This window comes from Triticum aestivum, chromosome 2B, assembly GCF_018294505.1.
Source record: "Triticum aestivum cultivar Chinese Spring chromosome 2B, IWGSC CS RefSeq v2.1, whole genome shotgun sequence".
Lineage (NCBI taxonomy): Eukaryota > Viridiplantae > Streptophyta > Magnoliopsida > Poales > Poaceae > Triticum > Triticum aestivum.
Window position 1 is genome coordinate 504,734,060 of NC_057798.1, and position 72,089 is coordinate 504,806,148.

The following is a 72,089-nucleotide window of genomic DNA, read 5'->3' on the forward strand; positions in this document are numbered from 1 at the left end:
TTGATCTCATTGGATATTCTGACTCTGACTATGCTGGTGATCGTGTGGACCGCAAGTCAACATCTGGTACTTGTCATTTCCTCGGACGATCCTTGGTCTGTTGGTCCTCGAAGAAACAGAACTGTGTATCACTGTCTACTACAGAGGCTGAGTACATTGCTGCTGGTTCTTGCTGTGCTCAACTGCTATGGATGAAGCAAACCCTCAAGGACTACGGCATCAACGTGAAGAATGTGCCTCTCCTCTGTGACAATGAGAGTGCCATCAAGGTTGCTCACAACCCAGTTCAGCACTCGAAGACAAAGCACATTTAGATTCGTCATCATTTTCTTCGTGATCATGTGTTGAAGGGCGACATCTCCATCGAGCACGTGAAGACTGAAGAACAGCTAGCCGATATCTTCACAAAGCCCTTGGATGAGAAGAGATTTAGCAAGTTGCGGTGTGAGCTAAATATCTTAGAATCTTCGAATGTTCTTTGAAAAGGACACACATCCTGACACTTATGCAAAATTGATGACTTAGATGTGCAACACATGAAGAAACGTTTTTCTTCAATCAATGAAGAATAACACTCTAAGTGTGAAGAAATTAATGAAGAATTTGATTCTCAGAACCCTACGACAATTGTACGCGGTGTCTAAAATCATCATTCTTATACGGTGGGTCACACCACCACCAAAGTTGAAAATTTTCATTTTTGAAATTCCTAAGTTTTTGAAATTCTTCAGTTTTTCAAATTCTTCAACTTTGCAAAATCTTCACTGTTCCCATCGTTTTTCTTCATTGGCTATATATATATGAGTTTATGTCCTATACAACATTCACTTATGGCTATTTCTTCAAGTTGCATTTTCTGCTAAGTGAATGTGATCGGACCCTTTCCCCTCTATGCTACACTCAACCCAATCTATTCACAAATTCTTCATGTGCGTTCTATTTGAAACTCGTTCAAAATCTTCACTATATCCTTGTCAGCTGAAGAATTTGCGAACGCAATTTAAAGCTTATCTTATCCAAATTTTTGGTTTTACCGCTCAAACCGTTCTGTATCCCACGATAGACTAATCTATTCACCCACGATCTAACACGATCTCCACTTCTCAGTACGTGGGTGACACATGTCAAGCGAATGAGAAGGGTCAGGGGCACGTTCGTCCTAAATCTTCGGGCGAACAGTTTTTCACTGCGTCTATAAATACCCCCTCTCCCCTTCCTCACTTCCTTTACTCCGCTCGACCGCTCTCTCTCTCGGTCGAGCTTCTCAAACCCTAGCGCCGCCGCTACTCCATCATCGCCGGTGAGGAAGAGCTTCACTGCCTTGACCTCATCGCCATCGTACTCGTGCCGACCACAGAAATCTTCACTCCGCCGCCGCCGTAGCTGTCTTCCTCCACCAAGTTAGGGCGTGGAAGATCTACACCGACGAACTTCACTGTTCTACTTCTCAGTTCATCATGTTCTTCATCCAGGGTAATTAAAAGTTACTTTTACTGCCCCCATTTGATTCGAAATTTCACAACAAAATCTTCAAAGGTGTTTTATTCTTCAAATCCTCACACACAAAACACCTCACTAGTCATCTGTTCTTGATTCGTTTCTCTAAGCATCATTTTTCTTCAAGATTCCTCAATTGTGTGGATCCTCGATCTATACAACTCTGGAACCTAAGACAAAGAACGCTTAGTGAAATTCTTCAAGGCTCATCTGGTCAAATTCCTCAAACTTGTTCTTTTTGAAAAACCTTCTGAGAACGCATATGACCTCTCCAAATTCCTCGCAACTATACTCTGTTCACAGGTACTCATGTCCGCTGCTGAATCACTAGGTTCTCATCAACTTAACTCATTTGCAGCATTCCTCGAAGAAAAGTTGCATACTTCTTCAGAAAATTTGATTGTTCAAATTCCTCATCTGAAGAATATGGCTGATGGTAAGAAGCCACAGAAAGGAGGAAAGAAGCCTGAGGTCATGACTGCTTTTGAAATCCCTGAGGACCTCTATACTGACTATTGCACACCTGATGAGGCCGAGTTCAGAAAAGAAAGCAAAACTCAGTGCAAGGTGCGCATACAGAGGATTGAACGGAGATGGGCAAGAGAATGGAGGGAGTACAGATATGTGACTCCGAAGTACATGAAGAAATTCGCACTTAATCCTCCATGCCCAAGAGCTCCATTGGCACCTGGCCAAGCAGCTGACCCCACCAGCATTAAGCATGGTGAGGATTTTCCTGAAGAATGGGCCAAACGCCAAGCTAAGTTGGCAAGACAAGCCAAAGAAGCAGTGAAGAACTTCAATGAAGACTCTGCTGCTGCTGCTGCCACTGAGGCCTCTGTCAAGCCTAGAAAATCTATGGCAAAGAAGCCCGCTCACAAGCCAAGTGCTTCACCAACTATGCCCTCACGGCCAAGTTCCTCAGCAATGCCCTCAAGGCCAAAATCTTCAAAGCCCTCACGGCCAGAATCTTCAAAGCCCTCACGGCCAGTCCCTCATGCTGCTCCTGCTCCTCCAAAATCCTCAACTCCTCCTCCAAAGTCCTCAGCTTCTCCGGCAAAGTCCTCAACAACTATACATCTGGCCACATGCCAAAGTACTACAAGCATCTCTATTGCCTCTGGTGCCTCAGCAAGTTCCTCAGCTGCACCAAAATCTTCATCAGGCCCCACTCTGCTGAAGACAAAGGCCACGGCTGGTCGAGGTCCTCGGCCTAGTCCGAAGAAGAAACAGGTTGCCTTCCAAGTGCCATCTGACGATGAAGCTGATGATGATGAACTTGCAGAAATCATCAGAGATAGACAAGAAAGGGCCGCTAGAGCCAAAGGCACACATGTGCCACTACTTTTGGATCCAAGGGCGATTCTCGAGTACATTGATCTCTGGCACAAGGATCCAGGCACCCCTATGCCTGATTTTCATTTAACTCTTGGTCAAAGTCACATGATGACCCATTTCATCTCTGAAGAGAAATGGAAATTTGAGAAGGCTAGGCAGATCAAGAAGGCTCAGTTCAGGAAGGAGAAGTTCCTAAGGAAAAACGTTATCAAAATGACAACTGATGAACTCCTTTAGATCCAGTCTGAAATCAAAGCCCTCAGCGATGATTTCAATGCTTACTATGCTGATTGGCAAGGAGCCAAAGTCAGGTTTGTGAAACTGACTAAGAAATTCACAAATGTTGCAGCCCCGTCGCAACAAGAAATTCCTCAAGATGAAGCTTCTGCTCAGCAAACTGAAGAACATGCCAGCACTGCTGAAGAAAATGCTAGTTCCAGGGCTGATGACTCCATTCCAGCCGCTGAAGAAATTGTCAGGGCATCCACTAGTGGTGCACCTGAAGAGACTGAAGAAGTCCGGGCAACTGCATCAGTTGCGCCTGAGGAAATTCAACAAGATTCCTCAGCTCCTCCAGCGCCTACACCAACTCCTATTCTTCCATCTACATCAGATGTGAGGAAGACCAAGGCTCCAGAGCGAGCTGCAGTGAAGAAACGGAAAGCATCCAATGCTTTAGAATCTTCAGCTCCAAAGAAGATGAAGCCTCTGACAAGCTCTAATGAAAATCCAATTGATGTTGTTCCAATTTCCACCATGCCATCAAAGGACCTTGTTCCTTTTGGTGAAGAATATGAGATCCCAAGCGGATCTAATGAAAAACCTCAATCTACTGCTTCGTCAGAGCAGGTTGATGAAGAAATTGAAGTGGATACGATCCCTTCAATGAATGTTGCTTCCTCGCCAATGCCTCAGTTCACAGCTGAAGAGGCTGGCGTTGAAGAAAATGAAGATGAAGACGTGGACATTGGCTGCACAACGCCCGTGATGAATGATGACTTTTGGGAAAGTCAGCACCCCAATTCTCCACTCTTTACGCCACTACAACAAATACCTCAGTCCCCTGCACCAACAGTTCAAATGGGCTCTGAAGAAACTCATCCCACCTCGTCTGTGCATGAAGACATTCCAGCCGCTTGTGCTGAAGAAACTGCTGCTGTTGAACCTTTGAACACGCAGACTGCAACTGAAGAGGAACCAGAAATTCCTCAGCCTGAAGAACCTGAGATTGCGATTCCTGAGGTTGTGATGCAACTCACTAACACTCCTCTGCCCAAGCCAAAGGATCCATTCTCAAAGAAGCAAAAGTTCAAGGCTGAAGATTTCTTCGGCGAGCATGTGTTCTTCACTGACTACAACCCCTATGACTCTGCTCGCATAAGGAAGAGGCGTTTCTGTACTGCTAGTCAAGCCAATTTCTATTCCTCAGTACGGTTCGACAAAGACAAAGTCTTCGATCATGAACATATTCCTCATGTGGGCATGGAGTCTCTGTCGTGCTTCGAACCAGTCCTCAGTGTTCTTCACGATGCTGGATTACTAAATTTCTGCACTGACATATGTGACTGGAATGAAGAACTCATTCTTCAATTCTATGCAACGCTGCACATCACAGGAAACTCTGAAGATGTGAATTCATGGGTGCTGGACTGGATGTCTGAAAATACTCACTACAAGGCACCAGCAACTAAATTGCTTCGTGCCCTCCCACTGAGTCCTCCCCTTGACGGTGCTCGTTGCGTCTACAGTGAACCTGAGCTTTCCAATCATTTCATGCAAGTGCTGATGAAGCCTTTGAAGCCAGGGCAGGCTCCTCGAACCAAATTCCTCGTCAAGGAATTACTATATGTGCCTCGGACTGTCTATCGCATTCTGATGAAGACAATGAGTCCTATCAAAGGCCACGACTCAAATGATGAAGAGGTCGTTGGCATCATGAAGAACATGCTTTTCAATATCATTCATGGCGTTCCCGTCAACTTCCATGATTTCTTCATGAGGACTCTGGCGAATATTGCTATGTCACCATTTGAGCTGAAGCCTTATGCACCATGGATTATGAGATTCATCAGGACAAGGGCTTCACTAAATTACAAAGCTGACACTTTGAACCATGGCAGCTACTTGCCTCCGATTGAAGTCCTCAAACGGACATATTCCTCAGCTGATGACAAAGGCAAGGCAACTGTTGTGATAGATGAAGACATTCGTCCATTGGATGGTCAATTTCGCAAGGCGACATCCTACTCCACCAATGATGACTCTGCCACGCATGATTCTGCCGCCAAGCAAAATCCTCAAGCCACAGCACCCAGGGTGATGACTGATCGTGAGTTACTCCTCAGTCTTCATTAGAAGGTTGATCACAATCACAAATGAGTCAAGCGTCAGTTTGGTTGAATTCTTCACAACATGACATCAACACACAATGCAGTGAAGAAAAACCAATACTACCTCCATGAAACCTTCAACCATACCTGGGCTGTTCTATGACATGTCTACAGCGCTGCAGATCTGAAGAATATGGGTCTCAAGGAAGAATTTGACTGGTCTGCACCTCCACCGAAGAAATTCAAGAAGGTCAAGGTTCCTTCCTTGGTGGCCAGCTCCTATTCTTCATCGTGCGACACTGATGAAACTGAAGATTTGGACGACACTGCGGCAGGCCCTACTACGACAACCGACCCCGACGCTGGCGCTCCTCCATCAACTTGATATTCTTCAGGGGCGTTAATCCTCAGTTTCGATCCTTTTGGTCATTCGATGACAAAGGGGGAGAAATTTGAGTTAGTCTTCAAGCGGGTCTATTATATGGGCGTTATTTTGCTAAGTTACAACTCTCGTTCTTTGGAAACTTTATTGGATCGAGTTCTAATCTTAAAACCCGATGGCGCCCTGATACTTTTGATGCACTGTGCTTTGATACTCTTTATACGTTATTCTGCATGGTTGTTCCTCATTAATATTATTGCACGCATGCTGAATTTCATCAGGCGCCATATTTCATCATGCATTTCAAATTCTTCATATTATATGTCAAATGCGTGTATGAATTACAAGATATAGGGGGAGATCTCCATGATTCAACTCTTCAAGTGTGCATTGCTTCAAAAGAAAATTCCTCACTATGCACATCTTCAGGGGGAGTTCTTCTATATCTTGCAATCAAATTCCTCAATATCAGTACTTACACTTCATATGTTTATCCCCGTTGAAAACTTAACCTATATTGTCATCAATCACCAAAAAGGGGGAGATTGTAAGTGCATCTAGTGCCCCTTAGTGATTTTGGTGTATTGAAGACTTATAGGTTAAGGAACTAATGCGTTTGTGAGTATACACAGGTCTATAAGTCTATGAGGAGTTTGATATTTATAGAGAAAGTTGACCCCTAAAAATGAATATCTTCGACTGAAGATTTTGGTATTCCTGAAGACTTTCATGAAGACTTTGAAAGTGAAGAAATTGGTGTATCCGTGAAGACTTGATATTCATGCAAGGAATATGAAGCTTGAAGACTTTCATTTTCATAGTTTTGTTTTTCTCTTTCTTGAGTCATAGGAAACATCGTACTGTTAAAGAGGGTCGAGGAAATACTAAGGAAAATTTTCCATGTGATGCTCAACTCAAAATCCTACAGCTACCAAACCCTTCGAGTGAAGCCTTTGGAAATCTCATACAGTTCAATCAATTTCTTCAGTGACAGAGACGAAGTTCTTCTGGTCGCTGAGGAATTTGTTCTGACTGAGGAGTTAGGAACTCGCCAGTGCGGATTGCCTACACAGTGAGGAACATGATAGCCCTGAGGAATTTGAGAGTCAAATTTCGGACCGTTGCTGTGCTGCGCGCCAGCTGTCCCAAAATATCTTATCCACCTAACGGTCATATCAGACAAGGGCATTTATGTCTTATCATGTAGGGCTGCTCCCTAGGCTATAAATAGCCGCCCCCTACAACCACTAGCTGGTTGGCTGCTTCGAGAGAAACTGACACTTGTCATTTGAGAGCAACCCATCCTCCGAGGACTTTGAGCGAAAATCATTGAGTGAGGAAAAACCCAAACCCAAACACCTACAAACCCCAAAATGATTGAGCATCACTGAAGAGATTGATCCTGTGTGGATCCGACGCTTGTTACCTTTGAAGACTGTGCTTCTTCCAGATGGTTAGGCGTCATGGTCTAGAGCATCCAAGAGGAATTGTGGATCGCCGGGTGACCGAGTCTGTGAAGGTTTGGAAGTCGCCTGAAGACTTACCACAAGTGATTGGACGAGGTCCGTGTGACCTTAGTTCAAGGAGAATATGGTGAGGACTTGGTGTCCTGAGCTGCATGCTCAGCGATTGGGTGTCCGGGACTGTGTGTCCTCGAGTTTAAATACTCAGCCACTCCAACCAGATGTACAACTGAGACAACAGTTGGAACTGGTCTACCAAATCATTGTCTTCACCAACCTTACTGGTTCTATTTCCTCAACTCTTTCATTTTCTCATTATTGTGTTGAGTGATTGTTCATATCTGTGTTTCAAGACTTTGATTGAAGACTTTCTCAATTTCCTCAGCTCAATTTCTTCAGTCTGTTTGTCTTCATCTTGTGGTATCCTGTGTTTACGCTTCCTGTACTCTGTGCTTGTCTTCATTTCATCATGATGACTATGTCTGTATCCTGTTATGCTTACTTCTGAGTACTTATTCCGTTGCTAGTAGTTCTTCGCTAAGGAATTTCCTCACCGGCAAATTCCTCAGTGAAGAATTCATAAAAATCTCCTATTCACCCCCCCCCTCTAGTCGATATAATGCACTTTCAAAGGCACGTTTAGTTGCAAAAGGTTTTAAGCAATGCTATGGTATTGATTATGAGGATACTTTTAGTCCCATCATAAAAGCTGCTACCATAAGACTTATGCTAGCCATTGCAGTTTCCAGTGGATGGAGCCTAAGAAGTGAAGATCACCAAGGTCCATTGAAGTAAAAAGGTTCAAGATGGCATAGTGTTGAATCAAGAAAAATATGCCACTGAACTTCTAACTCGTATGGGAATGAAGGATTGCAAACCTTCACCTACACCGTTGTCTTCTTCAGAACAACTTTCAGCATACGAGGGAGAACCACTTAATGAAGAGGAGAGTACAAAATATAGAAGTGTTGTTGGAGCCCTATAGTACTTGACTTTGACACGACCAGACATCTCATTTGCTGTAAACAAGGTTTGTCAATATCTGCATGCCCCTACCTCCACTCATTGGACATCTGTCAAAAGGATTGTACGATATATTAAACATACTGTGAACTTGGGACTTCAGTTCAGGCGTTCTAGTTCTACACTTGTCAGTGTCTTCTCTAATGCTGACTGGGCAGGATGTAGTGATGACAGAAAATCAACTGGAGGATTTGCAATATTTTTTGGTTCAAACCTTATTTCTTGGAGTGCCAGTAAACAAGCCACAATGTCAAGGTTGAGTAACGAAGTCGAGTACAAGTCATTGGCAAATGCAACTGCTGAAATTATTTGGGTAGAATCGTTACTCAAGGAGTTGGGAATTAAGTCACATCGTGTTTCATGTTTATGGTGTGATAATTTGGGAGCCACCTGTCTTTCTGCTAATCTAGTGTTTCATGGTAGAACAAAAACACATTGAAATTGATTTTCATTTTGTTCGAGAAAGAGTGGCAGAGAAGAAGTTGGATATAAGGTTTATTCCATCCAAGGATCAAATAGCAGATGGGTTCACTAAAGCCTTGCCGGTCAAACTTTTTGAAGAGTTCAAGAGAAATCTCAACATAGGATAGTTTAAATTAAGGGAGGGTGTTAGAGTGTGAGCGATTCACGTCATGTAATCCCAACTATCTTCTCTCGTATCTGATTCTATCTCCTCCTCTCCGTAATGACCGGATCGGTCCTCTCTTCTCTTGTACTCCACGGCAAGGATTTCTGCCTCAATATATATACACACACGCGGGTCTCCTTCGGAAGAGTAAGAATGCTTCATCGATTCTAACATGCGGTGTATACTCGGCCATTGCTCGCGCTGGCCCACAAATCCGGTTTTCCGCAAACCGTAAATGTATTTTATGGGTCGGCTTTATACGGGGTCTGCTAGAGATAAGCCTATCGATGGATGAGAAGACCAGCGGCGGTTTCGTTCGACTTGATACTTATTTGTTCGCATAGTGATGTGTTGACGAAAACTTCCTTTGCTACGTGTTGTAGCTAACCAGGTCATGAGGGTCACGTACATTCAGTAGGTCGAGTGTCCTCCTGTCAAAGTTGTTTAGATTCTATTTAGGGAAGTGATCACGTCATGTGGGTTGCCGATTCGGCACGCGTTGGACGCAACGACGTCTGCATCCCTTTATATACGAGAGCAAATAAATCTGAGCAAACCAGCAGTGATTTTGTTCGACTTAATACATAATTGTCCGCAGAGTGAACCTGTTGACGAAACATTCCTTGCTACGTAGGAACATATCAGGACGCAGATGTCTCAGATGAGATCCTTATACTAAGATAGGGCGAAAGCCTTAGGGCATGTTTGGTTACATTGCCGATTCAGCCTGGCCCGGCGAGTCTGGCTCTATTGAGCCGGTTTGAGGGGATGCAGGCCAAAAAACCAGATGCACATAGTTTGGTTGTCTGCATGCCCCTAGTTGCATGAGACAACCATTTTTGACCCGGCGTTTGGTTGCCCGCATTGCATTAGGTGCACATATGACATGGTGTTTGGTTGAAACGTGCATAAGATATTGTCACCACTTCTAACTAGTGGTGACCTTACCACACACAATCTGAACATAGTGCCAGCTAGTTAAACAAATGACAGTTCATCCTAACTACAATCAAATGACAGTTCACATTATTAAGAGCCATTGGCTAAATAGGGGATAATTCATCGGTGTTGCTGCTTCATCTTCCTCTCATCTTCCGCTTCTGCTTCTGCTGCTGCCGCTTCTTCTTCCTCTTCTTTTGTGCTTCTGCTGCTGCTTCTTCTTCTTCCTCTTCTTCAAATCCTGCACTGACCTCTGTTAAGCCACATTGTCTCTGCCCACTCCAACCTTTTGTTCTTCCAAGCGTCATTGTCAAATGCCTCCACACCATGACTAGAGCTGAAAACATTGTCAGGCTCGACCTCTTCCTCCTCAGGCACGTGTTCATCAAAGCCCCACTGGAGGATCCAGTTATGTAGAATGCAACAAGCAAGAACTAGCTTAACTTGAGTGGAGTATGGGTGGAATGGCTTCTGATCCAGGATCTTAAACCTATTCTTCAGAGCTCCAAATGCCCTCTCAACAGTTACTCTAAGGCTGAAGTGTCTGAGATTAATAGCTCCTGTGCAGTCCTAGGAAAGTTCCTACCAGAGAACTCGTTGAGATGGTACCTTGTTTTCCTGAAGGGTGGAAGAATACCCGGCCGACATGCATAGCCAGCATCTCCAAGGTAGAACTTGCCGCCGGGGATGTTGATCCCATCAGGTCGACTCATGCTGTCAGTGAGAATGTTTGCATCATGCGCTGACCCCTCCCAGCCAGCCAGCACATATGTGAACTTCAGATCAAAGTCAACAGCAGCAAGCACATTTTGGCTTGTGTAGTGCTTCATCCCCCTGTATGCTGCAGACTATGACCTAGGAACTCCGGCAGTGACATGAGTACCATATATTGCCCCAATGCAATCCTGAAAATGGCATCACTAGCCTGTGTTAGTGCTGAACTTGAACAATACAAGCATATCAAGCCATGAAAAGTGTATATTGTCAATGCTCACCTTGAAGTATGGATACCATCTTGGGCTTCCGCAAATCTTGGGTGGAGTCTGGCCAGATGGTCTCCTGATCATCTCTCCTCTAAGCTCCCCAACAGCAAAAAGCACCTGCTTGAAGTACCTAGAGATGGTCTCCATTGATCTCCTGAACGTGTTGTGAATTACCCTGAACCTCTGGTTATGGCCAACAACATGGAGGAACATGGCCACTTGCTCTTTGATAACCCACAAGTGTAGGGGATCGCAACAGCTTTCGAGGGTGAAGTACAACCCAAATTTATTGATTCGACACAAGGGGAGCCAAAGAATATTCTTGAGTATTAGCAGCTGAGTTGTCAATTCAACCACACCTAGATAACTTAGTATCTGCAACAAAGTATTTAGTAGCAAAGTAGTATGATAATAAAGGTAACGGTAGCAACAGTAAAGATAAATGTTTTTGGGTTTTTGTAGTAGTTGTAACAGTAGCAACGGAAAAGTAAATAAGCGAAGAACAATATATGAAAAGCTCGTAGGCAATGGATCAGTGATGGATAATTATGCCGGATGCGATTCCTCATGCAATAGGTATAACATAGGGTGATATAGAACTAACTCCAATTCATCAATGTAATGTAGGCATGTATTCCGTAAATAGTCATACGTGCTTATGGAAAAGAACTTGCATGACATCTTTTGTCCTACCCTCCCGTTGCAGCGGGATCCTTACGAAAACTAAGGGATATTAAGGCCTCCTTTTAATAAAGAACCGGACCAAAGCATTAACACATGGTGAATACATGAACTCCTCAAACTATGGTCATCACCTAGAAGTATCCCGATTATTGTCACTTCGGGGTTGTCGGATCATAACACATAATAGGTGACTATAGACTTGCAAGATAGGATCAAGAACACACATATATTGATGAAAACATAATAGGTTCAGATATGAAATCATGGCACTCGGGCCCTAGTGACAAGCATTAAGCATAGCAAAGTCATAGCAACATCAATCTCAGAACATAGTGGATACTAGGGATCAAACCCTAACAAAACTAACTTGATTACATGGTAAATCTCATCCAACCCATCACCGTCCAGCAAGCCTACGATGGAATTACTCACGCACGATGGTGAGCATCATGAAATTGGTGATGGAGGATGATTGATGATGACGACGACGACGAATCCCCCTGTCTGGAGCCCCGGACGGACTCCAGATCAGCCCTCCTGAGAGAGATTAGGGCTTGGCAGCGGCTCCGTGTCATAAAACGCGATGAAACTTTCTCTCTGATTTTTTTCTCCCGGGACAGAATATATGGAGTTGGAGTTGAGGTCGGAGGAGGTCCAGGGGGCCCACGAGATAGGAGGCCGCACCCTAGGGGGGGCTGTCTCGTGGACAGACTGTGGGCCCCCTGGCATTAATTCTTTCGCCAAAAATTCTTATTAATTCCAAAAAGTGCCTCCATGGATTTCCAGGACATTCCGAGAACTTTTCTTTTCTACACATAAAAGAACATCATGGTAGTTTTGCTGAAAACAGTGTCAGTCTGGGTTAGTTTCATTCAAATCATGCAAATTAGAGTCCAAAACAAGGGCAAAAGTGTTTGGAAAAGTAGATACGTTGGAGACGTATCAACTCCCCCAAGCTTAAACCTTTGCTTGTCCTCAAGCAATTCAGTTGATAAACTGAAAGTGATAAAGAAAAACTTTTACAAACTCTGTTTGCTCTTGTTGTTGTAACATGAAAAGCCAGCATTCAAGTTTCAGCAAATATTATGAACTAACCATACTCACAATAACACATAGGTCTCACAATTACTCACATCAATAGCATAATCAGCTAGCGAGCCATAATAATAAAACTCGGATGACAACACTTTCTCAAAATAATCATAACATGATATAACAAAATGGTATCTCGCTAGCCCTTTCTGAGACCGCAAAACATAAATGCAGAGCACCTTTAAAGATCAAGGACTAACTAAACATTGTAATTCATGGTAAAAGAGATCCAGTCAATTCATACCCAATATAAACCAGTAATAATGAATGCAAATGACAGTGTGCTCTCCAGCGGGTGCTTTTAATAAGAAGGGTGATGACTCAACATAAAAAGTAAATAGATAGGCCCTTCACAGAGGGAAGCAGAGATTTGTAGAGGTGCTAGAGCTCGATTTTAAAATAGAGATTGAATAACATTTTGAGCGGCATACTTTTGCTGTCAACGCAACATCTATGAGATGGATGTATCTTCCATACTAAATGCATTATAGGTAGTTCCCAAACAGAATGGTTAAGGTTTATACTCCCCCAACCACCAACAAGCATCAATCCATGGCTTGCTCGAAACAACGAGTGCCTCCAACATACAACAGCCCTGGGGGAGTTTTGTTTAATTATTTGATTTGCTTTGATCTTTTTGGATCATGGGACTGGGCATCCCGGTTACCAGCCCTTTCTCGTGAATGAGGAGCGGAGTCCACTCCTCTTGAGAATAACCCACCTAGCATGGAAGACATAGGCAACCCTAGTTGTAACATGAGCTGCTCGAGCATACAAAACAGAATTTCATTTGAGGGTTTGGAGTTTGGCACATACAAATTTACTTGGAACGGCAGGTAGATACCGCATATAGGTAGGCATAGTGGACTCATATGGAACAACTTTGGGGTTTAAGGAGTTTGGATGCACAAGCAGTATTCCCGCTTAGTACAGGTGAAGGCTAGCAAAAGACTGGGAAGCGACCAACTGAGAGAGCGACAACAGTTGTAAGCAAATCATTAAAATTAATTCACACCGAGTACAAGCATGAGTAGGATATAATCCACCATGAACATAAATATCGTGAAGGCTATGTTGATTTGATTCAACTACATGCGTGAACATGTGACAAGTCGAGTCACTCAATTCATTCAAAGGAGGATATCATCCCATCATATCACATCATAATCATTCTAATAGCATGTTGGCACGCAAGGTAAACCATTATAACTCATAGCTAATCAAACATGGCACAAGTAACTATAATCTCTAAATGTCATTGCAAATATGTTTTCTTCATAATAGCTGACTCGGGAACGATGAACTCATCATATTTACAAAAAAAGAGAGGTCGAGTTCATACCAGCTTTTCTCATCCCAATAAGTCCATCATGTATCATCATTATTGCCTTTCACTCGCACGACCGAACGATGTGTATAATAATAAGAGTGTACGTGCATTGGACTAAGCTGGAATCTGCAAGCATTCAACTCAAGAGAGAAGACAAGTAATATGGGCTCTAAATTAAATAAAAAAATCATGCATATAAGATCCACTAAGCATTTTGAATATGGTCTTATCGACCCCCAAAGGAAAGAAAAGAAAAGAAAACTATTTACACAGGAAAGCTCCCAACAAGTAAAAGAAGAACGAGAAATCTTTTTGCGTTTTCATTTAAACTCCTACTACAGGCAAGGAAATTAAACTAACTAATTTTTTGGTTTTTCTTAAGGTTTATCAAACACAAAAAAAGAAAACTAGAAAAAGAAATTTAAACTAGCATGGATAATAAAATGAAAGAGTATGAGCACCGATGACTAGTGTGTGAACATGAATGTAAAGTCGATGAGAAATACGTACTCCCCCAAGCTTAGGCTTTTGGCCTAAGTTGGTTTAATACCAAGGACCGCCTGGCTAATATCCATAAGTGAAATTGGGGTAGTACTGAGATGCAGAGGCTACCGCCTCCTGAGCAGCAGCGTGTTGGCGAGCTGGCATAAGTGGAGGGGAGCCACCAGGGGCCCACGAGATAGGGGGGAGCGCCCTACAGGGGGGGCACCCTCCTCTCTCGTGGCCTGGTGCTTGCCCCTCCTGCAGTGTTTCCAGTGCCTAAAATCCTCAAATATTCCAGAAAAAATCATACCAAATTTGCAGGGCATTTGGAGCACTTTTATTTTCGGACTATTTTTTAATGCACGGATAATTCAGAAAACAGACGGATAATACTAATTTTGCTTTATTTAATCTAAATAACAGAAACTAAAAAGAGGGTACAAAAGGTTGTGCCTTCTAGTTTTATCCATCTCGTGATCATCAAAATGAACCCGCTAACAAGGTTGATCAAATCTTGTTAACAAACTCATTCCGAATAACACGGAACCGAAGAAATTTCGAATAACACTAAGTTACCTCAACGGGGATATGAAAATCACCAACAATAAGAATATCATTTTTTTTCTTGACAGTAGGAAGAGGAAATTCAAAATCTCCAAAAATGATAGTTGGAACTTTTTCAATAGAATTGATGCTATGAACTTGAGATTGTTTCCTCGGAAAGTGTACCGTATGCTCATTGCCATTAACATGAAAAGTGACATTGCCTTTGTTGCAATCAATAACAGCCCCTGGAGTATTAAGAAAAGGTCTACCAAGGATAATAGACATACTATCGTCCTCGGGAATATCAAGAATAATAAAGTCCGTTAAGATAGTGACATTTGCAACCACAACAGGCACATCCTCACAAATACCGACATGTATAGCAGTTGATTTATAAGCCATTTGCAAAGATATTTCAGTAGGTGTCAACTTATTTAATTCAAGTCTACGATATAAAGAGAGAGGCATAACACTAACACCGGCTCCAAGATCACATAAAGCAGTTCTAACATAATTTCTTTTAATGGAGAATGGTATAGTTGGCACACCCGGATCTCCAAGTTTCTTTGGTATTCCACCCTTAAAAGTGTAATTAGCAAGCATGGTGGAAATTTCAGCTTCCGGTATCTTTCTTTTATTTGTAATGATATCCTTCATATACTTAGCATAAGGATTTACTTTAAGCATATCAGTTAAGCGCATACGTAAGAAACTAGGTCTAATCATTTCAGCAAAGCGCTCAAAATCCTCATCATCCTTTGACTTGGATGGTTTAGGAGGAAAGGGCATGGGTTTCTGAACCCATGGTTCTCTTTCTTTCCCGTGCTTCCTGGCAACAAAGTCTCTCTTATCATAACGTTGATTCTTTGATTGTGGGTTATCAAGATCAACAGCAGGTTCAATCTCTACATCATTGTTTTTGCTAGGTTGAGCATCAACATGAAAATTATCATTAACATTATCACTAGGTTCATGTTCATCACCTGATTGTGTTTCAGCATCAGAGATAGAGATATCATTGGGATTCTCACGTGTGTCTACAGCAGGTTCACTAGAAGCATGCAACGTTCTATCGTTTTTTCTTTTTCTTCTTCTTAGAAGAACTAGGTGCCTCTAAATTATTTCTTTGAGAATTTGCTCGATTCTCTTAGGGTGGCCTTCAGGATACAAAGGTTCCTGAGTCTACCAGTTCTAGTAGCCACTCTAACGGCAAAGTCATTTTTATTATTCAATTCATCAAGCAAATCATTTTGAGCTTTGAGTACTTGCTCAGCTTGAGTAGCAACCATAGAAGCATATTTACTAACGCGGTGAAGTTCATCTTTAACTATAGCCAGATTATCACCTACGCGTCCTATCTCGAAAGCATTATTCTTTAACTCTCTACCGACATAAGCATTAAAACTTTCTTGTCTAGCCATAAAGTCATCAAATTCATCTAAACATGGGCTATGAAATTTAGTAGAGGGTATTTCAACTTTATCATATCTATAGAGAGAATTTACCTTTACTACCTGTGTCGGGTTATCAAGACAATGTGGTTCTTCAGGCAGTAAATTAAGACCATGTATTTCTCCAATAGGTGGTAAATTCTTAACATCTTCAGCCTTAATACCTTTTCTTTCATTGACTTCTTTGCCTCTTGCATATCTTCAGGACTGAGAAATAAAACACCTCTCTTCTTTGGAGTGGGTTTAGGAACAAACTCAGGAGTTAGCTCAATTGGTTCAGGAATTACTTCAGGAACTGGCTCAGGAAGAGTCCAATTATTTTCATTAGTCAACATATTATTCAATAATATTTCAGCTTCGTCGACTGTTCTTTCCCTGAAAACACAACCAGCACAACTATCCAAGTAGTCCTTGGAAGCATCGGTTAGTCCATTATAAAAGATATCAAGTATTTCATTTTTCTTAAGAGGATGATCAGGCAAAGCATTAAGTAACCGGAGAAGCCTCCCCCAAGCTTGTGGGAGACTCTCTTCTTTGATTTGCACAAAATTATATATTTCCCGCAAGGCAGCTTGTTTCTTATGAGCAGGGAAATATTTAGCAGAGAAGTAATAAATCATATCCTGGGGACTACGCACATAGCGAGGAGCAAGAGAATTATACCAAGTCTTAGCATCACCCTTTAATGAGAATGGAAATATCTTAAGGATATATAAATAGCGAGACTTCTCATCATGAGTAAACAGGGTGGCTATATCATTCAACTTGGTAAGATGTGCCACAACAGTTTCAGATTCAAGGCCATAAAAAGGATCAGATTCAACTAAAGTAATAATATCAGGATCAATAGAGAATTCATAATCCTCATCAGTAACACAGATAGGTGAAGTAGCAAAAGCAGGATCGGTTTTCATTCTAGCATTAAGAGACTGCTGCTTCCATTTAGCTAATAATTTCTTAAGATCATTTCTATCATTGCAAGCAAGAATTTCCATAGCAGCTGCTTCATTCATAACATAACCCTTAGGAACAACAGGTAATACATAATCATTGGGGGAACGTTCATCATCACTATCATCAAAATAGGTTCTTCAATATTTTCATTCCCCCTAACTCTAGCAAGTTGTTCATCTAGAAATTCACCTAATGGCAAAGTAGTATCACACACAGAAGTAGTTTCACCATGCATAGCAGAAGTGGCATCATCAATAACATGCAACACATCAGAATTCATAGCAGCAGCAGGTTTAGGTGTCGCAAGCCTACTAATAACGGAAGGAGAATCTAGTGCAGAGCTAGATGGCAGCTCCTTACCTCCCCTCGTAGTTGAGGGCAAAATCTTGGTCTTAGCGTCTTTCAAGTTCTTCATAGTGATCAACAGATATAAATCCCAAGTGACTCAGAGAATAGAGCTATGCTCCCTGGCAACGGCGCCAGAAATTAGTCTTGATAACCCACAAGTGTAGGGGATCGCAACAGCTTTCGAGGGTGAAGTACAACCCAAATTTATTGATTCGGCACAAGGGGAGCCAAAGAATATTCTTGAGTATTAGCAGCTGAGTTGTCAATTCAACCACACCTGGATAACTTAGTATCTGCAGCAAAGTATTTAGTAGCAAAGTAGTATGATAATAAAGGTAAAGGTAGCAATAGTAAATATAAATGTTTTTGGGTTTTTGTAGTACTTGTAATAGTAGCAACGAAAAAGTAAATAAGTGAAGAACAATATATGAAAAGCTCGTAGGCAATGGATCAGTGATGGATAACTATGCCGATGCGATTCCTCATGCAATAGTTATAATATAGGGTGATATAGAACTAACCCCAATTCATCAATGTAATGTAGGCATGTATTCCGTAAATAGTCATACGTGCTTATGGAAAAGAACTTGCATGACATCTTTTGTCCTACCCTCCCGTTGCAGCGGGGTCCTTACGGAAATTAAGGGATATTAAGGCCTCCTTTTAATAGAGAACCGGACCAAAGCATTAACACATGGTGAATACATGAACTCCTCAAACTATGGTCATCACCGAGAAGTATCCTGATTATTGTCACTTCGGGGTTGTCGGATCATAACACATAATAGGTGACTATAGACTTGCAAGATAGGATCAAGAACACACATATATTGATGAAAACATAATAGGTTCAGATCTGAAATCATGGCACTCAGGCCCTAGTGACAAGCATTAAGCATAGCAAAGTCATAGCAACATGAATCTCCGAACATAGTGGATACTAGGGATCAAACCCTAACAAACTAACTTAATTACATGGTAAATCTCATCCAACCCATCACCGTCCAGCAAGCCTACGATGGAATTACTCACGCACGGCGGTGAGCATCATGAAATTGGTGATGGAGGATGGTTGATGATGACGACGGCGACAAATCCCCCTCTCCGGAGCCCCGAACGGACTCCAAATCAGCCCTCCCGAGAGAGATTAGGGCTTGGCGGCGGCTCCGTGTCGTAAAACGCGATGAAACTTTCTCTCTGATTTTTTTCTCCCCGAGACGGAATATATGGAGTTGGAGCTGAGGTCGGAGGAGGTCCAGGGGGCCCACGAGATAGGAGGCCGCGCCCTAGGGGGGCGCCCCCTGTCTCGTGGACAGGCTGTGGGCCCCCTGGCATTAATTCTTTCGCCAAAAATTCTTATTAATTCCAAAAGGTGCCTCCGTGGATTTCCAGGACATTCCGAGAACTTTTCTTTTCTACACATAAAACAACTCATGGTAGTTCTGCTGAAAACAACGCCAGTCCGGGTTAGTTTCATTCAAATCATGCAAATTAGAGTCCAAAACAAGGGCAAAAGTGTTTGGAAAAGTAGATACGTTGGAGACGTATCACTCTTTGACACTGGTGTTGATGCTATCTTGTAACATACCCCTACTCTTGAAGGTCTCGACAAGCTTGGCAAATTGTGCTCTTTTCATTCTAAGCATCCACAGAGCCTCGACGTCATTGCAGTTGTAGATCTAGTTCAGATTTTGGATCCTCTCATGTTCCCGGGGAAACAATGGACCATAGCGGATCAAAGGTCTCCCAGCACGACGAACAACTCTCTGGTGCATGAACATGACCCATGCCTGAATCACACTAATCAGTGTTGCTGCTTGGATTATCAGCCTCATCCGTGCTTCCATAACCTAGTCGACATCGACGGTTCGTTGAGTGGGAAATCGATTCTACACCTAGCTTAACGGACTAACCACTGAGCTAACAAAGGGGGGGAGGGGGTGCTGCTTACTGGCATCGGAGACGAGGACGGCGTAGGGGGAGCCATGGCACATACTAGGTCGACCAGACGGTGGCCAACAGCAAGGGAAGCACCAGATCCGCCGCAAACGTCGTCGCCTCTTCCACCGCCGCCTATAGCGCTGATCTGAAATCGCAGCCGCCGCCGGTGGTGAGGCAGTAGCAAAGAAAGGGGGCAGTGGCTATGGGTGAGCGAGTGAAAAGGGGGTGAGGCTAATTTGGCGCTGGGACGGTGCGCCAGATTTCCATCTCGCGCCATCCCCCTCGCCCTCGCCTCGCTCCCGCCTGTGCGACCTCGCGCCGCACTCAGCCTGGCTCGCGAGAAACTGCCGATCCAAGGGTTTCGAGCGAGCCAGGCTCTGGGCTGCTTTGAGAAGCGTGCGATGCATGCCCAACAGGAAAACCAGGCAACCAAACAGGCCTCTCCCTTCCCGCGCGGGCCTGGGTGGGCTCGATGTGGGCAACCAAACACGCCCTTAGATCCTTCATTGGATCGGACAACGATGGCATCTCGATGTCATTCTCCCCCTTGGGGGCGTCGGTTTTTGGAGCCACGGAATCTGTTGTTGGTTGCTTGATGTCTGGGTAGTAGAGGTTGTTGGGTAGTTGGAATGTTCGGTGGTGGCGATGGAAGTAATCTGTGGCGGCGGCTGGTGCCTTGGTCATCCTGGTGCTGTCGGTTGACCTCTCTTGGGAGCTCGTGGCGGTGGTGAGGTCTGGGTGTTCGGTGCCCTTCGACGGCGGGTGGGGTTTCGTTGCTTTGCATAGTGCTCTGGCTCCCTCTAATTGTGATTGTGGCCATGGTGTGGCCTAGAGGAGGTGCATGAGCTGTCTTGGCGGAGCATTGCCCTTCGGCACGGTCTGTGGCTCTCTCTGTCGCGGCGTGGCTAGGCAATGAGATGGCCTTCGATGGTAGCTGCGACTTCCTAGCTCTTCAAGGTGTCAGTGATCGCAGGGCAGCAGGTGACTTCTTCTCTACGTCTTCTCGGCACCGAGTCTCCTTTCAACTGATCCAACAAAGCTAGCTCCCGCTCTTCTCGGTTCGCCTAGTGTTGATGGTTGCTAAGTTTCTTGGTGTCAGTTGCTTGTTGTAGCTTGTTTCCTGGTTCTTTCTTGTTGTTCCTTATTTCCTCTTGTGTGTGCTGGGTGCTACACTTGTGTAACCATTGTGTTTGTATCTCAGTCCTAATTATGATAATGAGAATGGTTCAGGCCGGCGTAAGCCCGCCGTAGCTCCGGCCAAAAAACATGTCTTCGCATAGTGAATGTAAGTGATACAGACATTGAATATATTTTTTTGTGTTTGTATCTTCTTGATGCTTCACTTTAAACCAATTAAATTCACCTTTTGTCAAAAAAAATAATGAATATAAGTGCATGTACCATATTTCTAAAAGAACAGGATGAACAAGTGAGACCACTCAGATTGCTTTTGTGTTAACACGAGGAACTCACACAACTTGCCGTGCAGGGCTCATGTCTCATGAGAGGGCTAGATACCTGGATGCTGGCGCCGGGAAGCGAGCATACCCACCCCGCTCGGTTTCAGTTGTACTCCCTCCGTCCGGAAATACTTGTCATCAAAATAGATAAAAAGGGATGTATCTAGAAGTACATCCCCTTTTATCCATTTTGATGACAAATATTTTCGGACGGATACATCCCCTTTTATCTATTTTGATGACAAATATTTCCGGATGGAGGGAGTACAACTGAGCCTAGGCATGCTTGGTATTGATGTGCATAGTAAATGAAGGAATTCATACTGGACAATAATAGACATGCATATTAACGATCGCTCTTGGTCTGAAAAGACTGTAAATTTGCATGTCACAATCTCTGAATCTGAATGGATACCGTAAATCTAGAAATGGTTTTCTTGCGGTGCTGATACACGCGTACGGAAAATAAATGTGATCAACATGTTTACTTGGCTTCGCTCTGTGTATTTTTGTAGCACTGATTTGTTGTTTTCAAGTGATTGACGTACTACATGAATTAGCTATACACAAATTAGTGACAGTACGTCATCACTAGATAAATAATCATCATTTCCTGGACTCCCAGGTGAACTGTAGTCAAGAATACCATCGCCTACCAGAAATTGGTCAGTCTTCGGATGCTGACAACTCACTTACTCAATCCAGAGAAAAGGGAGAAAATCATTACAAGCTATGTTAATACTGTTGCCTCTCCATCGTTGTTTGACTATACAAACAATGATAAGATGTCATGGTTGTATATTTCGTAATTTAAGTAGTGTTTTCATTCACTATCAGCCAACCTCTGAACCCTACCTAGCCCTTCTCCTTGATACACTGGTCTTAGAAATCTCATGTGTTTATGAACAAGAGCAAACAATCCATCTACTAAGTTTCATGAAGGGAGAACCATTCACCAGAAGTCGCCACAGGAACAAGATCCAGCTCTGAAATGGTGGAATCTGTTGGCGTCACGGACCACGATTTCCCTCTCGAACAGCTTCGACGCTAGCTTGGTGAACTCATGGCAGTCGCCACAAACTCTGAGGTTCTTGGTTATCCTTAGAGGCGTACCTGGGTGTGTGCTGATCAAACCGAATGCGATCGCGAGCCTCTCGCTGTGCCTGTGCAGAACATCCACCTTCTCTTCTTCACTAACGTCATGCAGAACAAACCTTGTATCCTCAATGTACCCACCTTCTTTTCTCAGTTTTTCTGTTATTTCGGCGAGTTTGAGGTGGATTCTCTCTGCGTCTCTGTGCGTATGATCCCTTGCGGTGAAGGTGTGGACGTTGTTTCCAATCTCAATCCAGCTGCAGGCCGGGTCTTTCCTCAACCCACGTTCTGAAATCTTGGCTTTGACCTCCTTGGCATTGCTCCACTTGCCCATCTCAGCGAAAATGTTTGATACAAGGACATAATTACCTGGGTTATCTGGTTCCAACTCAAGAAGCTTATCGGCTGCAACCATAGCGAGCTCGTGGGTCTTGTGTATACGGCATGCCCCAAGGAGTGCGCACCACACCACCGATTTTGGTTCCAAAGGCATAGACTTGATGAACTCGTACGCATCCTCGGTCTTGCCTGAGCGGCCAAGAAGATCAACCACACAAGCATAGTGTTCCTGCCATGGTTCTAACCTGTACATGGTCTCCATCATATCTAGATAACATTTTCCCTCATCGACAAGCTTTGAATGACTACAGGCATATAGAAGAGCGAGAAATGAAACATGATCAGGAGCAACACCAGTTTCTACCATTCTCTTGAAAAGATCTATAGCTTGCTTGCCATAACCATGCATCCCAGCTGCATTAATCATCGCTGTCCAGAGAACTACGTCTTTACATTTCGCTCCATTAAATACTTTGAGAGCATTGCTCATGCTTCCGCAACCAGAATACATGTCTACCAGGGAACTAACCGTGGCACCTTCCATAAGAAAATTCCTTCTGATGAGAAAGCCATGAACTTCCTTCCCTTTTGCCAAGGATGACAAATCAGCTACAGCCCCGAGAATACTTACTAGTGCTACAGAATCAGGTTGAATATCTGTATTTTGCATCTCTGCAAACAAGGCAACAGCTTCATTTAACAGCCCGCTGTTTGCGTAACAGTTTATCATACTAGTCCATGTGACAATGTCTTTTTCCTCTACTGTTTCAAACATTCTAAGTGAATGGTAAACCTCTCCACACTGCCCATATATATCTAGGATTCTGTTCTTCAGTACCAAATCAAGCAAACCATTTCTAATAGCATACGAATGCAGTTGCTTTGCCAGCAAACTTGTTTTCAAACCACTGCATGCTTCTATAATACTTCCGATCATCATGGGATCTACCTTAATGCCCTCTTTCCGCGCTTCTCTAAACTTTTCCAGTGCCTCAAAATGCTGGGAACTCCGAGCATAACAAGTAATAATTGTAGTCCATGATATGTGGTCTTTAATCCTCATCCTTTCAAATACATGGGTAGAGTACTCTGTGTACTGACACTTCATGTACATGTCCATCAATGTATTTCCAACCTGCGTATCTGTATCCAGCAACTTCTTTATAGCATATGCATGAACCTCTCTGCCATTGATTAACCAGCCTAAGTGGCCCACTGCAGAACACAAGCTCACAATACAAGCATTGTCAGGCTGAAAACCACCTTGAAACATTTCAGCAATAAATTTGATGGCCTCGGCATACAAACTGTTTTGGACATAACAGGACAGCATCGAGTTCCATGAAATGTAGTCTTTCTCATTAATCTCACGGAATACTCTAAGAGCGCTGTACACATGGCCACATTTTGTGTACATAACAAGCAAAGCATTGTGCTGGATATTAACCTCACTGCCACACTTCAAAATTGCAGCATGTACCTCCCTGCCAAGATTCAGCTGGGCTAACTCTGTACAGATCTGTAGCACCCCAACGGTTGTGTAAGAATTCATACTTAAACTAGCCCTCTGCATCCCTCGAAACAAGTCCAAAGCTTTCAAGAACATCCCGTTCTGCAGACAACCTGATATCACCGAATTCCACGACGCGGCATCCCTCCCGCCTTGCAGACGCTCAAACACCTGCAACGCAGAATCTAGAATGCCACACTTGGCATACATCGCAATGAGCGCATTGGCCACAAGGGTGCTGCTATCAAGCCTGTGCTTAACCGCCAGCCCGTGCACCTCCCGCCCGCAACGACCATGCCCCTCCATCCCACACGCCTTGAGCACCGAAGCGAGCGTGCACCCATCAGGCGCCACCCCCGTTGCCGCAGACCACCGCATCCCCCTGTACACACCCAAGGCTTCACTAGCGCTCCCCGACGACAGGTACGCCCCGATAAGGGCGTTCCAGGAGAAGACTGTCCGGGCAGACATTCCGTCGAACAGGCGGCGTGCGTCCTCGACGCGCCCGCACTTGCCATACATGAAGAGCAGCTTGGTCGCGAGGAACCCGTCGTCGCCATCCAAAGAACCGGTGGCCACGGCATGCGCATGGACCTGGGCGCCCTGCGCGGCCGCCTTCTTGGCCGCGACGAGGTCAAGGACCAAGCCGTAGTGGTACTGGGAAGGGGGGCGGCCCGGCGCTCCGGCGGTGAGCAGTCGAAGGGCTTGCCGCAGGTTGCCTTCCTTGCATAGCTGCTTCAAGGAGGTGTGGTCTGGAGACGAGGTGGCGGGTAGAGTGGGTGAGAACTTTTTGTAGGGGATTTGGCTTGGTGGGAGGGAGAGCACGGTGGTGGCCATGGCAGCCGTGGGCTTGGAGGCTCTTCCGAGCCGAACGCTCATGTCAGTGTCATCACGAAAGAGTGGTGTGGATTACAATTTCGATTAAATCTTCAAAAGGGGGGATAAAAGTGCGGGTGCTAGAATTTTCTAGATGCTTTTGTACTAAATTTTTCATAGCAAAAATGTGCTTTTAGATGTAGACGATGAAGTAAAAAGCACAGAACCATCGTATTTGTGGCGTAATTAGCAGAAACCATCACTTTAGAAATCGGTGCACTTCTCACCGCATCGAAAAATTTACACCGGCAAAGATACGCTGTCAGTAAACGTTAAGCGCTTTGCTGAGGGCACTAACTGTTCGGACCCACCCGTCGGGTTGTGTTGGAAAAAAACAGCCACATGGGCATATTGACTAGATCTTCTTCACCCTCCTCCTTTCTTTATAGCCTTTTATCTAATATATGTTATGTGCAGTCTCGGCGTGAACGTGTGCATGGCGCCGCACCACCGGCCCTGCTGCTCCTTTCTCCCCCATCACGTCATGCTTTTTGGAAAACGATGCGGCGCTGCCGAGGCATGGACGTGTGCATGGCGTCGCCTGATGAAGCTATATACCTAGGGTAGGGTCATGGACCTGTCTAAATTACCCTACCCTAGGACATCTCTAGAAAAAACTATCTGTCAGTCGACCCAGAGGTGATCCACTCGACAGACTCTGGGACACTCGACCGCGGAGCTAACCACTCGATCATGGAGCTAACCACTCGACGGCCAGGAGATCTAAAGTCACTCTGCACGCAACGGTCTGTCATTGAGTAGCCTTTATGGTCTTCATAGCACCTTATGTGGGCGCTACCAGTAACCCCCGGTCTTAATGTACTTTAAACCCTGCATAACTGAGGGCTGGAGGGGTCTGGCGAACTCTATATAAGCCACCCCTTCCTCAGTGTAAAGGGTTCGCACCCCTGTAACTCACACGCATATAATTCAGTCGACCGCCTCTGGGCTCCGAGACGTAGGGCTGTTACTTCCTCCGAGAAGGGCCTGAACTCGTAAAACTCTTGCGTGTACAACTACTCCATTGCTAGGATCTTGCCTCTCCCTTAGTACCCCCCTACACTACTGTCAGACTTAGAACTAAGACAGTTGGCGCCCACCGTGGGGCAGGTGTCTTAGCGACTTATTGGAGAAGTTGCAAACTTTTTCCGATCTCCTTCATCATGATTTCAGGCGGAGTTTTGATTGAGGGCCGCGAGATCCGTCTCGGCGCGCTCACGTTCGTCGCCGACGACTCTGCCTGGCTTCAGGAGGCTCCGCTCGACGTCGACGCGCTCCCAGTCCGCGGAGCGACGCACTTTCGCGCGTGCGTTCGCGGCGTCCTCCTGCGGCAACCGTCGACCCAGTATCGACCGGTTTTTGTGTCATTCTTCCTCCCAGCTTCCCGCCGGCGCAAACGCTCCGGTCGGTCGAGGCTTCAGCGGTGGATGAGGCACGCGGTGGCTCGCCAGTCGACCACCTCCCAAGTCGCGGCAATCGAGCCCGACGAATCTCTCTACGGCCTGTTCGACCTATCGACTGGCTCCGCAGAGACTGCATCCGAGTGCGACAGCAGTGATCCAGCGGCGGAGGTCCTGATGGTCAATGGACCACATGGTCCCCCCGGCTTTCCTGGTGCCGAGGGAGGTAAAGGCGGAGGCAATCCGTCGCACGCCCATGAGGAATACCTCCCCGAGCCCCTCAATTCGCTGCAGAGGGAAGAACTTCGCCGCCGGAACATGGATGCACTTCACACTCCTATCGTTGGAGAAATCCCTGAGGCTCGCGCCTTAGAGGATGCGCGTTTGGCCAACCTGGCTGAGCGCACTCGACTGGAGAACCTTCAGGGAGCACTCGACGAGCGTGCACGGCAACGGGTCCCAAACTCCAGTCGACGTTAGCTCTTTCCACCTCCAACTCAGGTATATTGAACTCCGATTCAGAATTTAGCAGCTGCAGCCCGTATAGCAGAATCAATTCAGCCTTCCCAGTCAGAGGCTGGCAGAGGCTTGATGCAGATCAGAGATTTGCTCCGGGCAGCAGGAGATCAAAATTCAGCTGTATCACAGTCGCGGAACAGGATTCACAGCAAATCCGTGGCTGCGAATACGGTCCAGTCGGCTCATAGCCCCAGATCGCCCCCGAGGCGTGAAGGGCATGGAGACCGGCACGATCAATACAGGAACCGTGAGCAGTATGATCACCGATTCGATCGCGATGATCGACGTCGAGTGTCCACCCCTCCCCCAAGGGGTGGATCCTACGCGCCTCAACAGCAGGATGATAGACAACAACACAGTGGCGGGCGAAGAATTCCAGTCGACCCCAGGGAACCAGGCTCTGATGCGAGATCCATCATCGTTCAAGGTCTGGTCGACCGGAACAGAGCTCACAGAGAGGGTCACGACAGAGATGTACCCACCAGCAGTCGGGTGCATGTCTCCGGACCAGAGTGTTTCAGCAGAGCCATCAGGGCCGCGGTGATTCCCCCCAACTTCAGGTTGGCGACTGGAGTCAGTAAATTCAATGGTGAGTCTAAGCCTGATAGTTGTCTTGAAGACTATCGAGGGGCTATCCAGATCGGCGGCGGAAATGATGAGGTGGCCATGAAGCATCTGCCTCTTATGTTGGAGGGATTGGCCAGAGCATGGTTGAATCAGTTGACACCCAGCAACATTTACACGTGGGAAGATCTTTCCCGAGTGTTTGTCAGAACGTTCAAAGGAACATGCAAGCGACCAGCAGGACTGACAAAGCTGTAATCTTGTGTGCAGAAGTCGAATGAGACTTTGAGAGATTACATCCAGAGATGGATCACATTGCATCACACAGTAGAGAATGTATCTGATCACCAGGCAGTCCGCGCCTTCAAGGAAGGCGTTAAGTACAGAGAGCTAAGCCTGAAATTTGGTCGAACCGGAGACATGTCTCTGAGTCGAATGATGGAGATAGCCACCAAATATGCCAATGGTGAGGAAGAGGATCGGCTCCAGAGCGGCAAGCACAAGTCAGTCGCCCAGGAAACCGGAGGAAGGAACTCCAGCCGGAAGCAAAAGCGGAAAGCCGAGCCAGCTGCTCCTGGAGAAGCCTTGGCCATGACTCAAGGAAAGTTCAAAGGAAATCCCAAAGGGCCTTGGAACCCCAAGAAAGTGAAGGATAAATAGGGAAATGACGTGATGGATTTACGTGTCACATCCACACGAAGAAAGATGAAGAGGGTAATTTCATTTACCTGAAGCATACCACTCGACAATGTCGACTCCTGATACAGCAGTTCCAGGGGAAACAATCCAAGGATAAGGAAAAAGAGTCGGACAAAGTTGAGGACAAGGGGGATAGTGATGAAGAATATCCTCAGGTCAATTCCACTTTGGTGATTTTTGCTGACATTGAGAGCAAAAGTCGACTGAAAGTTATAAACCGAGAGGTGAATATGGTCGCTCCGGCGACACCCAATTATCTGAAGTGGTCTCAGACGGCCATCACATTCGACCAGTCTGATCACCCGACGCACATAGCCACCCCTGGGAGGCAAGCTCTGGTGGTCGACCTAGTCGTCGAAGGCACTCGACTGACTAAAGTGTTGATGGATGGTGGCAGTAGTTTGAATATACTATACGCTGAGACGCTAAAAGGGATGGGCATCCCGATGTCCAGACTCAGCACAAGCAACATGAGTTTCTATGGAGTCATTCCTGGCAAGAAGGCCGCGTCACTCGGCCAGATTGCTCTCGATGTGGTTTTTGGTGATTCCAAAAACTTCCGCAAAGAAAAGTTGACATTTGAGGTTGTGGATTTCCAAAGTGCCTATCACGCCATTTTGGGCAGGCTAGCTTATGCACGTTTTATGGCTCGACCATGTTACGTGTACCTCAAATTGAAGATGCCTGGCCCTAAAGGCGTGATCACTGTTACTGGTAATCGCAAGAAGGCGGAAGAGTGCTTTCAGAAAGGCTCAAAGATCGCCGACGCTCAGATGGTGGCAAAAGAGTGGCAGGAACACCAGAGAAATGCAGACCCGAGTGATTTGTTGCGAGCCAAGAAGCCCGCTACGGAATCAGCGTTTCAGTCGTCCGGTGAGACAAAACCAGTTCACATCCACCCGACCGACCCCAACGCTGCTCCGACCAATATCTCCACAACACTCGACCCCAAATAGGAAGAACCTCTCATCCAGTTCCTCTGTGAGAACTGGGACATCTTTGCATGGAAACCTTCTGACATGCCGGGTGTACCCAGGGGGCTAGCTGAGCACCGTCTGCGAGTCGACTCAAAGGCAAAACCTGTCAAGGAACATCTGCGATGGTCCGCCATCCAGAAAAGGAAGGCTATTAGCGAAGAGGTGGCTCGGCTCTTAGCAGCAGAGTTTATCTGAGAGATTTACCACTTCGAGTGGCTCGCCAATGTTGTCATGGTCCCCAAGAAGGACAAGTCACTTCGCATGTGCATTGACTTTAAACATATCAATCGGGCCTGCCCAAAAGATCATTTTCCTCTTCCCCGCATCGACCAAATAGTCGACTCGACTGCGGGATGTGAACGACTGTCTTTCTTAGACGCTTATTCCAGATACCATCAGATCCGTCTGTATGGACCCGATGAAATCAAAACATCTTTCATCACCCCATTCGGGTGCTTCTGTTATGTCACCATGCCATTCGGCCTCAAGAATGCCGGAGCCACGTTCATGGGGATGATTTAGAAGTGTTTGCTCACTCAAATCAGTCGGAATGTGGAAGCATACATGGTTGACATTGTGGTCAAGTCACGGAAAGGTTCCGGCCTGCTGACTGACCTCGCTGAAACATTTGCCAACCTCAGGAGGTATGATATCAAGCTTAATCCATCCAAGTGCACATTCGGAGTTCCTGGCGGAAAGTTACTCGGTTTTCTCGTTTCCCAACGAGGAATCGACGCAAACCCAGAGAAAGTGGGCACTATACTCCGAATGAAACGACCTGTGCGGGTACACGATGTTCAGAAGCTTACTGGTTGCTTGGCCGCTTTAAGTCGATTCATCTCTCGTCTCGGTGAGAAGGCATTGCCTCTTTACCGACTGATGAAGAAGTCAGACAAGTTCGAGTGGAGTCCTGAAGCTGATGCAGTGTTTGCAGAGTTAAAAACCATGCTTTCCACCTAGCCGGTGCTTGCTGCCCCGATCAACAAAGAGCCTTTGCTGCTTTACATTGCAGCCGCAGGACAAGTCGTCAGTACAGTACTTACGGTCGAGCGGGAAGAAGAAGGGAAAGCCTTCAAAGTTCAGCGCCCAGTATATTATATTTCTGAAGTCCTGACCCCATCAAAGCAAAGATACCCTCATTATCAAAAGCTTGTATATGGGATTTATATGACCACGAAGAAAGTTGCTCACTATTTCTCTAACCATACCATCACAGTCGTCAACGATGCCCCATTATCAGAGATTTTGCACAACAGGGATGCAACTGGTTGAGTGGAAAAATGGGTGATTGAACTCCTTCCCTTGGATATCAGATTTGAGGCAAAGAAAGATATCAAGTCCCAAGCAATAGCAGATTTCCTCGCCGAGTGGACTGAACAACAATTGCCGACTCAAGTTCACTCGGAGCACCGGACCATGTTCTTTGATGGCTCTAAAATGCTGAACGGTTTCGGTGCGGGGGTAGTGTTGGTTTCCCCCCGAGGAGATAAGCTCAGATATGTACTCCAGATTCACTTTGATTCCTCCAACAATGAAGCACAATACGAAGCACTTCTGTATGGGTTGCGTATGGCCATTTCACTCGGCGTCCGTCGCCTCATGGTCTACGGTGACTCGGATTTGGTGGTTAACCAAGTGATGAAGGAGTGGGACGTCAGAAGCCCAGCTATGACTGGTTACTGCAACGCAGTAAGAAAGCTGGAGAAGAAATTCGAGGGGTTAGAGCTTCATCATGTACCCCGACTGAAAAATCAAGCAGCTGATGACTTGGCGAAGATAGGTTCCAAGAGAGAAGCCATTCCCAGTGGTGTGTTTTTGGAGCATGTCCACGTGCCATCAGTTCAAGAGGATCCTTTCACCGAAGAAGCCCCGCAGCCAAAAAGTGCCACGGACCCGACTGAAGTTGAGGTCCCAGCCGTGGTCGACCTAATCATGGAAGTTCTAGTTATCACTCCCGACTGGACAGTGCCTTACATCGCGTATATCCTAAGGAAAGAACTCCCAGAGAATGAAGAAGAGGCTCGGCAGATCGTCCGTCGATCCAAGGCCTTTACTATCATGAACTGGGAGGAGCGGCTTTTCGCTATTTGGGGGTTAGATATGGTTGGACCACTGAGAACTAGCAGGAACGGCTTCACCCATGTACTGGTGGCAGTCGACAAGTTCACCAAGTGGATCGAAGCCAAGCCCATTAAAAATCTTGATACTGGCACTACCATCAGCTTCATCAGAAAATTGATATTCAGATATGGAGTTCCGCATAGCATCATCACTGATAATGGGTCAAACTTCGATTCCGACCAATTCAAAGCCTTCTGCGCTTCTCAAGGCACACGAGTGGACTACGCTTCAGTCGCCCTCCCCCAGTCGAATGGACAAGCAGAAAGAGCAAACAGCCTAATTCTCAAAGGACTGAAACCCCGGTTGATGCGTGACCTCAAGCACGCAGCAGGCGCGTGGGTCGATGAACTTCCATCAGTTCTTTGGGGATTGAGGACTACTCCAAATCGGTCGACTGGGAGAACTCCGTTCTTTCTGGTCTACGGAGCTGAAGCGGTTCTGCCAAGTGACCTGCTTCACAATGCACCGCGAGTCGAGCGCTACTCTGAAGTCGAAGCAGAACAAGCTCGGCAGGACGCAGTTGACCTTCTAGAAGAATAAAGAGAGGTGGCCATGATCCGATCGACCATCTATCAGCAAGACTTGCGCCGATTCTACGCCAGAAATGTGAAGAGCCGAGCCTTCCAAGAAGGAGACTTGGTCCTCCGAGTGGACCAACAGAAGCCACACAAAGTCGCCCCTACTTGGGAAGGCCCCTTCATTGTTACCAAAGTTCTCCACAACGGAGCATACCGTCTTTACAATGTCGATCGCCAGATCAACGAGCCACAAGCTTGGAATGCGGATCTACTCCGCCCCTTTTACACTTAAGTACTCACTCGGATGAGATGTAATAAAAGTGTTATAATTTTCCCATTAATTGTTGCCACTTTTTCTTATGTAAGAAATCCCCCAGTGGGTGGCTTAGCCGCGAATCCATTTCGCCTAAGTTTGTAAAAAAAATCCTACCGAGTGACGAGCAAGCCTCTCATTCGGAGACTTAGCTGCGAATCCATTTCACCTAAGTGCTTGAAATCCTACCGAGTGGAGAGCAAACCTCCCACTCGGGGGCTTAGCTACGAATCCATTTCGCCTAAATGTTTGAAATCCTACCGAGTGGAGAGCAAATCTCACACTCAGGGGCTTAGCTGCAGTCCAGTACTCGCCTAAGTGTTTAAAATCCTACCGAGTGGAGAGCAAACCTCTCACTCGGAGGCTTAGCTGCAGTCTAGTACTCACCTAAGTGTTTAAAGATCCTACCGAGTGGAGAGCAGACCTCCCACTCAGCGGCTTAGCTGCAGTCCAGCACTCGCCTAAGTATGAAATTCATTCTGATCCGCAAGAATGACAAGGTGCAGGTCGACTCCTACCTTCTCCTTTGAGATACGGCACAAATACAATGAGAAACAATAAAAATCCTACCGAGTGGTGAGCCTGCCTCCCACTCAGGGGCTTAGCTGCGATCCAGTACTCGCCTAAGTATTTAAAATCCTACCGAGTGGTGAATCTGCCTCTCACTCGGAGGCTTAGCTGCAGCCCAGTGCTCGCCTAAGTGTTTAAAATCCTACCGAGTGGTGAATCCGCCTCTCACTCGGGGGCTTAGCTGTAGCCCAGTGCTCGCCTAAGTGTTTAAAATCCTACCGAGTGGTGAATCTGCCTCTCACTCGGAGGCTTAGCTGCAGCCCAGTGCTCGCCTAAGTGTTTAAAATCCTACCGAGTGGTGAATCTGCCTCTCACTCGGGGGCTTAGCTGCAGCCCAGTGCTCGCCTAAGTGTTTAAAATCCTACCGAGTGGTGAATCTGCCTCTCACTCGGAGGCTTAGCTGCAGCCCAGTGCTCGCCTAAGTGTTTAAAATCCTACCGAGTGATGAATCTGCCTCTCACTTGGAGGCTTAGCTGCAGCCCAGTGCTCGCCCAAGTGTTTAAAATCCTACCGAGTGGTGAGTCTGCCTCACACTCGGAGGCTTAGCTGCAGTCCAGCACTCGCCTAAGTACGAAAATCGTTCCGACCCGCAAGGACGACAAGGTGCAGGTCGACTGCTATCTTCTCCTCCGGGCTTCGGCACAAATACAATGTGCGCTCTACAAGGTCGGCAATGTGCAGGTCGACTGCTACCTTCTCCTTCGAGCTTCGGCACAAATACAATGTGTGCTTCATCCTGGGTCACAAGGACGCAAGTCGACCAAAATCTGTGCTCCAGCCTGCAAGAGCAAGTCCCAAGCACGAAAATATATTCCGAGCGAAGAACGATGTCGTTCGAAGACAAATGCAAACATATTCAACCGCAAAGTCAAGTTCAGATAGCATCCTACGGATCAAAGTACTCAGGCATCCAGCCTGTTAAAGTTTATCGATTACAAAAACCACTCGGCATTCCGAGGCAAATTTAAGGCATCAAGCATAGAAGTTTTTTACTCCTCCGGTGGAGGACTGGAAGGCGCGATGAACTCGTCCAGGTCGATTCCATCAGCAATCCGAGTGGCGGCAGCAATGAATGTCTCCATGAAAGATCGAAAGTCGTGCTTCTTAGTATTGGCCACCTTGAGGGACGCCAGCTTTTCTTCTCGTGCATCTTTGCAGTGGACACAGACTAAAGACAGAGCTACATCAGCAGTGCACCTAGCAGAAGACTTCTTCCACTCTTGCACTCGGCCTGGGACTTCATTCAGTCGAGTCATCAAAGACTCGAGGTCGTTCTGAAGCGTCTCCCCTGGCCAGAGTGTTGTGTCGATTCGCGACGTTACTGCCTTCAGTCGAGCCAGATAGTCCACCACACCAATGACGCGAGACTCCAGTCGAAGCACATTCATGGCAGCCTCATCCTTCATTGGAGAGTTGATGGGATCCAAGCATGTCTCCACTCGACTGGTCTCTTCCTCGAAGTTTTGGCAGAATTCTATGAACGCAAGTCAAACATAAACTAGCAGTTCGTGACGAATCGACGGTGACACGTCAGTCGAGTGAAAAAGGTTACCTTCAAGCATGATGAACAGCTTCTTGGCGAGCCCTCCCAGATAAGCTTCCAGATCATTCTTCTTCCCCACCAGTTCGCTTGCCTTATCACTCAGAGCAATCTTGTCGTTCTTTAGACAGCTGACTTCCTTGTTGGCCGTGTCGAGAGCAGCTTTCAGGTTGACGTTCTCTTCTTCAAGTTTGCCGACTGAAGCCAACTTCTCTTCCGCTAGCTTTGTTTTATCCAATGCAGCCTTCTGCGCCTCAGCAAGTTCCTGGTCCTTCTTGTTCAAAGCCACCTTCATTTTCTCTGCAAAATGACAAGGAGGTCAGAATCAATAATGGGCAAAAAGATAAAAACAATCGTCAAGTTCTCACCAATCGTACCTGTTGCCTCGTCCTTCGCCTTCTGGAAGTTCTCCTGAACAAGTTTCAAGTCAAGGTCGGGCTGGATGTGTTTCTTTTCCAACTCAGTATAACGGGCCACGAGTTCGCAAGATTTCTGCAAAAGAGTCAGTCGACAGACATCAAAGAGAGGTTACTTCCGAGTGACTAAGAGAAAAACAGTAGCGTTTCTAAGACTACAGTCGAATCAAAATATTCAACAGTAGTCTTGGGGACTACACCCAGTGGGTGCACTCAGCGTGCCCCCACTAGTTCTACCAACTCGATTGACCAGTCGACCGAAAGGAACAGAGAGATAATGGTCTCATCATAGTCTACAAAAAAAGAGAGTGAGTTCTTCAGGCTACAGTCGACTGCCAGCAGTCCACTATAGTCTCGGGGACTACACCCAGTGGGTGCACTCAGCGTGCGCCCACAGGTCCTGACATTCCACTCGACATGGCCCGACCAGACCGAGTGAAGAAATTTCAACTACAAAGACTACAGTCGACTACCAGCAGTCCACCATAGTCTCGGGGACTACACCCAGTGGGTGCACTCAACGTGCCGCCACCAATCTACAAACCCAATCGACACACCCAGCGGGTGTACAGACACAAAGAGATTTTGGAAAGAAAATCTTCAGATAACATATCCTAACAGAACAGGCGGTTGACAACTAACCTGGACATTGCTCTAAAGGGCTGTGCTTGCATCATAAGCCGCTTGGCTAGCTTCCCGGATCGCCTTGACCTGCTCCTTCATAATCCCTGCCTGGCATATAGCCTCCTTAGCAATGCTCGCCTGGTCCTCTGGGACGTGGTGTGTGGTGAAAAAGGAGGGCGGTTCAGTAGTCGACGACGAAGGCCGGGCACTTGTCAGCGGCACAGCGAAAGTCACGGAATGCCGAGTGATGTCGCCACCTTCTTGAACCAGTGCCTCAGGTGCTGACGCGGTCCGAGTGGCCTTGCCAGCTGCAGCCTGTCTATTCTTCCTCGCCCTCAGGGGCACCTCTTCATTGTCATCAGGAAGATCAATGACGTGACGAGGAGCTACAAGATAAATCCAGAGTTGGAAACGAAGATTCAATCGACCAAAAGCAAAAACTACAAGAGAACGTACCAGGGTTGGAGGTGACAGTGTCTTCCATTTCTTGGTCGCCGTCCTTGGCGGAGGTCTCGGAGGTAGCGGCACTACAGATTTCAGAAACCAATCGGTTAGTCGATGAGTCGACCGGAAGTTCGCTCGAGCTGAACAAGGAAACACAAATCCTGCTGTTACCCGGAGATGGTGGGAATGGCCATTTTCATCTTAGGCAAGGCCTTTGGCGGCTTCGATGACTCCGCCCGCGGATGCTTCGGTGCTTTTTCAGTCGGCGCCGGAGAGGCCGTCCGAGGGCGCTTTGTCGACGGCACAACGGGCACAACCACTTTTCCGCGCTCCCTCCCGGGGTCATGGGCGAGCTTGGATCACCTTTCCATGCAAGGAGGATCTATTTCCATTTCCTCCTCCTCCTCCTCGCTGGAGCCGTCTTCAACCTCTTCCCCTCACCGTTAGATTGCCACTCCTCCCCCTCACTTTCACCTCCACTTGCCTCTCCCTCCCCGGCTTGTTCCTGCGCCCCGTTGGGCATCGAGTACATTTCAGTCGTGACCTAGAAGACAGCAAACAAGACAAAAGTCAGTCGGTTGATTTCAAACAGACAGAATAACAAAATCTCAGTTGGAAATGCAGAATTGGACCTTGTCAACTTCATATGATTGGCCGAGTGGAATGACCCTCCTGGCTCCTCGGGGGTTGTCCTTGTTCCCCGTAATGCTTCCCATCCACCGCTCCAGCGTGGCGCCGTCGATCTCCTCCGGGTGGATCCGAGTGGTGTCCTCAGTTCCAGAATACATCCACATAGGATGATCTCGAAATTGGAGTGGCTGGATGCGTCGCTGGAGGAAGACCTCCAGGAGGTCCATACCAGTCACCCCGTCGCGGATGAGCTGCACGACACGCTCGACCAACACCCTCACCTGCGCCTTCTCCTCCGGGATCACCTTCAAAGAGGAGGGCTTCCTCACTCGCTCCATGGAAAAGGGAGGGAGCCCGGTCGACTGCCCTGGCGTCGGCTGGTCCTTGCTGTAGAACCAAGTCGACTGCCACCCACGGACGGAGTCGGGCAAAACCATGGTCGGAAAAGAACTCCCCCCCCCCTCAAATGGATCCCAAGACCCCCGCACATCTGAATCACATGTGTCCTCTCATCACTCGGATTTGCCTTCTTCACCGTCTGGGAGCGACAGGTGAAGATGTGCTTAAAGAGGCCCCAGTGAGGCCAGCAACCCAAGAAGCATTCGCACAAAGACACATAGGCGGCGAGGTACACTATGGAGTTGGGTGTGAAGTGGTGGAGTTGTGCCCCAAAGAATTAAGAAACCCCTGGAAGAAAGGGTGGGGCTGCAAGGAAAACCCACGGTCGACGTGGGTGGCCAGAAGAACGCACTCACCCTGCTGAGGCTGTGGCTCTGACTCCCTCCCCGGGAGCCGCCCTGGTCCATGGGGGATCAGCCCTCCGTCGGCCAGGTCATCGAGATCCACCTGAGTAATTGTCGAGCGGATCCAGCCGCCCTGCATCCAGCCCGGCGCCAGGCCGGTCCTCGATGAGGAGCCACTCCGACTGGTTCCCCTCCCCTTCGCCTTCGCCGTCGCTTTCTTCGCCCGCTCCAGAGTTGCCGTCTTCTCCTTCACCATCGTCACCGGCGAAGCACGCGCGGAGCAGCGGCGTTGATGCAGAAGCTAACACAGCGGAGAAATTTGGAGAAGAGGGAGGAATGAAGGCGCACTGTTGAAAACCCCCCGTCCGGCGCTTTATATAATGCCGCTTTCGAGTGGCTGACATGTGGGCCCGGACGATCCTGTCAAATCCCGCAACAGTCGCGCGCGCGATACGTGGCAAAAAAGGTGGTGCGGAGATCGAGGCGTCCCTGCCTTATCCCATCTGATTGTTGCGGCCTCGCCCCGTCCCGCGCGCTTCCCAAAATTCGAATCCCGCAGAATCCGCAAGTTGCAGAACGACTCGTCAGACAGAAGATCTCCTCCGCTCTGACACTCGGATCTCCCCAAGCAAAAACTTCACTCAACAGATACAAAGAATGGATCAAGGCGACTGAAAAAGAAGTTAGTGCCGTCATCTAAAAGTTCATTGATCCAAGACAAGACATGCTCACAGCACAAGAAACGGGTCTGAAAAAGTCTCAACTCCTTCCCCACTCAAACCCCGATCCATTCGGGGGATAATGATGAAGCTATGTACCTAGGGTAGGGTCATGGACCTGTCTAAATTACCCTACCCTAGGACATCTCTAGAAGAAACTACCTGTCAGTCGACCCAGAGGTGATCCACTCGATAGACTCTGGGCACTCGACTGCGGAGCTAATCACTCGACCATGGAGCTAACCACTTGATGTCCAGGAGATCTAAAGTCACTCTGCATGCAACAGTCTGTCATTAAGTAGCCTTTATGGTCTTCATAGCACTTTATGTGGGCGTTACCAGTAACCCCCGATCTTAATGTACTTTAAACCCTGCATAACTAAGGGCTGGAGGGGTCTGGCAAACTCTATATAAGACACCCCCCTCCTTAGTATAAAGGGTTCGCACCCCTGTAACTCACACGCATATAATCCAGTCGACCGCCTCCGGGATCCGAGATGTAGGGCTGTTACTTCCTCCGAGAAGGGCCTGAACTCGTAAAACTCTTGCATGTACAACTACTCCATTGCTAGGATCTTGCCTCTCCCTTAGTACCCCCCTACACTACTATCAGACTTAGAACCACGACACCGCCCCCACCGGTCCTCCCGCTCCTTCCTCTTCCATCACGTCACGCTTTGCAGGAGAATGATGCGATGCTGCCGAGTCGAGGGAGCTCACCTCCAGCAGGAGCCGGCCTCCCTCGATGAGCCATGCAACGCGGCATTGTGCATAGTGCACAAGGTCGAAGGCGCCATCCGGGAAGAGGAGTCACTTCATGCCCATCAAGTCGGAGATGGTTGGGACCCCATGCTCAAGTGCGAACTGGATAGCAGTGGGGACGCTGGGGGACCAAGGCTACCTCACAGAGGAGCCGAGCGGGAGGCCCTAGGCGTCGTGCGGATGGCCGACGAGCTAGGCAAGAGGTCTCGCCGCCCTATGCAAAAGAGCTCTTCTGACTAATGCCCTTAGCTCCTTTCGAGCTCAACGTCGTACGGTTCTTGCGAGTAGCTCACGCACCGGCCTCCTTCTCCTCCCTTGTGTTCCTCCCTAGCGATAGAGAGGCACAGGAGCTAGCGTCGTTGTCCCTGCGCGATCCCCTCCCACGCGGCCCTGCTTTCCCCCATCTCCTCCCAACCTTCAGCGCTTGCGTCGCTCGCCTCTGCTGCCCAAGCTCATGCACAAGGCGCCCACCTCTCGCCTCTGTTAACCGTGGAGGAAGAAGAAGACAAGTCAACGTGCTTACATGGCAGTTTTTTTGTTTGCCGACTCAACCTATGGGTGGGGCGGATCAATTTGTGATGTCATTAAAGTCAATTAAACTTATCATTTGTGTTTTTTGCCAGTGACAATTTTTCGGCGGGGTGCAAAGTGCGTTGATTTATAAAGTAGTAGTTTTTCTACTAATCGCGTCACAAATGTGATGGTTATGTGATTTTTACTCGTAAATGATGAGATATAAATCAACTTGTTTTTCAACCTCCATGGTGTTCCTGACGGGGAACAATAGATGAGGGGAAAAGAAGAAGAAAGAAAAACACATTCCAGATCAGTTTGGGTATTTCTAGACACTTCCACTCCATTAGACTGGCTCCTAGACGAGCCTTCGACATGAGGATATGGAGGATATGGAGACTTAGTTGCCTTTCTTGTCCTCACAAACCTCTTGGCCTTTAAGGCTAGAGCTTGTGCTTGATCAATGGACCGGATTTGTTGCATCATCAATCGATCTTGAATAGCATCGTTGAGAGCATCGATGTACCTTGCAACTTGTTGATCTTCAGTTTCAGCAAGGTTGCACCTCACTTGTAGCCTTAGAAACTCCTCCGTGTAATCTGAAACAGTCATATTTCCTTGAGCACAATTTTGAAATTGGATAAATAGGACCTGGCCATAATTAGCAGGCAAAAAATCTCCCTTTCAAGAGACTTTTCATTTGCTTAAACCTCTCCAGATATGCTTCCCATCTCGCTAGCATGCGGTCAACATGCTTTTGATTTCTAAAATGCTTTATGGATTGATGGTCATTATATATAATGAACTCTTTAGGCAGCAAATAAACTTCCCAAGTTTTCAAGGTTCTGAAAACGAGATACAATTCTTGCTGATAGGTGCTCCATTTTTGTCTAGCTTCACTTAACTTCTCACTAAAGAAAGCAATGGTCTTCCTTTCTTGAGATAGAACAGATCCAATACCTACTCCACTTGCATCACACACTCCAACTCAAAAGACTTGTTGAAATCAGGTAGCACCAAGACAGGAGCTTGTGATAGTTTTTGTTTAATCTCATTGAAACTAGCTTCAGCTGCTTCTTGTTGGAAATATGCCCTAAAGGTAATAATATTGTATTATTATATTTCCATTATTCATAATTAAGAGTTTATATTTCATGCTATAACTGCTATGATCCTTGAATATGCGATTCAGTGAAAAGCTCATATGCACGTGTGGAATTATAAACGGTCAAACAATAGGTTCTCGGCCCAGCTTCTAGGACTGGCTCAAGTGTTGTTGGTGATCAAGTTTTCCAGATCTTAGGATATTGTTAGGTGCAATGATAATCCTAAAAACAACATTGAGGGTACGACGTTAGAAGAACGATCATATTGAATCGACCCAATCTTGTATGTTATACTTTGTGATCATATGGTCTGAAATCATCTGTTATAACATGAAGTGTTAACATGTGTACTTTAGTTCCTCGGACCATGAGAGTGTCTCGGCTACTTCTTACCATACGGTGGACTTTGGGGTTGCTCAAGTGTCATTTGTAACAAGGTGATCATAATGACAACTTTCGGGTTCACCGGAAAGTTTGACAAGTGAACGAACAGCTCGAGAGTGGGATTTGCTCCTTCGATGATGGAGAGATATTCTTAGGGCCCTCTAGGTGTGAAGGCATCCATCATCGTATGGCCAGACATAGGTGACTACGTCACAGGGATGCCGGAACACATCAACGAGAAATAAGAACAAAACCGGTAACAGGAGCAATGGTATAGTGGGCATGGTGATGACCCAAGAGGATACCGATGCACACCGGGTTTTGTAAAGTATCGCGAAGCAAAGGGAACTTCACATGATAACCAAAGGTTCACTCGAATATCATTTGTGTAATCATAGGGACCGATATATATGGATGTCCACGGTTCCGCTATCGGTCATTGAACGAAGGGGTTCCGTTCATGTCTATGTTTTACCGAACCTACATGGTCACAAGCTTAAGGTAATCACAATCTGCTGAGAGTTAGTGGAAAGGGAATGATGAGATTATATTTGTGAAATAGTTTCATTTAATATCCAGAATAGTTTCGAGAGGTTCCGGAAGCGTTTCGGGGTCACCGGAAGGGTTTTGGTGAATATCGGGTAATACCGGGTATTACCGATTAATTATATATAGGTGGAAAATGTTTTCGGGGATGTTAAATTATATATATAATGCTCTGAAAATGTTTAAAGTACTTTATATATTAATTAAATATCAACGGGCCTTAAAAGGCCAAGAAGGGGAAGGAGACTTCAGCCATAAAGGCACAAATGGAGGTGGCACCCCCCCTTTCCTTGTGTGTGTGTGGGGGGGGGGAGGAACCCTAGTAGGGGTGGGAGTTGGACACCCCCCTAGGCCAGCACACCAAGGGAGGACTTTTCTCCCTTGGTGGCTGCCCTCTCCTCCCTCCTAAACCTATATATACTAGAGGTTTTCCACCCTTTTGAGTACAAGTTTTTGGGTGCCTCTTCTAGTTGATCTAGTTCTGGTTCTAGTTGTCTCTAGACTAATTAGAGCTAGCCCTAGCCACCTCTAATCCTCGTAATTAGAAAACTAGTGTGGTTCTAATCTCCTCCCTCTATTTCTCCGGCAACGATTAGCTCCAGACGGCGAAGCGCTGCCGGATCGTGAAGACCATACGCTTGCAACCAAGTAGAGAGGTTGTGCTTTCGGTCTTCTGTTAGAGGGATCGTTCGAGGGTGGTTCACGGGATCATCATGTAAGTGCATATAGTGCCGCCCCTAGTTGGTTTTGGAGTATTGACAACAAACCTGGTTGAGGGACTAATGTGTTTGTGAGAATTGCAGGATAACACAGGTAGTAGTCCATCATTGATTCGGTTTACCTACCGGAGATGACCCCTAAAAATGTGTGAAGACATTGAAGACAATGGTGGTATGTGAAGCTATTCACGTTTAAGACTATGACATGAGAAGACATCGTATGAAGACTATGGAGCGCCAAGACTTAGTTGTTTCGTTGTTGTTTTTTTTCTTCTTTGTTGAGTGATACGTCTCCGTCCTATCTATAATTTTTGATTGTTCCATGCCAATATTATTCAACTTTCATATACTTTTGGCAACTTTTTATACTATTTTTGAGACTAACATATTGATCTAGTGCCCAGTGTAAGTTCCTATTTGTTGCATGTTTTATGTTTCACAGAAAACCAATATCAAATGGAGTCCAAACGGGATAAAAACGGACGGAGAATTATTTTGGAATATTTGTGATTTTCCGAAGGAAGAATCAACGCGAAACGGTGTCCGAGGTAGCCACGAGATAGGGGGGCGCGCCCCAAGAAGGTAGGCGTGCCCTGGGCTCTCGTGGGCCACCCGTAAGGCGGTTTATGCCCTTCTTTTGCCGCAAGAAAGCTAATTTTATTAGAAAAATCTGGGCGAAAGATTCACCCCAATCGGATTTACGGATCTCCGGATATTTAAGAAACGGTGAAGGGGTAGAATGAGAGAACGCAGAAATAGAGAGATATATCCAATCTCGGAGGTTCTCTCGCCCCTCCCAAGCCATGGGAGCCAAGGACCAGAGGGGAAACCCTTCTCCCATCTAGGTAGGAGGTCAAGGAAGAAGAAGAAGGGGCCCTCTCTCTTCCTTGCTTCCGGTGGCACCGGAACGCTGCCGGGGGCCATCATCATCACCGCGATCTTCACCAACACCTCCGCCATCTTCACCAACATCTCCATCACCTTCCCCCTTCTTTATCCAGCGGTACACTCTCCCGCAACCCACTGTACCCTCTACTTGAACATGGTGCTTTATGCTTCATATTATTTTCCAATGATATGTTGCCATCCTATGATGTCTGAGTAGATTTCCGTTGTCCTATCGGTGATTGATGAATTGCTATGATTGGTTTGAGTTGCATGTTTTATTATTGGTGCTGTCCTAATGTGCCCTACGTGTCGCGCAAGCGTGAGGGATTCCCGTTGTAGGGTTTGTAATATGTTTATGATTTGCTTATGGTGGGTTGCGTGAGTGACTGAAACACAAACCCGAGTAAGTAGGTTGTTTATGTATGGGATAAAAGGGGACTTCATGCTTTAATGCTATGGTTGGGTCTTACCTTAATGAATCTGTAGTAGTTGCGGATGCTTGCTAGAGTTCCAATCATAAGTGCATATGATCCAAGTAGATAAAGTATGTTAGCTTATGCCTCTCCCTCAAATAGAATTGCAATAGTGATTACCGGTCTAGTAACATAGTCAATTGCTTAGGGACAATTTCACAACTCCTACCACCACTTTTCCACACTCACTATATTTACTTTATTGCTTCTTTATCTAAACAGCCCCTACTTTTTATTTACGCGTTCTTTATTATCTTGCTAGTCTATCCAACAATACCTACAAAGTACCTCTAGTTTCATACTTGTTCTAGGTAAAGTGAACGTCAAGCGTGCGTAGAGTCGTATCAATGGCCGATAGGACTTGAGAGAGTATTTGTTCTACCTTTAGCTCCTCGTTGGGTTCAACACTCTTACTTATCGAAAGAGGCTACAACTATCCCGTATACTTGCGGGTTATCAAGACCTTTTTCTGGCGCCGTTGCCGGGGAGTCATAGCGTGGGGTGAATATTCTCGTGTGTGCTTGTTTGCTTTATCACTAAGTAATTTTTATTTTCTGTTCTGAGTTGTTCTCTATCTTTAGTTATGGGTAGGAAACACAAAATACCAAAAAAATTAGTTGTACCTACTGCACCAATGGTTGAAGAACCACTCAAAATCTATCACACTACTGAAGCTTTTTACTTGGATCATCTTCGATCCCTTTGTGCTCGTGCTGAAACCCCAACTAGCTTAGTTGAGGGTAAATCTTTAGATGAGCATGCTTGTTATGTGCGACACAGTATATCTGAAAAAGGGAAACTATTATGGGATCAAATTCAACGTTTGCAATGCTAGGCTTGGAATTTATGTGAAATATATGATGTTACTTGTTGTTCTGAAAACCCTAAGAAACACCTTCCCTACCAATGTGAGTTTGATAATGGAATCATATCTTCGTATGCTAAGGGTGTTTATAATTACTATGATGTTCAACAAATTGAAGAATTTGTTGCTTTTAAGGGTGCTTCTTTGATTGAAAAGTATGATGCTACTCTTTACAAATCTGAAAGTTTTGCCATACTTGAATATTGTTATGATAATTATACTTCTAATGCCTATGTTAAACCATATATTGAGAAATTCTTCGCTGTCCAAGAAGAGACTAATATTTTGCAGGAAGCTATGTAAGAAGAAATTGATGAAACTGTGAGCTCATTGGATGAAAAAGATGATGAGGAGAGCTAAGAACAAAAGGAGGAAGAGCGGATTAGCTACCCGTGCCCACCTTCTAATGAGAGTAACTCTTCAACTCATACATTGTTTAATTTCCCTTCGTGCTTACCGAAGGATGATTGCTATGATGATTACTATGATGATTGCTATGATGATTGTTATGATCCCATTGATTCTCTTGAAATATCCCCTTTTGATGATGCTTGCTATGCTTGTGGCCAAGATGCCAATATGAATTATGCTTATGTAGATGAACTTTCTATAGTTCCTTATGTTAAACATGAAATTGTTGCTATTGCACCCACGCATGATAGTCCTATTATCTTTTTGAATTCTCCCAACTACACTTTATCGAAGAAGTTTGTGCTTATTAAGGATTATATTGATGGGTTGCCTTTTACCATTGCACATGATGATTTTGATGAAAATAATATGCATGTGCTTGCTTCTCCTACTTGCAATTATTATGAGAGAGGAACTTTATCTCCACCTCTCTATGTTTCCAATACGATAGAATTGCAAGAAACTATTTATACTATGCATTGGCCTTTACTTGGTGTGCATGGATTGTTCTTTTATGACATGACGATGCATAGGAAGAGAGTTAGACTTCGTTGTTGCATGATATATGTTACTTTGTGCTCACTACTAAATTACAAATCATTGTTAATTAGAATTGGCTTTGATATACCTTGGGATCCGGGTGGATTCATTACTTGAGCACTATATGCCTAGCTTAATGGCTTTAAAGAAAGCGCTGCTAGGGAGACAACCCGGAAGTTTTAGAGAGTCATTTATTTCTGTTGTGTTCCTTCATATAGTTTAAAAACAAAAAAATAAAGAGGGGAACCTAAAAACTTTTCAAAAAGGAAAGTGAAAGTGAGAAAGACAAGCATTGTTGAAGTGGGAGAGCTCCTTGAACATTGTTCATGCTCACAGAAACTTTGTGAATCTTGATTACAGAAACTTTTCATCAAAAATAATTATCCCCTTGTACAATTCCATTGTATTATAAAAATAATGTGCCAAGGTTTGCCTTTAGGATGTTTACAATGCTTGTTGGTTTGTACGGAGCAGGACAGAAACTTTGGCTGTAGTGCGCGATTTTACATTTTTAACTGCAACGTCAAATTGTTCTGATTCCTTTTGCACTGTATTTATGTACAAATTTTTTATTTTTCCTAATTTTGGTAGAATCTTTGGGGTACCAGAAGTATGGTGAATGTTCAGATTTCTACAGACTGTTCTGTTTTTGACAGATTCTGTTTTTGATGCATAGTTTGCTTGTTTTGATGAAACTATCAATTTATATTAGTGGATTAAGCCATGGAAAAGCTATATTACAGTAGACAGAATGCAAAAACAAATATGAATTGGTTTTCTACAGTACTTAGAGTAGTGATTTGCTTTGTTATACTAACGGATCTTACCGAGTTTTCTGTTGAAGTTTTGTGTGGATGGAGTGTCTAAACGAGGAGGTTTCGATATGAGGAAAAGGAAGAGAGGCAAGAGCTCAAGCTTGGGGATGCCCGAGGCACCCCAAGTAAATATTCAAGGATACTCAATAGTCTAAGATTGGGGATGCCCCGGAAGGCATCCCCTCTTTCTTCAACAAGTATCGGTATGTTTTCGAATTCATTTCGTTCATGCATTATGTGCAAGTCTTGGAGCGTATTTTGCATTTAGTTTTCATTTTTCTTTTATGCGCCATGCTGGTATGAGATAGTCCTTGGTTGAATTATAGAATGATCATTTCACTTCACTTAAATATTTTGAGTATGGCTTTATAGAATGCTTCATGTGCTTCACTTATATCACTTGAAGTTTGGATTGCCTGTTTCTCTTCACATAGAAAACCGCCATTTATAGAATGCTCTTTTGCTTGATTTATATTTGTTAGAGCGTGGGCATATCTTTTGTAGAAAGAATTAAACTCTCTTGCTTCATTTATATCTATTTAGAGAGATGACAAGAAATGGTCATTCACATGGTTAGTCATAAAATCCTACATAAACTTATAGATCGTTGAATATGATATGTTTAATTCCTAGCAATAGTTTTGCGATATAAAGATGGTGATATTAGAGTCATGCTAGTGGGTGGTTGTGGATTGTAGAGACACTTGTGTTGAGGTTTGCAAGTCCCGTATCATGCACGTATGGTAACCGTTGTGTGACAAATTTGAAGCATGGGGTGTTTCTTTGATTGTCTTCCTTATGAGTGGCAGTCGGGGATGAGCGATGGTCTTTTCCTACCAATCTATCCCCCTAGGGGCATGCGTAGTAGTACTTTGTTTCGAGGGATAATAAACTTTTGCAATAAGTATATGAGTTCTTTATGACTAATGTGAGTCCATGGATTATACGCACTTTTACCTTCCATCATTGCTAGCCTCTTCGGTACCATGCATTGCCCTTTCTCACCTCGAGAGTTGGTGCAAACTTCGCCGGTGCATCCAAACCCTGTGATACAATACGCTCTATCACACATAAGCCTCATTATATCTTCCTCAAAACAGCCACCATACCTACCTATCATGGCATTTCCATAGCCATTCCGAAATATATTGCCACGCAACTTCCATCATCATCATATACATGACTTGAGCATTCATTGTCATATTGCTTTGCATGATCGTAAGATAGCTAGCATGATGTTTTCATGGCTTGTCCGTTTTTTGATGTCATTGCTACGCTAGATCATTGCACATCCCGGTACACCGCCGGAAGCATTCATATAGAGTCATATCTTTGTTCTAGTATCAAGTTATAATATCGAGTTGTAAGTAAATAAAAGTGTGATGATCATCATTATAGAGCATTGCCCCATGAAAAAAAGAAGAAGAAAAAAAAAGAAAAAAAGGAAAGGCCAAAGAAGCCTCAATAAAAAAGGGGGCCAAAGAAGCCCACCGAAAAGAAAAGAAAAAGAAAAAGAGAAAAAAAGAAAAAAAAAGAAGGAAAAGAAAAGGGGCAATGTTACTATCCTTTTTCCACACTTGTGCTTCAAAGTAGCACCATGTTCTTCATATAGAGAGTCTCTTATGTTGTCACTTTCATATACTAGTGGGAATTTTCATTATAGAACTTGGCTTGTATATTCCAATGATGGGCTTCCTCAAATGCCCTAGGTCTTCATGAGCAAGCAAGTTGGATGCACACCCACTTAGTTTTCAGTTTGAGCTTTCATACACTTATAGCTCTAGTGCATCTGTTGCATGGCAATCCCTACTCCTTGCATTGACATCAATTGATGGGTATCTCCATAGCCCATTGATTAGCCGTGTCGATGTGAGACTTTCCCCCTTGTTTGTCTTCTCCATATAAACCTCTACCATCATATTCTATTCCACCTATAGTGCTATATCCATGGCTTGTGCTCATGTATTGCATGAGGGTTGAAAAAGCTGAAGCACGTTAAAAAGTATGAACCAATTGCTCGGCTCGTCATCGGGGTTGTGCATGATGGGAGCATTTTGTGTGACGAAAATGAAGCATGGCCAAACTATATGATTTTGTAGGGATAAGCTTTCTTTGGCCTTGTTGTTTTGATAAGACATGATTGCTTTATTGGTACGCTCGAAGTATTGTCATTTTTTATGTCAAATGATACACTATTGCTTTGAATCACTCGTGTCTTAATATTCATGCCATGATTAGACATATGATCAAGATTATGCTAGGTAGCATTCCACATCAAAAATTATCTTTTTTATCATTTACCTACTCGAGGATGAGCAGGAATTAAGCTTGGGGATGCTGATACGTCTTCGTGGTATCTATAATTTTTGATTGTTCCATGCCAATATTATTCAACTTTCATATACTTTTGGCAACTTTTTATACTATTTTTGGGACTAACATATTGATCCAGTGCCCAGTGCCGGTTCCTGTTTGTTGCATGTTTTATGTTTCACAGAAAACCAATATCAAACGGAGTCCAAACGGGATAAAAACGGACAGAGAAACGCGAAACGGTGTCTGAGGTGGCCACGAGATAGGGGGCGCCCCAGGGAGGCAAGAGCACCCTGGGCTCTCGTGGGCCACCCGTAAGGCGGTTGATGCCCTTCTTTTGCCGCAAGAAAGCTAATTTTATTAGAAAAATCTGGGCGAAAGATTCACCCCAATCGGAGTTACGGATCTCCGGATATTTAAGAAACGGTGAAGGGGTAGAATCAGAGAACGCAGAAACAGAGAGATAGATCCAATCTCGGAGGGGCTCTCGCCCCTCCCAAGCCATGGGAGCCAAGGACCAGAGGGGAAACCCTTTTCCCATCTAGGGAGGAGGTCAAGGAAGAAGAAGAAAAAGGGGCCCTCTCTCCCCCTTGCTTCCGGTGGCGCCGGAACGCTGCCGGGGGCCATCATCATCGCCGCGATCTTCACCAACACCTCCGCCATCTTCACCAACATCTCCATCACCTTCCCCCTTCTTTATCCAGCGGTCCACTCTCCTGCAACCCTCTGTACTCTCTACTTGAACATGGTGCTTTATGCTTCATATTATTTTCCAATGATATGTTGCCATCCTATGATGTCTGAGTAGATTTCCGTTGTCCTATCGGTGATTGATGAATTGCTATGATTGGTTTGAGTTGCATGTTTTATTATTGGTGCTTTCCTATTGTGCCGTCCGTGTCGCGCAAGCGTGAGGGATTCTCGCTGTAGGGTTTGCAATATGTTTATGATTTGCTTATGGTGGGTTGCGTGAGTGACTGAAACACAAACCCGAGTAAGTAGGTTGTTTATGTATGGGATAAAAGGGGACTTGATGGTTTAATGCTATGGTTGGGTTTTACCTTAATGAATCTTTAGTAGTTGCAGATGCTTGCTAGAGTTCCAATCATAAGTGCATATGATCCAAGTAGATAAATTATGTTAGCTTATGCCTCTCCCTCAAATAGAATTGCAATAGTGATTACCGGTCTAGTAACATAGTCAATTGCTTAGGGACAATTTCACAACTCCTACCACCACTTTTCCACACTCGCTATATTTACTTTATTGCTTCTTTATCTAAACAGGCCCTACTTTTTATTTACGTGTTCTTTATTATCTTGCTAGTCTATCCAACAACACCTACAAAGTACCTCTAGTTTCATACTTGTTCTAGGTAAAGCGAACGTCAAGCGTGCGTAGAGTCATATCAGTGGCCGATAGGACTTGAGAGAGTATTTGGTCTACCTTTAGCTCCTCGTTGGGTTCGACACTCTTACTTATCGAAAGAGGCTACAACTATCCCATATACTTGCGGGTTATCATTGAGTCATAGGAGCCACTGTGCTGTTAAGTGGGGTTCAAGTGAACAAAGTCAGAGTGACTGAAGTGATGCTCAACCAAATCCTATGTCTTTGAGCGAAGACAATGAGAGAAAATCTTATCCAGAGTCGGATGAGTCAGCTTTACTTGTAGCCCAAGTCAAGCTGCCGCATGTGTTTGAAATCTGACCGTTGGAACACGTGTCAGTTCCTTAGTGACCCAGGGTCATTTCAGACAAATCAGGTCGGGTTGCCTAGTGGCTATAAATAGCCCACCCCGTACACCATAAATTGGTGGCTGCTCAGAGTTAGTGCACGGCTTTTGTCGTTTGAGAGCAACCCACCTCCGAAGCTTTTGAGAGAGAATCCTTGCAAGGACAAAGCCCAAACCACCCAGAGCCCAAAGAGTGTTTGGCATCACTGAAGTCTTTCTGTCCGCGTGATCTGAAGACTTGTTACACTTGAGGACTGTGAATCCTCCAGCCGGTTAGGCATCACGTTCTGTGCATCCAAGAGTCATTATGGATTGCCGGTGAACGAAGTCTGTGAAGGTTTGGAAGTCTACCTTGAAGACTTACCTGAGTGATTGGACGGGGACTAGGTGTCTTTAGCTCAAGGGGAATAAGGTGAAGACGTGGTCTTCTGAGTTGAATCTCAGCCTCCCTAACCAGACGTACAGTTGTCACAACAACTGGAACTGGTCGAACAAATCTCTGTCTCCTCCGAGCGACTGGTTCTATCTCTCACTTCTCTTTACTTACAGTTTGTCTTCGTAAGTCATTGCTTGTTTGCATTATCTGTTTGACTTCACTGCGTGACTACTTTGTCTGATTGGCTTCATACTATCTTCCATCTTGATCCTTACTACCTAGCTGCTGATAGTCTCCGTGCTTTCACTTCATTGAGTACTTGACTATGGCTTGTCTAGTGTAGTCTACCTTCCGCTGCATACGAATAGTGTCATTTCTATCGTTTGTCTTCAAAACTCCCATGTTTTGAAGACTTTCATAAAAATCGCCTATTCACCCCCCTCTAGTCGATAACTAGCCCTTTCAATTGGTATTAGAGCAAGGTACTCCCTTGTTCTGTGTGATTCAGTTTAACCACCTGGAGTTTTAGCTATGTCGACTACAGGGATAATCAAAGTCTCCGCTGCGTGCCCCCTCTTTGATGGCACTGAATATCCCTACTGGAAGAATAAGATGTGCATGCATCTTGAAGCCATTGATGTCGATCTGTGGCATGTCATGAAGAATGGCATTCCCAAGACTGGTGAAGGTGTCACCCCTACTGATGTCAAGAGGTTCATTCAACTGGACTCTACCGCCAAGAACATCATCTGTGGTCATCTGATCAAAGGACAGTATGGTCATGTAAGTGCTCTGGAAACCTCGAAGCTAGTCTGGGACTGGCTCTCCAAGGTCAATGAAGGCGTCTCAACTCAGCAAGATCAAAGGATCTGTGTCCTCCGCAACCTCTTCAACCGCTTCAAGCGACACGACAATGAGAACGTCCAGCTCACATTTGATCACCTCACTGATATCACAAATGAGCTTCAAGCACTCAGCGCCACTGAGATCACGAAGCATGAAATTTTCAAGACACTACTGAGATCTCTTGACACCTCATTTGACACCTTAGCCCTGATGATACAAGAATGCCCTGACTTCAAGACTCTCGATCCATCTGACATACTTGAGAGGCTCAACACACATGAGTTTCAGCTATGTGAGAAACGAGATATCTATGGCCCCAACTATGGCCGAACTCACGCTTTGAAGGCAAAGGTTGTTTCCTCGTCCGAAGAAGAATCTAACTGCAGTTCTGGTGATCCTGAAGACATTGGAAAGGAGCTTGCTATGCTTGTGAAGAAGTTCCAGAAATTCACCAAGAGGAAAGGCTTCAGAAAGTCTTCACGATCCAACTCAAGAAATGATGAAGCTTCCACCCATGACAGCAAGAAGAGAACCTGTCACAAGTGCAAGAAACCTGGTCACTACATCTCTGAGTGTCCATAGTGGGACAATGAGAAGAAGAAGAAGAAGAGCAAAGAATATGATTCTGATGACAAGAAGAAGAAGAAATCCTCAAAGTCTTCTTAGAAGTCTTCTTCCAAGTCTTCATCATACAAGAAGAGCTCATCTGGCAAGGCTCATGCTTTTGTTGGCAAGGAGATGGATTCAGAGGAGGAGTTTTCTTCCGAGGAGGCGGTGGTGGAGTCTGAGGAGGATTCCGACTCTGGTGTTGCGAGTCTGGCTCTAGCTATAGCTTACGTCGCCAAGTCCATCTTCAACTCTGAAGACAATGGCTCCATCACCAACACTGATGACAATGATAAGGACGTCTCAGCTCCCACCTACTGCTTCATGGCACGTGGTGCCAAGGTAAACTCACGCGATGCTTACTTTCAAACATCAAGTGAAGATGACTCTGATGGTGAATCCAAACCTAGTTACAAAACACTTGCTAAAAATGCAACTGAACAACAGAAAGCTATGGAACATATTCAAAAATTGTTAGACAAAAGCGATGACCTATTGGACGTGGAAATGACTAAGACTCAGTCCTTAATTGAAGACATAAAAAATCTTCATGTTAAGTACTAGGAACTTGAAGGTCGACATGAATCACTCTCAACTTCTCATGAAAAGTTTTCCTATGATTATCTTCAGAGGAAGCAACAACTTGAGAAATTGAGATCGGCTCATGAAGATCTTCAAAAGGAAAACGAGTCACTCCGCGCTCAACAGAACAGTCCCGCTCAGGAAGGATTCGAACCACCATGTTTAAAATGCATTGAGCGTGATAACGCTGCCTCTGTTGCTGAATGTTCTACTACTACCCCTGTTGCAATATCTTCAACTGCTAATGTGGTAACTAACCCCTCTACTGAGGACACCACTACTATTGCTGATGAGAATGCTAGGTTGAAGACACTGCTTGAGACAAGGATGTACAAAAGTCTCAAAGGGCATTAGACATTATGTGATGTCCTCAAAAAGCAGATTCTGAACCGAAACCCTGGGAAAGAGGGTGTTGGGTTCGAGAGAAAAATGAATGTTGATGGGTCTTACTGGAAGCCTGAGCAGTACCCCAAAACCACATGGGTTGCTGCAAAGGAATCTTCAGTAGATCCATCCACCCTATCTGGCTTCTCTTGTGCTAATCTTGTTATCATTAATGAATCCTTTGATGCAAACTATAAACTGTTCAAGAATCAGAATGGCGAAGTGTTTGCCAGGTATATTAGTACTAACTGCAGGAATGGGCAACCTATGAAGAAGATATGGGTACCCAAAAGTTGTCTTGAAAATCTTCCAGTGAATGTCATCATGACACCACCTGTGAAGAAGACAAACCCCATATCAAAGGCTTCATACGGTCCAAAAGCTTCATATAGACCGAAGACTCATTTGAGTCACCCTAACGTCAATGTTTTGCAGGGAAATCATACTCAGACCCATGAATATGAGTGTGTTTCATCAAACCCCTATGTTCATAGAACTAAGAATTTTTCTTCCTATTCCTATGAGTATTATTCACCTCCTGCAAGGCTATTTACTAGGGCTCCAAAGCCGAAGTTCTCAGATGCTGCACTTAGACTCATTGCTTCTAAGGCACCCCTAAAAATGTGGGTGGTTAAGAAAACTTAACTCCCTTTTGCAGGGAAAGGTCTCCAGCCGGAAATCAAAGGCGTCCAAAGCTAATGCTGGAGACCTTAAAAATCTTGTAGGGCGCAAGATAAAATGCCCAAATGGTCTGACTATATATTTCGTTCCGGGATTCCTTGACACTCATCCTATCTATCCTAACCAAGATCTGAATTTCCATGTTCCACTTGTTCATCAAATGTTTCTGCTTCACAACTCGCTTGGTGAAGCCTATCCCCCAAACTGCACTGTTGGCTACGACACCTCATACTTCATAATGGATTATGGACAATGGATGCACTAATCACATGACTGGTGATTGAACTCTTCTGATGGATTCAACGCTACGTCCATCAGACAAGAGTCACATCACATTTGCTCACACTGGTAAAAGCAAGGTATTGGGTCTAGGTAGAGTTGCAATATCAAGGGATCAGCACATGGATAAAGTGATGCTTATTGAATCCCTTGGTTTCAACTTAATGTCTGTCTCAATGCTTTGTGACTTAAACATGATTGTGTTATTTGGAAAATATCGTTACCTTGTACTAATGGAATCTGACAAGTCTCTAGTCTTTGAAGGGCATCGAAAAGATGATCTGTATATGGTAGATTTCTCAGCAGGACCGCAGATGGCCGTATGTCTTCTAGCAAAAGCTTCAGAGTGCTGGCTTTGGCATCGAAGGCTAGGGCATGCTGGCATGAGGAACTTGCACACTCTCGCGAAGAATAAGCATGTTGTGGGCATCGAGGGCATCAAGTTCAAGAAGGATCATCTGTGTGGTGCCTGCGAAGCTAGAAAGATGACAAGAGCCAAGCATCCCTCAAAGACAATCATGACTACATCTCAGCCCTTCGAGCTACTACACATGGACTTATTTGGCCCTACTCACTACTCTACTCTCAATGCTACTGCTTGCCTCTATAGCTTCGTCATCGTTGATGACTACTCTAGATATACTTGGGTGCATATAATCCTCTACAAGACTGAAGTGCAGGATGTCTTCAAACGCTTTGCCAATCGTGCCATGACGAACTATGGCGTCAAGATCAAGCATATCAGAAGCGAAAACGGCACCGAGTTCAAGAACACCGGCCTCGATCTTTATCTGGATACCTTGGGTATCACTCATGAGTTCTCTGCTCCATACACACCTCAGCAGAATGGCATCGCAGAGCGCAAGAACAGAACCCTTATTGAGATGGCATGAACGATGCTTGATGAGCACAGGACTCCACGGAAGTTCTGGCCTGAACCCATTGATACTGCGTGCCACGTCATCAACCATGTTTATCTTCACAAGCTTCTGAAGAAAACGTCCTATGAACTCCTGACTGAGAGAACCTGCCAAATGTGCTAGATGAAGTTCCTCCAAGTGAATCTATCAAGCTCATGGGTACTGGAGAGATCATACCGTCCGAACCTCAGGCTGAAGATGAACTCATCGAGCCAAATCAACCAGAAGACAATGGTAAACCTGAAGTCAATATTGAAGCTGAAGATAATTGATCCGCAAGGGCGAAATCTTCATCCAGTACATCCCCATGTTGCTAATGAAGTACAGATTGAGAAGATAATTGACAACATCAATGCACCTGGTCCACTCACTCGTTCAAGGGCAACGCAAAGAGCAACTCAGCTAACAAACTTCTGTGGGCATTTTGCATTCGTCTCAATCTCTGAACCCAAGAAAGTTGCTAAAGCCTTCATGGAATCTGAATGGATTCAAGCCATGCAAGAAGAGATTCGACAGTTCGAGCTGAACAATGTGTGGGAACTGGTCAAGCGTCCTGATCCTCGTAAGCACAATATCATTGGCACAAAATGGATATATTGCAACAAACAAGATGAGCATGGTCAAGTTGTCAGAAACAAGGCTCGTCTCGTTGCACAAGGATACACTCAAGTGGAAGGGATTGACTTCGATGAAACATTTGCTCCGGTGGCTAGGCTTGAAGCCATTCGCATACTACTAGCCTATGCAAATCATCACAACATCCTTCTGTATCAAATGGACGTGAAGAGTGCCTTTCTCAATGGAAAGATTGAAGAAGAAGCATATGTTGCACAACCTCCTAGCTTTGAAGATCCAAAACATCCTGATATGGTATAAGCTCAACAAGGCACTGTATGGCCTCAAACAAGCCCCTCGTGCTTGGTATGACACACTCAAAGACTTCCTGAAGAGCAAAGGCTTCAAACCTGGTTCACTAGATCCTACTCTCTTCATGAAGACATATGATGGTGAACTGTTTGTGTGCCAAATCTATGTGGATGATATTATCTTCGGCTGCACCAACAAGAAATATAGTGATGAGTTTGGTCACATGATACAAGAGCAATACCAGATGTCCATGATGGGTGAGCTGAAGTTCTTCCTGGGTCTCCAAATCCGTCAGCAACGCAACAACATCTTCATCTCTCAAGAAAAATATCTCAAAGATCGCCTGAAGAAGTTTGGAATGCAAGATTGCAAAGGATACACGACGCCAATGCCAACCAAAAGCCATCTGAGTCCCGACGCTAATGGTAAAGAGTTCGATCAAAAGGTATACCACTCCATGATTGGTTCCTTACTTTATTTATGTGCATCTAGGCCCGATATAATGCTTAGTGTTTGCATGTGTGCCCGATTCCAAGCGGCACCAAAGGAATCACATCACTTAGCCATGAAGCGAATTCTTTGATATTTGGCTTACACCCCAACACTAGGATTATGGTATCCAAAGGGATCAGAGTTTGATCTAGTTGGATTCTCAGATGCTGATTATGCTGGTGACAAGGTTGATCGCAAGTCCACATCAGGCACATGTCACTTTCTGGGACGATCACTTGTCTGTTGGTCTTCAAAGAAGCAGAACTGTGTATCTCTCTCCACTGCTGAATCTGAATACATTGCTGCTGGATCTTGCTGTGCTCAGCTTCTCTGGATGAAGCAAACTCTCAGGGACTATGGCATCCACCTGAAGAATGTGCCACTCTACCGCGATAATGAAAGCTCCATCAAGATTGCCAACAACCCAGTTCAGCACTCGAAGACAAAGCACATTGAGATCCATCATCACTTTCTCAGAGATCATGTCATGAGGGAAGATATTGATATCATTCATGTCAACACTGAAGAGCAATTGGCTGATATCTTCACAAAGCCCTTGGATGAGAAAAGGTTTTGCAAGTTGCGGTGTGAGCTAAATATCTTGGAATCCTCAAATGTCCTAACCTCACTTGTACTTATTCTTGGATTCGTACAAATCTGGAACCAACTCACAACAAATAAGTGAATGTTTTCGCGTTATGAGGTCAATGTCTTCAAACTGATTTATCTTCAAAATCTTCTGAGAATGCATATGACCTCTTCCCCTTCCTTTGCACCTTTAATGTTGTCACATGTACATGTCCGTGGGAGAATCCCTTGGTTCTCATAGTCTGCATTCATTTGCAGAGTTCTTATAGAGTCACATAAATTCTCCAGAAGCCAGTTCTTGTCTGACCAGTCGTCGGAAGCCTTTGCACGTTCTGAAGCCATTTAGTTTAAGCTTCATGAGTACTGAAAAGTCAGTTAGAAAGGGCGGCAGACAGCGTCGTGGGAATACCTCCAAGGATTTGCCACCAGATCTGCATGAGATGTACAAGACAGACCGTGAAGAAACCTATGGAGAACGCAAAACTCGAATCCAATGGATTCGAAGATATTGGGCTGAAGAGTGGTTCAAATACAGATTTGTCATGGCTGAATATGCTGAGAAGAATGCCATCAAGCAGCCCTGGGGAGATATATTATACAAAAACCTTAAAACCCAGTCCCGTTCTGAAGCCATTAAACAAGAATTCTATCCTTGCATGGTACCCGACCCACAACCAGAGAATGCAGACCCTTCTTCTCTGCTATGGTGTCGTGATGACAATCTGTTCAAACGCAACTTCCAATTTGCCAAAGATTCTGCTGTGAAGAACAAGAAGGCATTTGGACTTGACTTCAACCCTGGTCCTTCTGCTCCTCGGGAAGATGGAACCCGTGAAGCCAATGAAAATAGGATCGGCCCCTTCTACAACTTCGAAGGCCTCCTCTCACACATTGCCATCCAAGGTGCAAATGTGGATCACTCTGCTGATGATGCAGATTCTGATGAAGCTCCAGCTCCTCCTAAGCTGCAGAAGCAAAAGAAGTCTAAGGCTTCAAAACCTACTGCTGCACCAAAGGCTTCATGAGTGAAGCCACTAGCAACTGCTCCTCGTGCACCAAGTTATTCTGAAGATCAATCTCGTGTCTCCAAGAGGAAAGAGAAGCCCCAGAAGAAAAATGTTCAGAGTCTTAGTCAAGCACTGACACCAGCTGCCGTTCTAAGGAACGAGACTGAAGCCATTGATTTGTCAACAGATGATTAGTTTGGTGATGACGCTCTTGAGCAGCTTATTAAGAGCAAGCAAGAGGCGGAAATCTTCAATGGTCTGCCCCTCTTTGATGTGAATATTCTGGACAATTTCATTGATGAGTGGTTTGACAACCCACATCTCTGTTTTGACAATCTTCAGCTCCCAATTGGCATCAGCGTCGCCTTCCAAGGCACCATTGCTCCTGAGCTGGCTCTAGTTCAGTGGATAGTGGATCTGAAGAACAAAATTGACTATGAGAAAGAACAGTTCAGGAAGCACATGGCCAAGCTCAGTGTGGCTGATGTTCAGAAATTCAAACTGATGTTGAATGACCTCAAGGAGGCATTTTCGCAAGAAACATGAAGAAGCTAAAGGTTCACGTGAGCGGATGAAAAATCTCGCTGCTAAGTGTGTTGAAGCTTACAATGAAGCTGAAAAGCGCAAGGCACTTGGGCATCCTAGCATTGACCCCAAGCTGGCTACCATGAAGAAGAAGTCTACTGTGGCCCCATCTGAAGCATCAAGGCGGGAAGAACCTCACATTGTCTTCCCCGACAGCATGACAGGCTTGAAGCCTAAGGTTCCCACAGTGGCTTCAGAACTAAAGAAAACCAGGGCAGCTGAAGCCGATGCCAGAAAGCGCAAGTTCAAGAACACCACTGATGATACTCCATTGCCCAAGAAAAGAAAGATCAAGAAGAAAGACCGGGCTGCTCCCAAAGAACCCTTGTTGTCGAGCCCCTCTTGTTGCTCGTCCTGCATCCAAAAACCAAGAACATCAGTTGATAGTTCACGAGCCTGCTTCCACAGAGGCTCCTGAAGCTGAAGAAGTTCCAGTCGTTGACCCCATCATGACTGAAGAAATGGTCCCCAAGACAATGTACATGATGATGAAGTCCTTCCTCAGATCGAGAGCCAAACGGTATCATCGCCTGTTCTCACGAACAACGAAGTCATCAGCATTGGTCATCCTTTGACGACAATCTCTCATGATGCCTCATGGGCTGATCGCCCCCAACCAGCAATTCCAAGTCAAGACTCACCAAGTACACCCCGTACTCCACCAGCGCGTGTCACCAGCCCCATGGTGAACGACGACAATTACATGGAGACCACACCATCACCAAAAGCGTCGCCCGTGTTCCAACAGCTTCGCAAAGGCCTCAAGCCATCGGTCTCCATGACAACCATCCCAGAAGAAGATTCAAACGATTCCAGCTCAGTGGCACGTCAAGTGTTCCGTGAAGAAAATCCTTCTGTGACGGTTCCTGTGTCAGAAGCCAATGCTATTGACGACATTCCGGCTGCATTAGCCAATGAAAGACAAGAATAAGAACATGTTGCTACACCCCTACCAACCAAGAAGTTGTTCTCGAGGAGAACGTGTCTGTGCCCGACCCTCCAGCTACTCAAGTGGAGGATGAAAATCCTGAGGCGGCCACCAACAACACTACTGACGCCAATGACGTTGTCATGGCTGAAGCTAATGTGGTGCCTACAGTCAACACCGTGCATGAAGCCAATGATGCACCTGCCACTATTGTGCAGCCTGACGCCCTTGCAAATGCCTCTGCTCCTGTACCGCCTCCAAGGCCTCATACCATTGAGCAAGCATTCTATCAAGGCAAACTGGGCACTATAAGATGGCCAATTCTGGTCCACCGCCTGCTCCCGGACCTCAGTTTGATTATCATGTGGAGCACAGGCCTCAGGTTCAGAAGCCAAAGCCAAGTTTGCCAAGGTTCCCAGGTACTGCATCTGCACCAGGCTCATTCAATGTAAATGGCTTCATTGTACACAACACCTTCTTTGATAGATCCAAGAATCCATATTCCAAGCCAAGAATATCATCTGATCAGTTCTGGAGTTATCAGTAGCGCAGCTATTACTCCTGTGTTCTATACAATCAAGGGCGCATATTTCCCCATATGCGTCTGGACTGCGAAGCCATTGCTGGCCTTCCCTGCTTAGAAGAAGCACTTGACTATTTCAGAGATGTAGGCCTTCTCCAGTTTGTCACTGATAAGGAGAATTGGAATGAAGAGCTTCTGCTGCAATTCTATGCAACCCTCCACATTCGCGGCTACAATAGGGATCCGAAGACATGGGTCCTTAAGTGGATGACAGGCAATGTACACCATGAAGCCAAAGCTCTTGATCTCATTGAGCTTACAGACCTGTCCACTCTAGGTGAACTCTATGAACGTGGTTGTCAGCTTCACCGCAATGCATTGGAAAGCATCTTCCAGAAGCCAGTGCCCAACATGAGCCAAATGATGTGTATGATGAAGCCACTGCCGCAGGATGCTGAATATCCCAAGGAATTCTTTGTTGATGACCTAGAGTATCTGCCCTGCACCATCTATCACATTATCAGGAAAACTCTATGGCCCATCAAAGGACATTCTTCCTCAGTAAAGTTTGAAGGTGCAATGAAGACATTGGTCTTCTATATTCTAAATGGCATAAGCTTCAATGCTCAGGGTTTCTTCATTCGTCAATTTGTTGCATCTGGCTCAGACATATTTGGACTAAAATTCTATGCTCCATGGAAAATGCGTCTGATCAAGCTCCACTCCGCTGTTAACTATCAACCCTCTGCACGCAACCATCTCATATTCCTGCCAGAGGTTGATATGTCAGTCGAAGCCATATACCCAGAGCCTGCCAAGGAGGCAATTTATCTTCACAATGTCGATCGTTAGAGTTTCTCTCGGAATGTTGAAGGCGTTCAAGCTGCTGCTCGTGTCTATCCGTTGGCTGGCAATACTCGCCATGCTCGCGCTGAAGCCACTGATAGCACCATTGCTCCAAGGCCTCAAAGGAGATCTCGTGTGCTCAATGACCGAGAGCTACTTGTGGCCTTGCATCAAAAACAAGATAAGCATCATTACTGGCAAAAGCGTCAGATACAAAGCCTCTTGATGGATATCAATCGCATTCGCAACCTTGCCATCAAGAATGCATTTGTCACTCATGAAACCAGTCAGCGGGCATGGAAGAGTTTGACATTGCTTAGTGCTGAAGCTGATCTTCAAGATGATGGCTTCATAGAAAGATACACGTTCGATACCGCTCCTCCCAGGAATGCTGTCTTACGTCGAACTCCATCACTCGAAGATTCTGACTATTCCTCCTCCTTGGCAACGGTAAATGCCAGAGTTCTTGATGATGCCGATGATGCTACTTCACCACCTACAACTTCTGCGCGTGTCGACACTGCACCAAGTTCATCTGCACCACCAAACCTCAACGACGACCCTGCTACCTCACCAACTCCTCATGGGAACAAGTAGAGACTATGTCTTCAAACCTTTTTGGTCCTTACTGACAAAAGGGGGAGAAGCATATGTTGATAGTCTTCAAGCGGGTCCATATGGGTGGTTGCTATATTTTTGCTAAGTGTTTACAACTCTCGCTTTTGATACATTTGGTTCTCCGGGTTGTAACACTTAAACTTGATGGTTGTCTGCTACTTTTTTTGATATTCTGTGATGCGATGATAAATCCCGCATGAAGCCATTCCGCAGACGTCCATTTGTCATTATGCATGTCATTATTCTTGTATATCTGTTCATGCATGATGTATTGTCTTCATATGATGAAGAGGATCTCCACAAGTACAACCTGCCATGTGCATTTGCATTCCAATGCAAAACATTTATATGCACATCTTCAGGGGGAGACTTTTCGCTATCAATGAAGACAATATCTTAATCCTTTACAATTTCACATACTTTTATCCCCATTGAAAACTTCAACCAGTTTGTCATCAATCACCAACAAGGGGGAGATTGTAAGTGCATCTAGTGCCGCCCCTAGTTGGTTTTGGAGTATTGATGACAAACCTGGTTGAGGGACTAATGTGTTTGTGAGAATTGCAGGATAACACAGGCAGTAGTCCCTCATTGATTTGGTTTACCTACCAGAGATGACCCCTAAAAATGTGTGAAGACATTGAAGACAATGGTGGTCTGTGAAGCTATTCACGTTGAAGACTATGACATGAGAAGACATCACACAAAGACTATGGAGTGCGAAGACTTAGTTGTTTCGTTGTTTCCTTTTCTTCTTTGTTGAGTCATATGAACCACCACACTATTAAGTGGGGTCCAAGTGAACAAAGTCAGAGTGACTGAAGTGATGCTCAACCAAATCCTATGTCTTCGAGCGAAGACAATGAGAGCAAATCTTATCCAGAGTCGGACGAGTCAGCTTTACTTGTAGCCCAAGTCAAGCTGCCGTGTGTGTTTGAAATCTGACCGTTGGAACACGTGTCAGTTCCTTAGTGACCCAGGGTCATTTCATACAAATCAGGTCAGGTTGCCTAGTGGCTATAAATAGCCCACCCCCTACATCATAAATTGCTGGCTTCTCAGAGTTAGTGCACGACTTTTGTCGTTTGAGAGCAACCCACCTCCGAAGCTTTTGAGAGAGAATCCTTGCAAGGACAAAGCCCAAACCACCCAGAGCCCAAAGAGTGTTTGGCATCACTGAAGTCTTTCTGTCCGCGTGATCTGAAGACTTGTTACACTTGAGGACTATGAATCCTCCAGCCGGTTAGGCGTCACGTTCTGTGCATCCAAGAGTCATTGTGGATTGCCGGTGAACAAAGTATGTGAAGGTTTGGAAGTCTACCTTGAAGACTTACCTGAGTGATTGGGCGGGGACTAGGTGTCTTTAGCTCAAGGGGAATAAGGTGAAGACGCGGTCTTCTGAGTTGAATCTCAGCCTCCCTAACCAGACGTACAGTTGTCACAGCAACTGGAACTGGTCGAACAAATCTCTATCTCCTCCGAGCGACTGGTTCTATCTCTCACTTCTCTTTACTTACAGTTTGTCTTTGTGAAATCATTGCTTGTTTGCATTATCTGTTTGACTTCACTGCGTGACTACTTTGTCTGATTGGATTCATACTATCTTCCATCTTGATCCTTACTACCTAGCTGCTGATAGTCTTCGTGCTTTCACTTCATTGAATACATGACTATTTCTTGTCTAGTGTAGTCTACCTTCCGCTGCATATGAATAGTGTCATTTCTATCGTTTGTCTTTTAAACTCCCATGTTTTGAAGACTTTCATAAAAATCGCCTATTCATCCCCCTTCTAGTTGATAACTAGCCCTTTCACGTCATCATCGTTCGAGGGACTTAGAGCATGATCTACACCGACTCTTCTTCTTCCGCTGCACTCCAGAGTTGGTAGTGATCGTTGATCCCAACCCTTATGCATCTTCATATTGATCTTGGTGATCGTAGGTGCGAATTTTTTTCTATTGTGTTTCCCAACACTTCTGTCCATTGGAACTTTCCTTTCTTCAAACACTCGGTAATTGGTGCCATGATAGTGCTGAAATTTTTCACAAATCGCCTATAGAAAGTTGCAAGGCCATGAAAATTTCTTACCTCAGAAATGGACTTTAGAGTTGGCCATTCTCGGATTGCTTCAACCTTAGAATCATCAACACGAATACCGTCACATGTTATGCTGAATCCTAGGAAAATAAGTTGTGTTTGCAGGAAAACACATTTCTTCAAGTTAACATAGAGCTCATTTTCCCTTAATACTTCTAGCACCTTCTGAATGTGATCAAGGTGTTCATCCTCGTCCTTGCTATAGATCAAGATGTCATCAAAATAGACCACACCAAAGTGGGATAAGAAGGGTCGAAGGACTTGATTCATTAAGCACATAAAGGTACTTGGTGCATTTGAGAGTCCAAATGGAATGACTAGCCATTCAAACAACCCTTACTTTGTCTTGAAGGTGGTTTTCCATTCATCCCCGGGTCTGATACGGATTTGATGATATCCGCTTCTTAAATCTAGCTTTGTGAACACTCTTTCTCCATTAACCTGATCCAACATATCATCCAGATGGGTAATCGGGAATCTATACCTTATGGTGATCTTGTTAATGGCTCTACTGTCCGTACACATGCACCAAGATCCATCTTTCATTAGCGCGAGTAGGGCTGGTACATCACATGGGCGATTACTTCCTCAAATGTACCCCTTTTGCAGCAATTCCTCCACTTTCTCCTTCAATATATCATGCTCCTTTGGGCTCATTCGATAGTGTGGAAGATTAGGAAGACTTGCTCCCAGAATTAAGTCAATTCTATGTTGAATTCCTCTCATCGGTGGCAGGCCTTGTGGCTCTCCAACACTACTAGGGAAAAGCATATACACAGAAAGTTACTAGTAGCGAGGGTTAAAAACCCTCACTACTGCTACTTACCAGTAGCGCAGGTTTTTAAACCTCGCTACTACTAAGTTGATAGCAGCAGCGCGGGTTTTAACCCTCGCTACTACTAAGCGGTCTCTACCGTGCCCCCCGGGACATGCCTTAGTAGTAGCGCAGGTTTTTAAAACCTCGCTACTACTAAGTTTGATAGCAGTAGCATTGGTTTTTAGCCCTCGCTACTACTAAGTGGTGCCATAGTAGTAGCGAGGGGGTAAAAATCCGCGCTACTACTAAAGGTCCCATTTTCAAACTCTACCCCCCCCCCCCCCGTGGATCGCCTTTTCAGTTTAAAAATAAATAAAAGAAAATGATGAAAATGTCAAAAAAATAAAAGAAAATAAGTTTCCCATGTGATATGTGGTCTAGTTGTTGGGAAAATTTGCAAATATGAGTTTCGAATTTATTTGCAAAATCTCTCGAGAATTTATAAAAATGGGCATAACTTTTGCATACTAACTCGGATGAAAAAGTTTTTTATATGAAAAATCATCTACTCGAAAAGTTACATCCAAATTTAACCGGGGCGAACCCCGTTAAACATTTTCAAAATCCTCAAAAACCAAACAGAAAAAAGTTACGGGGCTTTTAAGATCTAGAGTGGAAAAAATCGAAAAAATTTCAAACTGTGTGGTCAAACTGTGGTCAAACAATGGTCAAACTAATTATTCTACAATATTAGTGTTACTAAATAATTATTTTAGTTCTTTTGAATTTTGGGCAAATCTGGTCAAACTGTGGCCAAACTGTGGTCAAACTATGGTCAAACTGTGGTCAAACTAATTATTCAAGAAATATTAGTGTTACTAATTTTTTAGAACAATAGTTTCAAACTCAAATAGTGAAATGTGTGACTTCATGCTCAAGCTAAATTCCCGAGGTTAATAGGATTGACATCTTACTATTGTCAGGAAAACAACAAGTGCAGACTTGGAAACGAGGGAGAATAGAACCCGGAAGTTAAGCGTGCTCAGGCTGGAGTAGTGAGAGGATGGGTGACCGTCCGGGAAGTTAGATGATTTGGAATGATGAGGGGTGATTAGAGATTAAATTGAGCAGCGATGAGGGGTGATTAAAAAAAACCCGCGCTGGTAGTAGTAGCGCGGGTTTTTACCCACGCTACTACTAAAGGACGTAGTAGTAGCGCGGGGTTTTACCCACGCTACTACTAAAGGACGTAGTAGTAGCGCGGGTGGCACCCGCGCTACTTCTATAAGTTAGCTGTAGTGCCTTATTAGTAGCGCCGGCACCCGCGCTGCTAATAGGCCCAAAACACGCGCTGCTGCTAGGCTTTTCCCTAGTAGTGCAAGTATGTTATGAAATTCTTCCAATAAATCGCGTACCTTTATTGGAATTTCAATAGTCGATCAAGTGCTCTTCTCCTTTTACAACAAGTGCAGCACACAGATCTGCCTCCTTCAAGTCTTCCATAAACTCATGAGAGGTATGGGAAATATTTAAAATATTTTCCCCCTCTTCCTTAGAGGTATTACCTTCAGTTTTGTTTGGTAAAATAATGGTCTTTCTCTTGTCCCAAATGGAAGAGTAAAAAAAATTCTTGCCCTTGTGTGTAGTATCCACATCAAATTGCCAAGGTCTCCCAAGAAGAACGTGGCTAGTGTCCATATCAATTACGTCACACAACACATTTGAGCAATAATGCTTGCCGAAAGAAAGTGGCAGGTTGCATTGTTTGGTGATCCTCATATTCACTCCTTTCTTGATCCACCCAATAGTGTAAGGGTTTGGATGATCATGAGTATCAAGCTTTAAATGGTTCACCAACTTCTCGGATATAAGATTCTTGCAACTACAACTATCAATCACTAATTTGCATACCTTGCCATTCACTATGCATTTGCTCTCAAATATTTTCGTTCATTGTGTGTCGTCAGGTTGTGGTGTGGAACATAGGAGACGTTGAATCACACATACCACCTCTTCACCTTCTTCTTGACAAACTTCTTGTCCCTCTCACTACCGGAGTCAGGGAATTTCCATCAGCCAGTTCTTTGCCGTCGGCTAGCTGACAGCAAAGAAGTTCTTTGTCGTCCGCTTACAAAAAACAGACGACAAAGAACAGTGTGGGCGTTCTGGGAACGGGGGTCCCCAGACTTGCCTCCCTGCGGCCTGCGGCGTGGCTCCACCAGTGGCCCAGTGCGGTCCGTCTTCATCAACCAACACTCAAGACCCTCACAAGGGGCCAAGCCTCGCGGGGCGGACGACACAAGGCCTCCTCAGGAGCGGCCTCACGAGGCAGGCTCACGAGGGAGGCGGAGAGATCAAGGCAAGGGGTACCTCGTGAGGTTCCCGTGATGCAAGCCATGACGACCAAGGCTAGGCGGGCGCCAGCGCGCATAGTGTCCTCGTTTCCCCTTTGGTGCTAAGGGGGCAAGCGTAGGCGTGGAGTACCGAGGCATCAGGCAAAGGTTCCCATATCGGTGCAACAAGACCAAGACCAGCAGGACGGTAGGACGGAGGTCACCGTGGAGCCCCAGACGGCATCACCACCAGAGCCTTTGGCATGCAAAGACCACCTTTAGTCAGGATAACTTGTACTAGCTGTCCCCTTTCGAATTGGCCGTTGTTGGATCCCTTCCCGCTCAATATTTGGGGAGAGGACCAGGGCCTCTATAAAGAGGACTAGCCACCACCATAGGAAGGGGATCCAACCTTGAGCAGAACCACCCACCAAGCACAAGAACACCTCGCCTCAGGAGGTTGTTCTTCCCCTTGTACTGTTCATCATCAGCCTAAGAGGCAACCCACTACACCACACACTGTAGCAGGGTATTACACCACAACGGTGGCCCGAACCAGTATAAATCTTGTGTCTCTTGTGTTGTGAGTTCATCGAGCTAAGCTTAGAGATCACGGCGGGGCTGAGAGCGAGATTCGGTAGGGGGAAATCTTCGTGCACACCCCAGTGTTCGAACCTCAAGGGTTTTGCCGGAACCCTAAATCCGACATTTGGCGCGCCAGGTAGGGGTGCGCCGGAACTTTCTTCCCGTCGGCCCGCGCTCCGCCAACACCGCGCTTCGCCCTCATGGCGAACATTGCGCTTCCGTCCACGGCGACTGGCGCAGGTGCTGGGGCCAGGGGGCTCCGAGCCCTGGCCCCCACCCTACGGCAGGTGCAGTGGTCGCCCAAGTTTAGGCCAGAGATGCCGCCACGCTATGACGGCACGGCGGACCCGGTGGTTTTCCTGCTGGCATACGAGGAGGCCGTCCTTAGGGCCGGGGGCAATGACAAGGTCATGGATAACTGGCTTTCCCTGGCCCTTACCGGCGTCCCGCGCCTGGAGACCCAGGACGGGGTGCCCACCCCAAACGCCTGGAACATCCAGCATCTCCGGAAGTTCTACCCCTGAAGAAAGGCCCGGTGCCTGTGAAGAAGGCCCAGTGCATGTGAAGAAGACCCAGCACCTGTGAAGAAGGCCCAGTGCCTATGAAGCTCGCCGCCCGTGACACTCTCACGTAATAATGAGTGGGGTTGTACACGCCCCGGAGTCTCAGGAGGCCACCCTTGGGCCTCGGGGGCTCCCTCCCATGCCCAATGGCAGCACTTAGCTCCGTGCTAGTGAGAAGACTTGAAGACTAGACTAGGTGCCGGACGCGGCTTTTTCATTTGCTTTCCGCAGTTGGCTCGCTCTTTCTTGATTGAACCTTCTTTGAAGTTGCTTCTGGTGTTCTTTTCCGGTCCTGTTCCATCGCCTTCTGCCCCCGTTTCTCTATCTTCAGTTCCTTGTCTGGCTCGTTCTCTCTCGCGTACCTCGCGAGGGGGCTATACGGATGCCCTCGTGAGCCTCCCCGTGAGCCCTTTCCTTCTGATTTTTGCGAGGCATTCTCTTTCGAATTCACAGCGGGAGCCCTCCTCCCAGTCCGTGCCCCTCGGGTACCGCGACACGAAGCGCCGGACCATAGCCGACAGCCCTTGAGACCGGGATTCGGAAAACGATAGTCCCTCAACAAGTTCTTTTGCAGCTCCCAAGGCGGGGACACCTCGCGAGGCGGAAATTACTTCAAACAAGCCAAGCTAAGTTGTCCTTATACGCCGACGCACAACAACGATGCCATAACATAGCACATGAATAATAAATGCATCATGTTGACTAGGAAATCATAGTTTGTTGCACGCCCCCACGGGGCACCATACTTGTCTCTCTCAATGCAGGAAGGAAGAAAAAGAAAGCAAAAGCAGCACGCGCCCTGCAGTAGCTCGAGGAGGAATCTACGGCGGTCTCCTGATCTCAGTCAGACTCCACCTCGCGCTTCACCGGAGCGCGGCGATGGGATGACCCGCTGCCACCCTTGAGGCGGGCACGGCTGCGTGGCGGGTGACTGTAGCTGCCGCTGGAGGGGCTGTCACCGGAGGAAGAGCCGTCGTAGCTTGACGAGCCACGGTCGCCGCCGGGAGCAAGTTCGCCTTCACCCTCATCATGACCTTCGCCAAGTTCGAGCACCTCGTCACCGTCGTTGTCTTCAGGGCAGCACCCAACACGGCGGCCATCCTCTCCGAACACCTTCACATAGAGGGTCACGTCGCCGTCGTACTTAAAGTGGAGGGTGCACCTCCTTCCCAGACCCCGCATGTGGGCAAATGTCTGCTAGCCTCGGGCCAAGGCTGCGTTGCCGGCGACAGAGACCTCCACCGCGACCCAGGAGGCCCTGCTGGAGCAGCCATCCGCCTGCAACCAGTGCCCGCCTGGACCAGTGGCCGGTAGCTCGCTGAAGAAGAAGCGCGAGAGCTGAAGCCACCTGCCAGCCGGATTTGCCGACCGCACGACGAATTCCGGCAGCACCTCCGCCGAGTGGAAGCACGGCCGGGGAGGCCACGCGGCCACGTCACGCCTTCCTCCACCAACCGGACTACCTCGACATGGACGGCCCCCACCACATGAAGAGCCACCGCCACAGCCTCGGGGAGCCATGGCAGGGGTCGCGAAGTACTTACGAGGGCGACCGTGCCCGCGCTTGGGAGGAGGAGAGCCAGACCCTTCCTGGCGAGCCTTCCCCTTCTCCGCGGCCGAAAACTTCTTTGCAGGCACCATGGGGGACGCTACAAGCAATGCAGCAAGGGAAGGGAAGCAGGCGGAGCAGGAAGAGATGGGCGGCGAGGGCTCTCGTCCCACCTCATTTATAGCCCAAGGGAGGCCAACTGTCGACCTCCACGAATGCAGGTAATGATAACCCTTTTTCCATGCAGCAGGGACTCGTCAAGTCGGGCAGTTGCTGAGGCAGCATGGGGAAGCGGAGACGCCCACGTCCAATCAGTCGCCACGCGTCGACCAAGGCCGCAGGCTGTTGGGGCCCGCGGCGCTCCGCACTTACCCTTTGGCTTCACCGTTAAGCCAAGTCCGAACGCGCCTTGGGCCCTGGGGCTACTGTCGGCGTTCTGGGAACGGGGGTCCCCAGACTTTCCTGCCTGTGGCCCACGGCATGGCTCCACCAGTGGCCCAGTGTGGCCCGTCTTCATCAACCAACACTCAAGACCCTCGCGAGGGGCCAAGCCTCGCGGGGCGGATGACACAAGGCCTCCTCAGGAGCGGCCTCACTAGGCAGGCTCGCGAGGGAGGCGGAGAGATCAAGGCAAGGGGTACCTCGCAAGGTTCCCGTGATGCAAGCCATGACGACCAAGGCTAGGCGGGCGCCAGGCAGGCGCCAGTGCGCACAGTGTCCTCGTTTCCCCTTTGGTGGTAAGGGGGCAAGCGCAGGCACGGAGTACCGAGGCATCAGGCAAAGGTTTCCATATCAGTGCAACAGTACCAAGATCAGCAGGACAACAGGACGGAGGACACCATGGAGCCAAAGACGGTGTCACCACCAGAGCCTTTGGCAAGCGAAGACCACCTTTAGTCAGGATAACCTGTACTACTTGTCCCCTTTCAAATTGGCCGTTGTTGGATCCCTTCCCGCTCAATATTTGGGGAGAGGACCAGGGCCTCTATAAAGAGGACTAGGCACCACCATAGGAAGGGGATCCAACCTTGAGCAGAACCACCCACCAAGCACAAGAACACCTCGCCTCAGGAGGCTATTCTTCCCCTTGTATTGTTCATCATCAGCCCAAGAGGCAATCCACTACACCACACACTGGAGTAGGGTATTACACCACAACGGTGTCCCAAACCAGTATAAATCTTATGTCTCTTGTGTCTTGAGTTCATCGACCTAAGCCTAGAGATAACGGCAAGGCTGAGAGCAAGATTCAGTAGGGGGAAATCTTCGTGCGCACCCTGATGTTCGAACCTCAAGGGTTTTGCCGGAACCCTAAATCCGACAAATAGGCTGATGGCAAAGATACTCTTTGCCATCAGCCAGTTTTTTGCCGTCGGGCTGGGTGGGACGACACTGCTCTAACGGCCCACCACCCCCACCTCTTTGACGTCTGCTAGCGGACGACAAAAAGGTTAATATCTAACGGCTAATAACGGTGCACCCCACACACCTCTCTCTCTCTCTTCTCTCTCTTCTCCCCCCGACCCAACTACGTCACGCCCCTGCGCCCTTGCCGCCCCGCCCCCGACCATGCCCCCGCCGCCGCCCCGACCCCGACCCCCGCAGCTGACCCCCCCCCCCGCTGCCCGCCCCCACCGCTGCTGACCCCCCGTCGCCCCGTCCCCGACCCCCACCGCACCCCCGCAGCCCCGCCACCGACCGCCACCACTCCCTCGTCGCCCCGCCCCCGGCCCCCATCGTGCGTCGACACACCGCTCCGGCAACGTCGACCCACCACCCCGGCCACAACGCCCCTCCCCTGCGGCGGGCGCTCGAGCCCCGCCGTGAGGAAGGTCGCGGCGCCGTCCCCCTCCCCTGCGGTGGACCTCCTCCACCAGGCCGCCCACCCTCCTCCATAGGCCGCTCCCTCCCATGCAGTGAGTTCCTCCTCCTCCTCCTTTTTTTTTGTTTTTTTAGTTTTAGGTTTATGTTTAGTTTAGATTTAGATTTAGTTTTAGTTTTAGTTTTAGGTTTAGGTTTAGTTTAGTTTTAGGTTTAGGTTAGTTCTGAAAAAAACTAGAAAATAAGAATAATTAGAAGAAGAGGAAGAAGAAGAGGAGGAGGAGGAGGAGGGCGAGAGGAAGAATAAGAATAATTATGTTTTTTTCTTCTGTTTTTAAGGTTTAGTTTAAGTTTAGTTTAGGTTTTTTTTTCTGTTTCTTAGGTTTAGGTTTATATTTGGTTTAGTTTAGGTTTAGTTAATAAGAAAGAAGAAAGACGAAAAAAGAAATTAAGAAGAAGAAGAAGAAGAAGAAGAAGAAGAAGAAGAAGAGGCGGAAGAAGAAGAAGAGGGGGTTAGGGATGCGTCGGTGCCAATGGAACCGCGTCGAGGTTAGGGTTGCGTCGACGCCGACAGAACCGGCTCGAGGTTAGGGGTGCATCAGCGCCGATGAAACCGGGTCGAGGGTCAGGGCAGAGGGTCGAGGGTCGAGGGTCGGGGCAGAGGGCCGAGGGTCGGGGCATGGGGTCGAGGATCAAGGGGGCGAGGGGGCGAGGGTCTAGGGGTCGATGGTCGAGGATCTTCTGGTCTGAGTGCTGATCGACTGGTGTCGTAGCTTAAGATGAACATGTCCTCGAGCTGAAGGTCATGAGCGTGGGCGAACCGCTTCCATCCGTGCACAGATAACAGATGGAAGTAGTTTGCCCGCGTCGATGACCTTCAGCTCGGGCACGTCTGCATCTTAAGATACGACAATAGCTGCACCATGCTCACAGTGAAGGTGTTCGACAGGACCACCGAGGGGCGAGGGGTCGAGGGTCTAGGGGTCAATGGTCGAGGATCTTCTGGTCCGAGTGCTGACCGACTGGTGTTGTAGCTTAAGATGAGGAAGTCCCCGAGCTGAAGGTCATGAGTGTGGGTGAACTGCTTCCATCCATCCACGAATAACGGATGAAAGCAGTTCACCCGCGCTGATGACCTTCAGCTCGGGCACATCCACATCTTAAGACACGACAACAGCCGCACCATGCTTGGGTGAGGGGTCGAGGGTCGAGGGTCAAGGAGTCGATGGTCGAGGATCTTTTGTCAGGAGTCAGTCTGGTATTCATGTCGGTATTCAATTTTTTTATGTTGTACTAATTCCATTTATTGTTCTGTCATGACAGGTGTTGAAAGATGGTGGGCGCTGGTCCTCAGCATGGTGGGAGTGGTACTTCCATTCCACCCGTACCTCTCCGGAGAGCGTTGTACGAGGGTATGGCTTCACCGGTGGGCGCTTCTTCGACAGCGTCGTTGCCCACTGGGAGAGGAGTCCGGGGAGGAAGGAAGAGAGGAGGTCGGTGATGACGTGGCCGTGGGAGAGTGAAAGCACAAGTGCTCCCTAGGTGGTTTTGGTAATTAATGTCAACATATCTCTTGTTGGACTAACACTTTTATCTAGTATGTTTCAGACAAGTTCAACAATGGAGTGGCATGGACTAAAGGATGTGGAACCCCTTCAAGATGTTGAGGACAAAGGATTGGCTCAAGCTTCAAGATC

At 46.3% G+C, this 72,089-nt stretch overlaps 1 protein-coding gene across 1 annotated transcript; it reads right to left on the minus strand.

Annotated features, from left to right (window-relative positions):
• Positions 1-21,435: 21,435 nt before the first annotated feature.
• On the minus strand, positions 21,436-24,734 carry LOC123045716 (pentatricopeptide repeat-containing protein At3g63370, chloroplastic). Its single transcript, XM_044468891.1, has one exon. The coding sequence runs from the start codon at positions 24,693-24,695 to the stop codon at positions 21,825-21,827; it is 2,871 nt and encodes a 956-aa protein (XP_044324826.1). The 5' UTR covers positions 24,696-24,734; the 3' UTR covers positions 21,436-21,824.
• Between the last annotated feature and the right edge of the window lie 47,355 nt (positions 24,735-72,089).

Bases quoted from the DNA above. Each gene is read 5' to 3' on its own strand.
- LOC123045716 (XM_044468891.1), bottom strand. From the start codon at position 24,695: ATGAGCGTTCGGCTCGGAAGAGCCTCCAAGCCCACGGCTGCCATGGCC.